Source organism: Lactuca serriola, chromosome 7 (assembly GCF_051521515.1).
Source record: "Lactuca serriola cultivar US96UC23 chromosome 7, Lser_US96UC23_V15, whole genome shotgun sequence".
Taxonomy (NCBI): domain Eukaryota; kingdom Viridiplantae; phylum Streptophyta; class Magnoliopsida; order Asterales; family Asteraceae; genus Lactuca; species Lactuca serriola.
The window spans coordinates 158,167,679-158,239,767 of record NC_136414.1 but is presented as its reverse complement, the minus strand read 5'-3'; the positions used below and the strand labels follow the sequence as shown (position 1 = coordinate 158,239,767).

The window sequence follows — 72,089 nt, the reverse complement described above, 5'->3', positions numbered from 1 at the left end:
ATAATCTGGATGAAGATCTATATACATTTTCGTCCCCCTAGGATGAATGGAGAACCTAGACTTGTGCGCCTCCTCCATCAGGACCCGATGCACACTGTGCCAATATGGAACCTATACCCTCCAATTAAGAGTCAATAAACCACAACTATCATAATCAAAGGAAGCCACCTGACCTACAATACGCTTACTCTTCCGGTGGTCTTCCTTCATAGCCTCTATCTGAGCCTTACGAATCCACTCCAATAGCAGAGTAATCAGGGTCATCCTCAAACATATATCCTTGATTGGATCCATGACTGCCTTGCGGTTGAGAGAATTGGCCACCACATTGGCCTTCCACGGGTGGTAAGGATCTCACATTCATAATCCTTCACCGCATCCAACCAACGACGCTGCCTCATATTCAGATTTGGCTGATCTATAAAATATATCATGCTCTTGTGATCCGTGTAAATAGTACAGCGGACCCCATAAAGGTAATGTCGCCAAATCTTGAGGATGAAAACCACAACCCCCATCTAAAAATCATGTGTTGGATAGTTTGCTTCATGAGGCTTCAGTTGCCTCGAAGCGTAATTGATCACACGACCCATCTGCATCGAAACTAACCCAAACCCGTGATCGACGCGTCACAAGAAACCACAAAATCCTCAACACCCTCCGGTAGTGTCAAAAATGGCGCCTCGCATAATCTCTGCCTCAATGTATCAAAAGTTGGATGCTGCTCAGGCCCCAACGAAATGTGACCGTCTTCTTTGTCAACGAAGTCAATGGAATAGTTGTCTTGGAGAAATCCTGGGTGATATCCGATAGTAACCTACTAAACTAAGGAAACTCTAAATCTTGGATGGAGACCTCGGAACCTGCAACCGCATCATGACCTTGACCTTAGTCTGATCAACCAGAATACCATTCTGATTGACTAGGTGCCCTGGAAACTGTACATCGCGCAACCAGAACTCACACTTTGAGAACTTTACGAAAGTCTCTCCCTCCTCAAAGTCTCCAGCACCTCCCTCAAGAGCTCCTCGTGCTGCTTCTGGGTCTTAGAATAGACCGAGATCACATGAATGAATACAATAACAGACCGATCCAACATCGTCTTGCATATGTAGTTCATGAGATCCATGAACGTGGATGGAGCATTGGTGAGCCCAAAAGGTATCACCATAAATTCTAAATGACCATAATGAGTTTGGAAGGCCGTCTTCTGCACATCTTCATCTCTAACCTGAATCTGATGATAACTCGAATGCAAATCAATATTGGAAAACCAAGATGCACCCTAAAGCTGTTCGAACAGATCATCAGTCCTCAGGAGTGGATAACGGTTCTACACCGTTACCTTATTCAGCTCCCGGTAGTCAATGCACATACGATGAGACCCATCCTTCTTCTTCACAAATAAGATTGGTGCTCCCATGGCGAACTGCTCTGTCGATTGAATCCATTGTCTAACATCTCTTGCATCTATGTAGCCAATTCCTGCATCTCGGGAAGAGCCAACTGATACAGTGTTTTGGCTATTAGAGCCACACATAGAACTAAATCAATCCTGAACTCAACCTGCCTCTCTGGGGGCACCCCAGGCAAATACTTTGGAAACACATCCGGATACTCCCGTACAATCGACACATCATCCATAGCCGCCTTACCCTTATCCCAGGTATCCATATGTCACACCCCCAAACCAAGGATGGCGGAAACGTCCGGGGGTGGAGGACTTCATGTATAGTATCATAACAACAATTGCAATAGTGATTATAGTAAACACAACCAACATAAATATAATTGAAAGAGTTACATCATTCTATGAGTTTACGTGTTTCCAAATCAATTACATTATGTTAACAAAAATGAAATGTTTGACGCCTTAACGTCCCTTCCTCAAAAGCACTTGATTACCTGTTTAGTGATTTCCTGAGAATACAAGTAGTTTCGAAAAAGTGTCAACACAAACGTTGGTGAGTTCATAAGCTTTTGAAGATGACGCAAAAATCCTTTCCTTGTAAAAATAGTGTTTGTTCAAGAAAATCCCATATTTTCTTATGTAATTCATTGAAATCTTAAAGGTCAAGACCGAAATGTACAAGTATTTTACCATACTTAAGGAAATTTGTGCAGGTTTAAATCGACATAAACTCGTTAAATTTAGAACTAAAACCTGTAAATCTTATGTTTGTTAATACCGCATGTGAGTTATTATAACAATACTATGACTCAGACGGCCTCGTAATACGACGGTCTTCCGGTGTCGCAAGTTAAATGACACTTGTCACCTGCCGGTCTAGCTGTTGCATGCAGCTCAAGTGTGGGTTTGTCAGACCCAATATAGATCTATACACAACTATCACGTTCTCTCTACAAGAGACTCTGGTTACAATTTACTGGACTTTTGACTTTGTTACATGGATGTAACACGAAGCAAGTGTCTCAAAAATTTATTCATTAACAGATTTACGTGAACGGAGAACCTTTGGTAAAGAGTTTGAAATGTAATGAAACATAAACTATACCTATTATAGTTTATTATAATCGTTTTTAATGTAAAAGCAACATAAACTATACTTCCATAGTTTATCAAATATTTGTATGCAATGGAGGTAAACTTTGTTTATAACAATAAACTAATTACCATTCTGGAGAAGGTAAAAATCCATTTGTCTACTGATGCATGTCTAATTACCAAGACAAAATGACATATAATTTAATAATATACGATCACATTATGATATACACCTTGCTAAACAAGTTACAAGGTGGAATGAAATTGTTAGCATTTTTCTGTTGTTAACATTTTCTATTGTTGTTCTTAGAAAATTTATAGAAAAATTATCAAAGGTCCAAATAAGAATACGTAAATTCTAAGAGTTTGGAAAATGAGTCTAGTTTGATCATTAGTTTTATTATGATTTTTAGTGACCTTCAACTTGTGTGAAAAAGTCCATAATCACAGACTGGTCCAGATTCGTTCTTGAAATGATAGGCATTTTTCTAAAAATCACCATAAATTTTAGAAAAATTGTATGGAATTGTGCAAGTAGTCATTTTAAAGATAAGAACTTGTACTATTTCCACCTAATACAATTTTGAAAACTAAAATGTTTAAGTTGCCCAAAATAGTTCCTGAATGGAGTCCAACTTTTCTGATGAAAGCTGTTGGAAGAGTTTAGTTGTGTTCTTGTTGTTTTAGCTTGTATTCCCCCCTTAAAACTTATGAAAACATGAAAAGATAGGGGTATGAACTCACCTTATGTGTTCTTAGTGGATGGATGTTGAAGAAGAGAAGTGTTCAACTCAAGGACACTTAGAAAATGCCTTGAAGAATCGAGAACCTAACATGAAGGTGACGATGTTTGTGTAAGATTTCTATGATTTTGAGTAGAAGGATGTGTAATAATCATAAGAAATATGATGATACTTACCAAATGCAGGAGAATAGCCTTGGGGTATGCCTTGAAGTTCTCGAAATTGAGAGAGAAAAATGAGAGATTTTGGAGGGTGATTCTTGGTGGAAAATGAGAAAATGAATGAAGTGTGAGGAGAGATGGTGGATGTTCCGGCTCTAAAAACGTGGGAAATGGTTGAAAATAATGAGAAAGTACATTGACATGACCTAGGTATGGTGGAAGGAGTGTGGCTGGTCATGGAGTGGGTGTGAGTGGTTGATTGTGTCATAATCTATAGGAAAGTCAACACTCCACCTTTTGTACTTCACCCACTCTTCTTGGATGAGGTTTATCCCAAAAAAACGTGATTAATTAATAAATATGGGGCCTTATATGTTAAAATAAAGTTTTGGGTGAAAATCCCGCGTTAAAATGATGAAAAACGGGTTTAAAACAAAGTCGTAGTCGAAAACCGGGTGATTTTGGGCTTCCTGCGAGACCTCTTGGTCCTGGGCCGAGGTTCGGTCCCTTCTGGTCATGGATCGAAGGCAAAATGGAGCGAAAGGGGAAGAAGCGAAATAGCCAGAAGGCGAAGGTAGGAAGCGAAGGCTTCGGGTTTGGTTTGTGCGAGGTTCGGGCCCGAGAAGGAGGATTCGGTCCGAAGGTAAGTTCGGTTCATGGCAGCTTCGATCCTTCAGCAGTTCGGTCCTTATAGGGACCTCCGGTTCTAAGAGGGTTCGGCCCTTTAAGAGGGGTTTCAGATCCTTAAGCCTAATTTACCTGTATTTACCCCGTTTTAAGCGGTTTTTGACCTGGTTAAGGGTCGGAATGGCCCGAAAGACTATAAAAAGTTAAAGGAACTTTTGAGAGAGATTTGGGAGAGATTTCACATACTTTGAGAGATTTCTCATACTTAGAGAGATGTGGGGGAGATTTCACATACTAAGAGAGATTTGGGAGAGATTTCACATACTTAGAGAAATTTGGGAGAGATTTCACATACTTAGAGAGATTTCTCATACTTAGAGATTTTTAGGAGAGATTTCACATACTTAGAGAGATTTGGGAGAGATTTCACAAACTTAGAGAGATTTGGGAGAGATTTCACATACTTAGAGAGATTTCTCATACTTAGAGAGATTTGGGAGAGATTTCACATACTTAGAGATATTTGGGAGAGATTTCATATACTTAGAGAGATTTGGGAGAGATTTCACATACTTAGAGAGATTTGGGAGAGATTTCACATACTTAGAGAGATAGACTGAAAAAGATTGAGAGAGGTTTCGTTTGTGACATTTTTGAGAGTCCGGCTTCGCAACGCAAGGTCCGTAAACCTCGTTAAGTCATGTTTTAGTGTCACACACACTCCCGATGAGTGTGCAACATTGTTTTATCGATTTGGTTCATTGTTTAGCACTATTAAGGCTAAGAAAATTCAATCACACAGATTTTTCCAATTGATGTTTTCTCATTAAAATAGCAAATTGTTCAGTAATTACATAACATAAACCCTAATATACAAGGGTTAACTAAGTTGACCGGTTTGACTTGTTGATTTAGTTTGACTTTGACTTGACCAGAATTTGACGGTTGTCACACGATAACATAGGCAACAAATCCAGAACACCCCTGCTAAATATAGTGTATGGCACTCGCTGCTGAACACACGATAGGCCCATGTTGAGCTCTCTCTCCCTAAACCACTAACTCTTCCCTACTTGGAGTTCGAATCCAAACTAATTGCTACTCACAATCGATCACCGCCCCATTGGGGCTCAACCAATCCATACCCATAATAACCTTGTTCCTACACAAAGGAATAGGAACCAAATCAATCGTATATTGTTCGCCAAAGATCTGAAGAATACCACCCCGACGAACCCTTGCTACCCGAACAGATCGATCATCAGCAATCTCAACAACTAAAGGACAATCTAGCTCCCCTGGAGCTCCAACGAACCTCTTGCTAAGCACAAGCGACACAAACGATCGGGTAGCCCCAGAATTAAACAACACCAAAGCAGAAATATCATTCACGAGGAACGATCCTAAAATAAAACACATGAATATAAGAAAGCAATCCAATATAAATAAATATATAAGAAGAAGATACATACCCTTCACCACATCAAGTGTCACGCGAGCCTCCTCGGTCGTCAACTGAAAAGCCCTGCTCTTCACCATAGGTGCATCCACCTTGCCCTGGTGGTCGTCAGTGATCCGTAGAGTTTCATGAGCGGGTGTTGACACCGACCCTGCTGCGATTAAACTCGGACAATGAGCCTTCTTGGGGCCCCTCTGATTGCAATAAAAAAAATCATATCAGATCCTACGGTGGTGGTGGTAATAGTACAATCCTTGCTAAAATGACCTATCCGGCCGCACTTGAAGCAACTTGTACCACCCACCATGCAGGGTCCCTCGTGCATCTTGCCGCACTTCCCACAACGGCTCCGACCTTGCTGGCCTCATGTTCTCGAATCCTGAACGTTGGGCCTTTTTTACGATCCCCCTTAAAACTTAGCCTGATCCAACTTCCTCTTCCTTTCTATCTTGATATCAATGTCTCTCTCTCTCTCTCTCTCTCTCTCTCTCTGTCTCTCGCTATAACATCCTCCAGTGTCTTGTAACTGGACCGACATACAAACTGTTGGATATCACTCCTCAACATCTCATGGTACCTCACCTTATTTATCTCCTCGTATTCCGCATACTGCGTAACCGAAAGCGCCCTTTGACGAAACATTGCGGTCATCTCAACTACCGTCTCATTAGTCTAGCGGAGATCCTAAAACTCTCGCGCCAACTAATGCACCTCAATCGCTGGTGCAAAATCAGCCCTGAACCTAGTCACAAAATCATCCCATGACATGGACTCAATTGCCTCGCCTCCAAAGGCATGCCCTACCTCCTCCCACCAGTCCCTAGCCTTGTCTTTTAGAAGACAGAAAGCATGTCTGACCTTTACCCTATCGGGACAACTGTTGGTGTGGAATGCGTTAGCAATATCTTCTAACCATCGCCTACTCCCTATCACGTGCTTCTCCCCATAGTAGTCCAGAGCCCCACATGCCCTAAACTCCCTAAAGTTCACTGAACTCACCCTATCAAGGTCATAATCTCAGAATGGAAAGAGCCCAAACGCTCCTCCAACAGCTCCACAATACCCTACTTGATGGTACCAAAGATCATAGGAGTTTGCTTGAGAATGCAACGCGTGATCTCATACGTAATGAACTACCGCGTCTGATCATCCAACTGCCCGATTCTAGAACCTGAGCCCAAGCCCTCACCAACACCATAACTACCAACCGGTCTGCCTCGAAGAGCCACCATACTGAAAATAGAAAGTACAAGCCATCAGAATATGCATCAATATATATATATATATATATATATATATATATATATATATCTCGAGGAATTTTATACTCTACAAGCGTCCTGCTTTCATCGCAACTCTCCTTGACTTGAGTACGGATCCTCTACTTCCAGTAGTACGGGCCTATACTACCTTCCACTTCTATCTATACTTTCCTCAAGGTTTGCCTTGAATCCGCCAAATCACTATTTATCCATACAATTAACCCTCATCAAGATAACTTTCCCAACACTAAATCTCTTCCTCGGATTTCCTAGGGTAACCGCCATGCCACTCTCCGTCAGCAGCTGTAGAAGAAACTCTTATCGACACCCTCTAACTAGCTCACGAATACAGTTACATATCACTGACACCACATAATTCTTCGAATGAAAGGTCTCACACTACAACGGTTGGACTCAAACAACAGTTGTGCAATTGAGTTAAAACTAACCTTCTAAAATTATTTAGTTTCCGAAATATGTAACTTAAAATATTCACTTACTAGTTAGTTTATGTTAGTGAGAACTCCTAAAAATCACAAAGCAAGCAACATTCGAGCATCGATTAATCAGAACCAAGCATAACCTAATCAAGCCATCCTATCACTGACTGATTAGTACTAGCATGCAAGTCTGAAAGTCATGCAATAGGCATACAAAGTCATCTCTCCTAGCATTCTATCATGCAAACATTGAGTGAATCCTTAGCCCTAACTAGCATGCAATTCACAGATTCACAAATCAAATCATATCAGATAACATGTGTGGGTATTTTGGGAAAACTTACTTCATCTCGGTCGATTGCATGCACCACACCTTTTCCTGTATTAGAAAACCCCTTTTCTTTAAAAACATTTTTTTAAAATTATTATTAAATCCTCAGTTTGAGTTAAGACATACCCAAGAGCATGTACGAATCCCTCAAACTAAGGCTCTGATACCAACTTGTAACATCCCAAAAATAAGACCCAAAAATTTCATGTTTAATAATTAATAAAACAGTAATCCAAAACATTGTCATACAACCAAGATTGATCAAAGTTTATCACTACATCATAAAATATTAGAGTAAATCACAAAATGCAGAATGAGGTGATGTGTGCTCTACAATCATCCATGCTCTTTCCTTTTGAACCAGAAGTACCTGAAACATAAACTGAAAACCGTAAGCACAAAGCTTAGTGAGTTCCTTAAAATATCACATACCATACATAATAAGCACATACTAGGCCCCCACCCTTTATCGGTCCCTGCCCAACATGGAGTCCCACTTGGCCTCGGGCCTCGCCCGACATCAAGCCCCACTCGTTTTATAGATCTGTCAATCATCAGGCCCCGCTTGATACACATATAAACATATAAACATATAATCCTACTAAAACCTGCGATAATCATAAAGATAATAGCATACCATACAGTTATTGGGCCTTGCACGACATCGAGCCCCGCTTAGTATACATACGAAAGCATACACATGCAAGACTCACACCGACATCTAGCATCTTAATATAATAAGCCATGGGCTAGCATTGGTGCCTTCGACCCGCTAAACACAGTGATGAAACACACCTCAAGCTACTGAGTCTCACAAATAAATCTCTGGTTGCTGGTCCAAAAATCCCCTCACTATCATCATAAAATAACATCTAATTAATAATTGGATCCTGACTCATAACTAAGAGTCTAAACTAGGGTAAAAGACCATTTTACCCTTTACCTAACTTGGCCCAAGGATAAGGCCCAAACCAACTACTCAAAAAGGCCTAATTCCAAAAATAGTCACCCAAGCCTAATTATGGGCCAATATTCCAAACTGGGCCCAAACCGCTTCGTGGGCCTTCAACCAAAAGAACCCAACATAATGACATCAACCCAAAAATAGAAATATGATGGCCAAACAATACCCTAAAACCCTAATGTCCAAACATGGTCCAAAAATTGAGAAGCCCAAAATCCGAAACCTACCTGCTGAGTATGCGGGGCGTACTCAGCTCAGTTGACCACCCCACTTCATTAAGAACTTAATTAAGAACTTAATCCTTTGACCACCTCACTTCATTAAGAACTTAATCCTTTAAGATTTCAAGCCAAACTCTCAGATATGATTCTATAAGAGCACTAATCACATAAAGTTGGCAACTTTATACATATGCATGGCTTAATGGGGCTCAAGAGCTCAAAAAGAGGTCAACAAAGGTCTTAGGACATGCATGGTCCAAGATACACCATAAAGCTTGAATTTTTATGAATAAAGGGACCAAAGGAAGCCTAGATCTAACACCAAATTTTATGGAGTGAGTCAATAAGCTCATCAATTTCTATTAATATTATCTGCCATATTACTTCCATACTTCATAATATGTAAACATTCAACAAGAAATAACAATTTATGGCATCTTACATCTTTGTATAATCATTCACATATCACCACTTCATCATTAAGGCATATTATACGACTAGCATGCGTTGTCCTAACCGACATAGATAAGTATTTCTAGAAAAACATCGCATGCACATACCACACACAACCATCACAAATCGTTCTTTCTATGTTGGACCTATCACACCCCTCACATAAAAATAGCAAACTAAAATAATAACATGAAGGAAACATGGTTCACATCAAAATATCATTCACGATTAGGGTACATGCAACCTAAACAACCTAGGTTCATTCCAATCCATCTAAGATGTGGAATTCGTAACAAGTACTTTAAATAACCATAAAGATTAACTCACCTTTGTCAACACAAGCACCCTTTCCACACTTCAAATCATGTAGGACCTGAGGTGTCAAACCTTCCCCTAGTTAAAAACAAATATAAGTGTTACTAGAAGTTTACACGAACAAAGAATGACAATTTACTACCCAAACATAAAAATTAGTTACTAGGTCAAATTCTCATATTTTGACCTGAAACAACAGCATGTTCAAGGCCACTTTAGCCCCACTTATACAAGAATAAGTTGCAATATTTTTTATAGTAATATATGTTATACATTTAGATTGTCAAAAAAGTTATTGCACCAGTTCATACGATTTGTTTATAATTTCCTATGAATTTTACGAGACAACATGCTCGTGTAGCTAATTTATGACCAGTCAATGAAACATACAATTTTCAGTTTGGTTAGAAACAATATCAGATCTTGGGAAATTTCATGGACAACCTAGAATCAAAATGAAAACTTCTAGAGTTTACAGATCCCCAATACAACTCCTGATGATTTTTGTATATTTTTTTTGAATACAGGGACAGATTGGTAATTTTTTAGAATTTCACAACATTGCATTTTAAGGGTTAATTGACAACTTAACCCATTAATCTGTAACCAAAATCAACTATAAATATGGAAATTGAGTTCAATGGTAGCCCCTTCCTCCCTCTTTCTTTTCTTGGCTCGTAGCCCCCTCCACCCTCCTAATAGTGCGTTTTTCTTCTCCTACTCCTCCTAGTAAATGTTGATGATAGCCTTAAACCCAAGGGAAATCAATCAACTCCTATTTTTCCTTTCTTAACTCCTTTGGATGCAAGCCATACGTGACCCAACAAAGAAGATATGGTCGATTTCCAACTACTTAATCGCATGCATATACCAAAAAATAGACGTATTTTATTGTTGAATATTAACACGTCGATTGATCTTTGTGAGTTATAATTGATTTTTTCCAATTCCCTTAAGTATCATAAGTAAATTCCAAACACTCCTAACCCTAATAAGTTAACATTTAAGGTTTCCTTTTATGACACCTTGGCTCCTCTATTCCATTTATACATTCTTAATGAATTACAATTACATTATTTGCCTCAAATCAATTTAATTAAATTATATGCCCTAACTATGATTATTTTTTATTAAATGTTAATTAACATTTTTTTATTTAATTTATTCATCTAATATCACAAAAGAAATAAATCGAGTGACGGAATCTAACGTCGTCAACGGAAGGATTCTCGGGTCATTGCATTCACCGCTACCATCCCCGTTAACGATCCAGTAGCTGAACGCCACCAACTTTGATCGATGCTTTTATGCATGAATGTGTCATTATTGATATAGGTATGGAAAGGTTACAATTCCCACTTTGATGGTTGTTATGTATAGAAGGAACTGATGGATGTTTTGTGTTTCTTAGTTCAGACTTGTGACATTCTGGAATTTAGGTCAAAGAATGTGAACGGTAAAGTTCACAGTAAATCTGTTGGTAATTTGAGTCATTGAGTTTTAGTGCATCTTTTGTAAAATAAATGAGTTCATTTCAATTATTATAAGATACCAGATGATATCTTACTTCCAAATATGTAATCTGGAAAACAAATCAAACAGCTCAAACTGTAATCCTAGGAATGCTTCTGAAAAAAACTAAAATTTTGTATTAAGAAGTTGTGAGCAAAACAAATACTCTATTTTCGTATTACATGTTCCCCTGTTTCCGAAAATATAAAGAACGTATAAAATGGAGTTCGTATGCAAAAGATACGACCATTTTAAGAATCCAAAATCAGTTTAATATTGATTTTCTTAAAACTGCTAAAATCATTTTTCTCCGTTGAGAGACTTGCACACATTAGATGGAAATTTTGAGAGCGTTTTGGACTCATGTCATAACATATTATTTAATTTAATAATTGAAATATTTTTAGTGTGTATATATATATATATATATATATATATATATATATATATATATATATATATATATATATATATATATATATATAGGCATAGGTTATTCTATTCAAAGTATTTATTGTGTTATTATATGCATAAATGTGGGCCAATCAAATTTACTTATTTTAAGAAAGTGATTAATATATATTATTGAAATAAATATAATTGAAAACTATCATCTTAATTAATTGCAAGGGTATTTTAGTCAATTAATATAGATTTAATAAAGGAAAATTGCATTTTTAAGGGATTATAGATTCTATAATTTTAAAAATCCGATTTTACGAATTATAATTATTTTAATTCAGACATTCTAACAGAATATGTTTATGGGTATATTAAAAAATAAAATAATTCTTGAACCTATTTCTTGATCATGACTTTAAAAGCTTCTTGTAAAATAACAAATTCTTGAACAATCAATTGAAGAATAAAAACAAAAAATACATTATTTTTTATAGAATACGGATAACAATTGTTAAGAATTACATTTATTGTTAAAGAATAAAACTAAAAAAACTTTCAAAACGGGAAAGAAAACATCGAAATCTAACAACGACACTAATACATTCTAAAAGAATAATGTTGCTTAGAATCACTTTCTATTTTGTGGTCTGTTCTTCAAGCATCAGCTTCTGTGATTCCAATAGAATTGGAATTCGTGATTCCATTCCAACAGAATTGAAATTCGTGATTCCATTCCAATAGAATTGATGGGCTATATTTATGAGATTATCAGCATGAAAGCTCCATGAGAACCATAAGGCACTCGATATGGCAAGGTAATAATTGCAACTGGCTCACTGGTAAACTTTTGTGCATTTACTAGGATAACATATGAAATTAAGCCAATTTGTGTCCCATTGATATCCAAGAAACATTATTCCAATTTGCTTCACAATAATATCTATACATGTAATAAGAGATTGATATAAACTTACCCGAGATGTATTCAAATGTTCATCATGTACAAACGAGATCACCCAACCATCATCTTCTTCAAGACCATCGGGCTTCGGCACAAACACAACACTTGAACAGAATATGTTTTTTGGGAACCTATTAAACATAAGCTATTGAATCAAACAAATCTACATGAAAGGTTTTGTTAATACCAAATTTATCGAAGGTCGATTTCAGGCAGATTTAGGTTTAGGGCAGATCATGAGGAAAAATTGATCGACACCATGAAAATGATAAAGATATGAAACAAACCCAACAGGAAGTCTATACCTAATCCATCCACTTTTGAACCCTAGATATCCACCCGCTAAAATAATAAAGATCATAGCACAAATGTTTGCACATGAAAGTGCTCCGTAACATTCAAATTTCATAAAAGAAACATGTTTAACAACAGTTCTAACACGACTTAGTGAAGAAAAAAAGATCTTTGGAAGAAAATGAAGGAATACCTCTTTGATTCCAACACATAATATCCCTGTAACAATAAACACCAAGAAAGTTGCACAAGTGTCGACCACAATACCAAGTGAAAGAATAGAATGGCATGCTAGAAAAAATGGCAGACTATCTGAACCCCCAAAGAGCAATGCCTGAAAAGATTTGATTTCAGCAAACCAATTAAGTCCAGAAAGTAGCATCATTGCCTATTACTTTCATATACATACCAGATTAGCAGAAATGCCACGAGCAACTGCAGATCCTCCAATTGTATATTCCAAAATCAGTGCACAAATTTGTTTCTACCTTCCTTCCCTCTTCTTCGGCTTCGGTTGAGAAAACCTCCACCAGTGGTGGAGTTATTCGGTGGTCAGGAGGGCAGCAGCCTCCTTCGTAAATCCCTAAACATGCGTTGTTGCTGCTTGCCTTGATTCTCTCGGACCAACCTTCTCCTTTCTCTTCGCATTTAACTGTCGGAGCAGAAGAGACACCGTTGGAAAGCTACTTGAGTAGCCCATCGCTGCCCCACTGAGATTGACAATTTTTTCTTCTTCAATCGAACCATGCATCGGTGGTGCTTTTCCCCCACCTCTTTGCGATTGATCTGCCACCACCGATGCCCCTCGATTTCGCCTTCATTCTTCACCCTACTCCTTCGAATTGGTCAAGAAGCAATGGAGGTGTTTCTGATTACTTGGGTCCGACAACACGTCGAGAATTGAATAAGTTGGCAACGTCGCCATCGCCGATGTAGCCGATTGGATGGTCGGCATGAAGGAGTCTTCAACCGGTGATGAAAATTGATCCTACAACGATTGATCAGATCAGTCGTAGGCCGTATATAAAAGGGGAATTAGGTTAAAATCAACGTAACTAGCAAAATTATAGGGAGTATTTGCGGAAGTTATTACTCAAATTACCTAGTAACCCTTATCGATTTATTTAATTATTGTTTTTTTCTATTAAATTTTAATTGGTCCACAATCATGCATACAATAATACAATATTTAGTTAAAATACCTGAACCTATCTTTTTTTTTTCTCTGTCTCTGTCTCTTTCTTTCTTTCTCTCTCTCTCGCTCTCTCTCTCTCTCTATATATATATATATATATATATATATATATATATATATATATATATATATATATATATATATAAAATAAATGTGACATTAATCATTTTGGTACCATAATTTTTACACTTTAACTCAAATGTTCAACCATTTATTTTTGCTTAAAAATACATGATAAATTATTAAAAACAATACACTAATACATACACAAATACATGTATGATATTCAAAAACCATAACTTATACCTGCTTGATAATGTTTCAGCTAGAGACGAAGGAGTTCGTAGTCATGAAACAGTAGTTCTTAGCTCCCTTCACTATTGATTCATCTTCTGATCCATAAGAACAAAGATCTTCTGGAATGCACTCAGAATCATTCCTTGCCAACATACACAACTTTCCCATTTTCTATGATCCTTCAGTATCATCTCTAGAAGAGCAGACTTGTTCTTATCCTCTGACAAAGAAAGCTTTTTCTTTGTCAGCATATTATTTTTCCCTTTCCATGTAGTATGCAACATTATTCACTTTCTTTGATTTGTAGTCTCTTATACAATGGTTGATTACATTGTAGTTGTGAGTAATCATAACACTCACTCATCATATAGATCATATTTAATACACATAACAACACATACATTAAGTAATAAGTCATATATTACTTACATTCTATCACATATAAATAAAGACATACGAATGCTAGAATTCTAATCACTGGTCACAACTAGAACTTCCCTCTGATAGGCTATTTTCTAGTTGCCTTGAATGGACCACCTACCCACATTGGGACCTTTAATGGTTGACCACCTACCCACACTGGGACTTTCAGTGGTCTGAATATTACACCACCTACCCACACTCGAACCATCAATGGTCTGAATATTACACCACATACCCGCACTAGGACCTTCAGTTGTGTAGCATACACATATAATATCACATAGTCCATATGATAAGTAAGTTCATGAGAACTCACCTAAAACAACAAAACATAGGATAAAACCAATGAAGTGGCTCAAATGGATTGTCCAACGCCCTGTATACCTACAATCATATAAGTAATTCATACTTAGCCTATATTTCAAGTATTACTTAACAATACATCATAATATACTTCTTGTTCACTTTTATTATTGTTACAGCAACCTGTGGACCAACTTACCCATTTTATCCTCATTTCCTTAAAAGCTTAAAATATCTAAAGATCTAGTATATTATGAACTACTTTATAACCCGTGGAAACCACGATTACAAAAATAAATTAAACTTTTATAAAAAAAAACTCAAAATTATTAATCAATTATTTTAAATAAATTATTAATTAAGAGATTTTTTTGTTATATAAAATTATAATCATTGATTTAAAGTAAATATATGGAATTATATCACTTTATAATTTGTATTAATTTTATTTTAATTTTTATTATAATGTTAATAATTTAATGTAATTAGAATGGGAAATTTGAAATTTGAAATGAAGAATAAATAGGTTGACAAATGTCATGTATTAATTAGGATGCATAATAGGGTGACATGCGACAAAATGAGAATAAAATATGCATTAATTAGGAGGCCTAATAGAATAATACATGTTAAAAGAAGAATAAAACTATTCTTTTATTAGAATAAAATGATAGTTAGCACTATTTCAATGACCCTACACCAATATTAGAGTTTTGTTAAGAATCCCACATAATATTAAACCGTCTAAATAATAAGGGATATAAATGAAATCTTAAAATTAGCTCCCTCGATAAGTTTTGCATATTTAAAAATACACGTCTAAGCTTTATAAAATTTATTAGTAAATAAGTTCCTGCAATTTATAGATATACTCAAGTTTTGCATATTTAAAAATACACGTCTAAGTTTTATATAATTTATTAGTAAATAAGTTCCCGTAATTTATAGATATACTCAAGTGACTATACTAGTAAATGTTAATCCATATATATATATATATATATATATATATATATATATATATATATATATATATATATATATATATATATATATATATATATATATATATATATATATATATATATATATATATATATATATCCTTTCTAATAAATAAAGATTTTTTTGCAACATGTTACATTCTTATTTATTTTGTTACATATAATTTTGTGGTTATTTTAAATTGTTCCATATGTTATTTTATGGGGTTTTTTTTTCATTTTATTAAATTGTAGATAGTATTTATATTCAATAATAAATGTATATCAATTTTATTAACGAAGTTTCTTTCTAATTTCAAAATTACAAAATTAAAGATTCATTAATTTTCTTTATTTATTTATCTAAATTATTTTTTTAAATTTAAAAGAGAAAAAAAAACTTTAATTTTTATAATTCAAAATTTTCTTATTTTTCTTATAAAAATTCATACATTTCAAATGTTTAGAATTTTATATTTTTTTTTTCAAATACACTTATATAATACATACGTCTACACCTAATAACCAATATAAAAAGATCTTATTCAATATAATATAGTTTATTATTTATACGAAGAAGGTATCTGTAAAAGCGTTCCACACGTCCTTAGATATGTTCATCACAAAGTAAAGAACTTAAAATCTTTGAATTCAGGCTAGGAAAGAACGTAAGCCTAATATAGTTTAAGTCCAAAATGATGAGAAAGCCCACATTGGAGTTTACCTAGCTAGCCCACTCTTATTATCCTCGGAGCACCGATAACTTCACTGGAACGTCGGAGTTCCCCTTGATGATGCTTCAATCTCGACGACTCATTCCCTCCCGACGGCAAAGGATCAGAGCAAGCATTGAGTGGTGCTGCCGGTTCTAACTCCGAACTATTCGCATTACCAACCTAATTGAGAAGACATCTTCCCCTACAACATATAACTCCACTGGGTACGGTTCAAGCATTCAGCTTGATTGCTTCCGATTCTGAAATGGTCGATAGCTAGCTCTCGGTGACTCTTCCTGTTCGACCATGCCGGCCATCGAATATGGGTTGAAATAAGACAATGTTATCATCGGAAAAACATGATGGAAGCGAGTTCACACACACGCACACTCACAAACGACACACACACACACACACTTGAGTCTTGACGCATACACTCATACGCTCGTATGGTGGCTGCCTCACTCTCTTCCTCCCTAAACCCTAATATCTTCATAGGATAGATTAAATAGGGTTAAATATGGCTCGATAGATTCCTCTTTCGGTCTAAAGGTTTGCTGCAAGTTCCAAACGGGATAGAAAAGGCACAGACTGTGTGTCGATCAAATGTGGAAGAAGACAACTCAGATTTTGAGTTTGGCAACTTTGGTTCTTGGAGTTTAACATATTGACAGATTAGCCCCCAATCAACAATTCTTTTACCAAACTGATTTCCAGTCGCGAAGGAAATTCCATTCAAGGTGCTTATTTCCACTGGTGGCAGGCGGGGGAAGGGTCCAAAGGACACGTAGCTGGGGGTGAGTGGCACGACCTCTTAACATTACACCACTGAATCCCCAATCCTTTGCTTGCTGTGCAGTGCCAGTACCAATATCCACTAATCGTTGTTTTCAGTTACGGTTGCCGGTTGACATCCTTTTCTTTTTAACATAACCAATTTGAATTATTGCGAACCTATAGGTCCTTAGTAGCGTTGAAAAAGAAGAATAGTTTGTTAAAAGACGAATCTGTCAACTTATAAAACTTATTTTTTATTAAAATAAATTGATTTATTTTTAATTATTATTATAATAATTATTAATTAATTATATTTTTATTTATTAATCAACTACTAATATAAATACATTGTTAAATTAATGAAAATGATAACGACTCCTCATTTTTATATAATTAATAATCTTAATATTAATAATCCTCTACAGATGCTAAAACTGAAACCAAGTGTTACAATTCTCCTCACTTGATTTGGATTTCGTCCTCGAAATCCGTCTCGGCTAAAGTGTAGGATACAACTTCTACGTAACTCCTTTAATGCACCAACAAAAGGGTTCTATAGATTAATCAATCAACTACCCCCCCCCCCCCCCCCCCAAAACAAGGACCACTTATTGAGAACGAGTATCTAAAATCATCTCGACCAGGCTACTCAAAAATATATTTGAATCTAAAGATACTGCCCAAAAAGGGTTTCTAAAGCATACTTGAATTCCTAGCAAGTCGTCTTTATGCATCTGATCCCAAGTGTATAACAATAAGCGAACCATGAATCATAATTCCAAGATCACGTATTCCATTATTGATAGTTGAAATCAATTGTAAACTTTTGACGTACAATCACTACTTCCATCTTGTTATTATCCACTAACGTAATAAATTTCTTATACATATTAGCTCTACACAATCATATTGACTCCTCCGAAGAGTCTATCTCAGATATGGACATACTGAGGACTTATCACTTTCCCCGAAGGATCTATCATGGTTAAGCATACTAATCCCTGTCCATCCTACCTGGAAGATATTGGTTGACAACTTCACACATCCTTGGTATAATATCATGTAACACGTGATCTAGAGGCTGACAGTTTCAACTCATATAAGTTGCTTACTTACCTGTTCACGATATGTCGTGACACCATCAACCTATTTGAATAATAAGCTCTCAATACAACACCGTTCTTACTATTTTCCTCTTGACATTTGTGAGCTGACATCACATCCTGCTAACAAGATAGACCACAGACCGACTAGGGCCCGACCTATGTTTGCTAAAATCCAACCATTCTACTTCATGAGATAGCTATGGTCTGATAATAATCTTATGTTAAAACTTCAAAGGTATGACATAATCACTAAAAGCAACCACTCCAATATGATTCGAACAAACTTAATTCATAATCTTCACACATTCTGGTGGAGCACTAACAAATTCCTATTGAATCACTTTATCCATATACTCCAAAAAGACCGTCCTTAGACACTTATTTACTTCTACACTTGCAATGATACCAGATCATAACATAAAACAAAGAAAACATACATACTCATTCCAGAAAATGATTCACAATTTCTAATCCTTGGCAATAAATAACCGATCCTTGTCGCAAGCTAACTAGGTTCTAACATTCCAATATACAACCTAAGTAATTCAGCTGCTTCCTCCCAAAATTTCACGACTCTCCCATACTACTCGCTTATGGAAATACTCAACGCTCCTAAGTGGAACTACTTGTTAGAGTGAGCTCCTTGTCCAACAACTCTTATGCCACAAGGATAACTCATTCATCCTTGAAGATAAAAACCCATTTGGTTACCTGAATTGTACTCGCGATATGATCAATTCTTGCATTACTTCTGACGTTGGGACATAAATCAATGTTTAAACTTGTAAACATATACACTTGATGAAAAACTTTCTCCTTCTTCTTAACGTATCAATAGACCCAAATTGATATTTCTTCATATTCGAACTGCAAAATCTTCTGATCCATGACGCTGAAACTGAAATTCAAACTGTCCTTCGAATCATTGACCCAATTATCTAGTTTTATCTCACTAAGGGGTTGAACTACATATGGTTGTCATGTATTGCATCGAAAACCCGTACTGGCTCGACCAATACTTGTAATCCATGATTGTGAAAAACTTTACCAAAAATAGAATCACATAGTCCTTCGAATAATCCGCTTCTCCTTAGAACTCCATCAGAAAAGAACATAGACAGGGCTAATCCAAAATTCTAAGTCTATTTAATTCCATTAAGTAGGGTCTTTTGAAAACTAAAAGTGCACAAGAATGTTCCCAAAGGAACATGAAAATTTTACCTATCAACAAACGATCGAGTTGCATAACCTACTCACGAGTCGACCGACTAAAACAAGATCTGGGTTAGTCAAATTTCATCACCCAAATTGAGCTATGACAAAATTACAACATATTATCTTATCATAACAAAACACCCTAGCCATTTGATGTTGTTGGGTTCCATACCATCATTCCGACGTAATTAGTGGCAATCATCATTAACAGGATTAAGTTGATTGTGAAGAATTATACTATCTTCTCACTTCACTTATAGTCTCGGTTGAAATATCCTCCTAACGACATTTGAAGCACTTTGAAATGAAAGCAAAACAAATCCCTATGCGTGTCTTCCATACCTGATGCAATGACCACAACTTCCCTGGTCTATTGATGAGCATCGACCATCTTGGATCTCTTATTAGTTAGTAGCATCTGGCCATGCACTGGCTCCCTCTTCCTCTGTCAGAGCTCCGGTTAAGACCCTCGAATCATTAACTTGACCTGAATCGGGAACACTCGCTCTTCTCAAAATAGGGTCGGAGACTCGACTTGTGACTTGGTCTCCACCACACCCACCGATCTGATAAAACATTCCAATATCTAATATCCCCTCACTTCTATCCCTGACAAAACCTATAACCCTTTTGTAGAATATCACGATCAATTTCTCCTTGAGTCTCACGACTTAAGCTGATACTACCTCAAACTAGGTGCACACGACCTCACACTCGAATGACTCACACATGCTTGCGAAACTCATACCCAAGCCATTAGGGCCAATTAGGTCTAAACCAAAACTAAGAGCATCCTTATCCATACTAATCGTAATCATAAACTTGACAGAGATGGAAAAATGCAATAAACGAACTGTAGTACTATACCACACTATTTATTATCTACCAGTTCCTTAGTAACCTTTTCGACTCTTCCTGATCCCCATATGGATCATGTGCTTCCGGTAGTACGGGCCCATACTACCTTCCAAACCTATCCATACTCGTCCCAAGAATTGTATCAAGGTTCCCAAGTTACTATTCACTATCAATACTTAACGTTCTAGTCATATATACATGTGATCAGACGAGCACACACCACTAATCTTCCTAGACTTTCCTTCTCGGATTCTTCTAACCATATATTTCACCTCACCCTACTATCCTACTAGGAAATAACTTTTACGAATATCGATTAACTATCTTATGAATAGTAACTACATGCATCTAGAATTAAGCAACCCTTCAACTGAGAGATCTAGCCTACAACGATTAGACTCATATAATAGTTGCGCAATATGGGTAAACGAAGTTGTCTGAGACTATTTAATTCTAGGGGAATGTAATCCTAACACATTCTTTTAACATTTAACTAATATCAATATACATTTCAAGAAAATCAGTAGTTAAGTAGTTAATTGAACATGAAATTCTAGCACCCTATCTCGCATAAGATCCTTAGTCCACCCACTAACATGTAACATCATGGTAGGCAAACTACAAGCTACTTAGGTGGAACTAATCATATCTTTAACATATATATATATATATATATATATATATATATATATATATATATATATATATATATAAGCATGTACACATTTTCATATAATAATTAAATAAAGCATACAATTCAGTTTCATCACGTAAATCATCATATACTATATCACTTAAACATACTGGCTAACCGTGGTGCTCGAATAATTGGAAGATATGAATGCTCTCTCCCGAGGCATATGACATTTTTCTTCATTTATATTTTCAAAACTGGTCCCTTTCAATTTATTTTGCTCATAAAACAATTATTTTCAGAAAACTCATAGAGGTTTGAGTCTAAACACACTAAGAGTATGTCTAATTCTCTCAAACCATTGCTCTGGTACCAAATTGTAACATCCTAAAATCAACCATAATTTTTTCGGAAAACAGAGTAAGAGTTATACCAAAAGGCTTTATGCATAACCGTTAACAAATCTTAAAATTATATTTTCATGTTACATCAACATCATTGTAATAAAATGTTAAAGCTAAATCTTATATTGAACATATCATAATATAGAGGTAAAAACCATATGTCATGCCATGTCACCCTTCAAGAAAGTCTAGATATCTCAATCAAGTCAGCTCATTGCCCTTCGAACCTGAAGGACTTCAACTAAAAACATAATGTAGCAACTGTAAGCCTAAGGCTTAGTAAGTAATCACAACACTCACCCATTATACATATCATATGCAATACACAAAATAACACATATTTTAAGTAATAAGTCACATTTTAATTACATTCTATGACATATAACTAAACACATATGAATGCTAGCATTTTAATCACTGGTCAAAACTAGAACGTCCCTCTGAAAGGCTATTCTCTAATTGCCCTACATGGACCACCTACCCATATTGAGACCTTTAGTGATCGACCACCTACCTATACTGGGACATTTAGTGGTCTGGATATTACACCGCCTACCCACACTGGAACCTTTAGCGGTCTAAATATTACACCACCTACCCACACTAGATTCTTCAATGGTGTAACGTACACATATAACATCACATAGTCCATATAATAAGTAAGTTCATGAGAACTCACCTGAAACAACACAACATAGGATAAAACCACTGAAGATGCTAAGATGGATTGTCCCGCTCGGTGAATACCTACAATCATATAAGTTATCCATACTTAGCCTATATATGAAGTATTACTGAATAATAAACCATAATATACTTCTTGTTCACTTTTATTATTGTTATAGCAATTGGTTTGTGGATCAATTTACCCATCTTATCCTCATTTCTTTAAAAAATTAAAAATATATAAATATTTAGTGTATTATGATTAATTATAATATTAAACCATTCAAATATCATGGGATATAAAAGAAATCTTAAAGTTAGCTCACTTGTTAATTTATTCATTTATAAAAATACACGTCTAAGTTTTATACAATATATTCGTAAATAAGTTCCGATAACTTAGGTAATGTTTGTTTTTTCTTTGCACATTTACGTGGCCTCTTCTGTCCGCGCCAGGCAAACCACGCGCAGACATTAGCTTTCGCAGACTGTTTGTTTTTTTGAAGACTGCAAACCTAAAAATGCTTGCGCGCCCTCTTCTTGGCGCAGATGTGGACCAGAGTCTTCTAACATCTTTAGACATCTTCTAGCCTAAAATAACATATATATCTTTATTTTTTTTTTTACTTTTTTTAATTTATATTTTTTTCCATCTTTATTAATGATAAAGAATTTGAAAAAAAATTACAAAACTTAAAAAAAAAAAACGTTCGACGATACAAACATGATATTTTTGACAAATTTATAAATAAAGATTTATTACAATAATAGTCGTTGAATTTGTTTATATAAATATGAAAAAAAAATCAAAATATATTCATACAATTTTTATTTTTATTTTTTTATACAATAATACATAAAAGTTGATCTAGATTCGTTAATTATTTATAACAAAGTCATAAAAATATTAAAAAATCACTTTGAAGTTTATTTAGATTTCAGTTTATTTTATTAGCTCACAGATGTTAACAAAACAAACATTCTTCTTTTTTCAGACTGCAAATGTTTGGTCCATCTCTTCTACTGCAGAAGTCTACAGATGTGGTCCGCAGACTGCAAACATTTTTGCCTTAGAAAAAACAAACAACACCGTATTGATATACTCAAGTGACTATACTAGTAAATATTAATCATGAGTTATATATATATATATATATATATATATATATATATATATATATATATATATATATATAACTGTTCAACCGAAAACATTTCTTATTGCGAGAACAAATTTAGCCCACACAATTTTTGTAAATTAAAATCATCAAATAATATTAATATAAATAAAAAAATAAGTGAAAAATAATTAAAAAATCTACTAATCAACACCACTCACCACCCAAACAACACCACCCACCACCACCCTCACTGCTACCCATCACCAGCACCCCCATCCACCACCCATGAAAACCACCACCCAGCACCACCATCACCACCCGCTACCGCCAACCATGACCACCACCGCCCCCCCCCCCCCCACATCACGACCGACAACCAGCACCCATCACCACCACCACCACTCCCACCCACCATCATCACAACCACCCATCGCCACTACCAACCACCCATCACTACAACCTACAACTCACTACCACCACCCACCACCACCACCGCCCGTCACCACTACTAACCACCCATCACCACCACCCGCCACCACCACCCCCACATACCACCATTACCCCCACCCATCACCACCAAACACCACTACCACCCCCACCACCAACCACCAACCACCATCACCACTACCATCAGAACTACCACCCGTCACCACCACCGGAACTACCACCCGTCACCACCACCACCACCACCCCCACTACCACCCACCACCATCACTACCACCCATCACCACCACCACCCATCACCATCACCCGCCTCCACTACCCATCACCACCACCCACCAGTACTACTCATCTCCACCACCCAATGTCACCCATCACCATCACCACCACTACCCCCATGATCGCCATCCCCCATCACCACTCGCTACTACCACCAACTACCACTCGACACCACAACCCGTCACCACCCAACACCACCACCACCCACCTACACCATACACCATTACAACCAACCACCCATCACCACCATCCTCACCACCACCTACCAACATCATCACCACTAGCCACCATCATCACCTACCACCGTCCACCACCACTAACATTACAACATGCAACTACCACCCTACATCACCCACCCATCATCACCACCCTACATCACCCACCAACCACTACCACCACTAACCTACCTACCACTTGTCACCCCTATCACCACTACGACCACAACCACCCCCACCACCTATCACCACCCTCCCCTACTTTCACCACCACCTATCACCACCATACCACCATCACCTACTATCAACAACCAAATGTGATTTAATTCATATAATCACATAAATCATGTTTGATTATATGTATTTAGTCACATAAATTACATGTGATTAGATATATAATCATATATGATTATATGTATCTAATAACATATGATTTATATAGACGAGATTCAATTTTATGTTTTCCATTCAATAGTTTTTCTCTATGATTAGATACATTATACATATAATCACATGTGATTAAATACAAAAACTATTGAATCCAGAACACGAAAAGAAACGTATCCACATAAATCATATATGATTAGATACATATAATCACATGTGATTAAATATAACAACTATTGAATCCAGAATGTGAAAATGAAACTTGTCCACATAAATCATATGTGATTAGTGTTTAGTTTTATGTACTCTAACACTCCTATGGTGCACATACAAACCTAATTCTTTGGACATACGTTTTCTCTAGTTATACATGCAACAAAAAATTATCCAAAGCATGAAACCTACGACTAGCATACAATTTGATATTTGAATCATAAAACTAGTAAGAAGATAACCACTTTGTTGTAACTTGTTGCATTTGGCCCTTAAGAGCTTAGAACCTCAAGTGTGATGCCTCAAATGGTTCACAAAACACCATCAACAATTCGAGAACTTGAGAGAGATGTTATGAGGCGCTCAAAATCGGTTATAGTATCTCTAAGATCACTAGTGTCACCAATTTTAGGCCAATGGGTTACATATATATAGTGTAGAATTCAAGAGTCATATGTAACCCTAATTCTTAAACTTAGGCTTATGATCCATAATCCATATGGACTAACTCTTCATGGATTCTTACATAAACTTAGCCTATCATGGATCAATAGCCCAAACCATATGTATCACTGATTTACATATTCAGTCCCCGTTAATTTAATTAGTCTCTTTTGATCACTAAATTAATTCCAAATTAAATCTTGATCAATACCAATTAAATAATATGATTTCACAATTAATATATTATAATTATAATATATTAATAAATCACAAATAACATCTTTCTCAAATATCCATCTTATCAAATTGTTCTAGAGAGTTGCAACCCGAATGGACCATGCTTATATTGGGTCAAGTATATACTAATTATAGTTATAGGCTTAGACACCTAATCCAACAGTCTCCCACTTGGATAATTCTAATAACTATAATTGCAAGTACGACTTGAAAATCCGATTAGCAATCGTAGCTCTCAAAAAGACGGTTGTTGAACGCTGATCTTATTAGTAAGGTGTCCATTAGATAAAGGGTCATATATTCCTCCATTCTAGATATCGTATGGACATGAGACATGGATTACAATCATTCTCTTTGTCTAGGTGTTGTTTCCCGATTTCAGATTTATGACGACCGACTAATTGAACAAATCAAATCAGTCCGGGCTTGGCCAAGCGCTTAGGGTTGTCATCACTAAATCATCGAGGGGCCCACATACATTGCTTTTATCCCTCTTAGGGTAAAAGGAATGAATAAACTATGACTCATGTGCTTGCTCTATTTACTCATCAAATCACACACAATGATACGTTTCATAACACCGAGTTACTGGTGCGTTTACATATCATCAATGTGCAACCGACTTGTAAACTGCAACTCATATCTCTCCATTTCAGGAATATAAGATATTATCGTCTCATGATCATTCGTGATAAAAATCCATGAAGTGCTTCAAATAAGGGTGGGTTAAGTCCAATACTCAAATCTTATTATAGGAGTACTCATGAATACTGCAACAAAATTGTGCTATGTCTAAACACCTTTAGACAATCTACAGACCCATTCATGACAGTCTAGCTTCATTAACTACTTCCAAAGTATGATCGACTATGGATAGTTTGAATAATTTTATTATTTGGGAAGTCAAAACATGCAAAGTGAAACAGAAGAATAATCGAATCCAATATGGTCTCAAAACTTCTGAATATAAATAAAACACATTTTATTTAATCACCATATTGATTACACATTATCCATTGTATAATGTTTTGATTTATCAACTTTATACTTGAATTAAAACAATAGTTATCCCATGCTCCAAGCATGCACACTATGTTTACCTATGGTCCTTTCTTTGTGAAATAGATCAAAAGAATACATCTCATTGAAACTCATTTCACAACTCCAAATCTTTATCACCAGTTTAAGAATGCCAAATTCTTGCCACTATTAGAATGTTTCAGATTCTAAACTATTATGCAATGATTCCCTTCGTAATGTCTAGGTACAGAAGTCACAGAGACTTTTCCAATGATATTACAAAGTATTCCTTTGGAGATTGTTACAAGAAAAATTCCATGGAAGTGAAGTCTCAATTTCAAAGTACATTCCGTTGAACATCTTTCTTGCATAAAAGTTTATAACTTTCACATAGACTGTTAATATCCAACTCCCATTATGGAAACATCATATTCGCCATATGACAATTCATTATTAATAGAATCCTTTCTATTCATAATAATGTCAATATGGTCCAATCATTACTATACTTTGAACTGCCCACAAGCGACCAATCCTTGGCGAACCTTAGATTGTCCTTGACAGTTGTTTAACCACTTTAGTCATATCCGGTTCTAGTCCTTTTTCCCTCTTAATGCCCTAGGAATTTGGAAAATTAGAACACGTGAATATTATAGCACATGCAATCGATCGTATACCCGAAGTATATAGGACACGATTCATAATGTCTTACATAAAGACATCACACTTGACCAGTCTTTTGCTATAATATTTTCATATATAGAATTTTCAATGTTGAACCACTTCAACATGGTATTCGTATATGCTCATGACTAAGCTTGATTAAAACTTCAATATAAACCTTTAGATTTGAAATGAAGTATAAGTATCCTCTTCCTTACTATAGCGAAACAATTTTCCAAAATCTGCAGGTTTGCAATTTAAAACTTTGTTTCCTTTAAATAGCATTGCTGACTCGCAATGCTTAGTATAATAATCATGCTCCCACTATCATGATAATTATATACTTACTAGCATAACACTTATGCTCCTACTAGCTTTGACATGTACCCAGAAATTAGTTGGACTTCTAGAAATCAATGCTTATTGACTTTTAATAGAAAGCTCATATGTGTGTCTAAACTATTCAGAACTTACAAAAATAAGTTTCGAATGTTCACACTATTTTCCATTTCTTACAATTCGAACTATGAAGAGGGATGTCGTTATCATAATCGAATTTGGGAACGTAATTAATACAACTACTATCTCCTTAAAATCTACTTAGCGAAAGCGTTTCCTCACAATCATTTTCATGAATTGGAGAAACCTTATGACACTTAGATTTTTGGTGTATGTGTTCCTATCCATGTGAAACTGTCATTTCCAACCATTATGATTAGATAAGGTCTATGACAAACTCAACCTCATATGGACTGAACTTGTTCAATCTTAATTTCTTGCCACTTGGAAACACAAGGGCCTACCATGTCTTCCAAGTTGTTGAATAGATCATCTTTACTGATCAATGAACTTTCACTGATCAGTGTGTTTTGCCTTATTCATTCAAATGAGAACTCATAGAACTGACATGCATAGTCAACTTTAACAGGAATGAGCACATAAACAAGAATATGTAAACATGATAGGTTACAACCTTAAGTCGTGAGCTAGTGATACACAATAGGTTTATTCTTGATTAGTTCCTGAAACTTTTCAAGATATTTAAGAATCCCAATGAAAAACACTTCATACAATTGGTCTTAGTTGGTCTTTGTCTTAAAGACATCACAACTACCAATTCTAAATTTGTTATAAACCTACTTAAGATATGTCACTCAAGGAACAATCTTGGAGTATGACTCTAAGACTTGATTTTGGAACGAAGTATGACTCATCTTCTTGGTTTAACCATTTCAACAATTCACGATTCCTTTTCTTAGCCATACAAATGCACTAAGATGTCCTTAGAGGATCAATTGTGATATGGTTCCATAATCACTAATACGATCATAAAACACGATACTAAAGTACTCTCCTTTCCTTTCAGATTAGAGAAAATCTTATCTTCCTGCCTAATTTGATTCTTCTTATTCTTTCTTCCATACATTGAAACTTTTTCAATGATTTAAAATTACACTTAATCTTGTAAGCTTAATCATATTTACTAACCTCTTAGTAAATCATGACGAATAGTCTTGGAAGACCTGATCAATGCACAACAATGTATACTTAACCTCCTAGTCCTTCACTTGACTCACATCTTTATGTAAACAAGGAATTAGTCTTAATTTCTCAAAGATGAAAATTCTCATTCATCATACAATACAAGTTGCATGATTCCAAGTTTTTGTCTAATCAATACTTGGTTGATGAGAATCTTTCCTTATTTGGTAAATTTAGACATTACCACAAAAGAAAGAATCAAACCCATATTGCTAAAGAATAGATACATACAAAAATCAATTTTCACAAATGACATTGTAAGGAAATATAAGATAAAATAAAAAAAAATTATTTATAAAATTTCGGAAAATCTTGTCCTTACAATGCAAATACAATTGAATACTATGTTCCTATATATATCCCTAAGCAATCTATCATAACTCCTAAGCAGCAGCATAAAAATCTAATCATCAAACCATGTGATCGAAATCCATTTCTTCGCGATCAAACTCAACTTATTCTTCCTTTAAGCTTCCTTTCTCTTCTTTGATCCTCAAGCAGAGTCAAACATTTTGACTTTACTATCCTTGTGGTTTTTCAGTTAGATAAGGCAGCTTCGCATCCAATTCCCCTTCTCTTGGCAATAGAAACAAACAGACTCTTTTGGAATGATACACGGGACGATCTCAGACTTATCCTTTCTCTTTATCATTTGGTCAAATGATTTGACCTTGGCCAATCCCTTTCCATTGGGAAGATATGACGTTTCTAGACTTCCAATGTCGCAATTGTCAATGTCCATGGAAGTTTAGGAAGTAGATCTTCCAATCAAATTTTCTTTACTAGTGTGCCAAATCATTTATGATTCAGCAGCAATTAGCAAATAGGTAAGATCGATAATGGTCACGTCATGGTCTGTCATATAGTAATCTTTAATGAACTCACTATATGACTTAGGAAGTGATTGAAGAACTAAGTCAACAACCAACTTCCTCGAGACATCAACTCCCAACATTCCCAGCCTATCAATTTGTGGTTTCATCTCCAAGACATGTGCATACACAAACCTTCAATCTTGGTGTTTGTTACCCAATAGGGTTTGAGTGACCTTAAACTTTTCAAATCTTTGAACATGTAGGTTAGGGAGAACTATTGTAGGAGGCGGAGGAAGAGAATCATGATTTCCATGATCCAATCGTGGGACATCATCTTCACGAGGAAAGCTTTTTCCAAAAGATTCGGGAAGACCATAGTTTTCAGAACTAAACATCTACAGGGAGAAATTCGAGTCAGTTGATTTAAGTCCTTAGTATAACACCCAAAATGAAATATTAAGGCCAGAACCCAACACAATATGCTACAATTCGGAAGAGTGATGCCGTAATCCAATTGTAAAATATTTGAAGGTAAGTAAATGACGATTTACCAATTTCCACCATGAAAAACGAAAAAGAACATTAGCTTTTAAATGAATTGAAATTCCTAGATTCTTTGAGATTCATTGAACTTTTCAATGATATGTTTAATCTCGATTATTCCCTTCAAGTTTGTGGCTGGGATGTTGAGGATCACAAACAAGGTGTGAATAACCATGAAAATGTGTTTGGTACTCTCGATGTTACATATCACATAATCTATGTGTCGGTTAACCACACAATCTCCATTGATCTATGATTAACATCAGCTACCCTTTTCCACCCTTGCTAGTCCCAAATTAGTGTGTCGGTTAACCACATACGCTCCACTAACGACTTAGCAAGGTGCTAAGTGAATTTCATGGAATAGCACTATTTTCACATTTTTCATAAGTAACTAAGATTGGAAATTTATAAATCATTTACTTACTTAGTATTTGTAATTATACTTTTAGTGGAAGTTTGTGTCCTATCTTATCCGTTCGGCTAACGACCCTCCACCAATCAAAGAAGCAGTGGGTGAGAGTAGACACCCATTCCACTGCCATTTTATAGGCAGTTTCCTTATACCCCCTTAGACCAGCTTCGTGAATTAGGCCTACTAATGGTAAGACTGACTTGTTATATATATATATATATATATATATATATATATATGTATATATATATAATTATTAAACTTATAATTTTATATAGTATAAGGGTGTATTTTACACTTTTAAAATACTAGGTGGTTTAATCTACTAATAAATTATACTCTTAATTTAATTAATCTTAAACCATATTATTATTATGGATTTATTAATCTTCACTTTTAATTAAACACTTTAATTAATTTAATACAATCCATAAGAGTTAACTTGAAGTATTCAAAAGAAAATTATTAAGGTTTAAAATATAAAAATTCAAAATTAAAATTATTTAATTAATTTTTTAAGTTATGAACCTAAGAATTGTACCTTTTGAAAATTTTTCAATATTCCATAAATGTGATTTTTCAACTTTCTAAACTTGAGGGCAAGATTTGTAACTCTTGAAAATCTTTTGAGTTCCAAAATTGATAACAAGATTTGTAACTTCATAAAAAAAACTTTTAAGTTCCAAAACTTGATGCCAAGTTTTGTAACTCCTAAAAACATTTAGATAAAATTTTAAAACTAATAAAATAATCATAATTTTATATTTTTATAAATTTGACATAATGCAACTCTTATAGCAAGATAACTTCAAATTAAAATATTACAAACAATTAGCATATCATATAAACTAGTAATAATTTCAAGTTTGACAATTTATCTTTTATTTGGATGGGATAATAATCACCATATCAGAAAAGACAGATTTTATGACACAAAACAGTTTAAGGTAATGATCCAAATCCGTTTCTGGCAAAAAAACTTAAAAATCTGCCAACAGACTGTTGAACTCACCGAGTCGGATAATGGACTCGTCGAGTTCATGATGAACTCATCGAGTTCATGAGTGGACTCGACAAGTTCACCCTGGTAGAGTGCAAAATTTCATTTTTTCCATCTTTGAACAATTAGCCATGCATCAAATATAACAAAAAACAACCCATGGCTCTGATACCACTGTTGGGTTTTATGTATTCTAACACTCCTATGGTGCACATACAACCCTAATGCTTTGGATCTAAGTTTTCTCTAGTTATACATGCAACAAAAATAATCTAGAACCTCAAGTGTGATGCCTCAAATGGTTCACAAAACACCATCAACAATTGGAGAACTTGAGAGAGATGTTATGAGGCGCTTAAAATCGGTTATAGTATCTTTAAGATCACTAGTGTCACCAATTTTAGGGCAAGGGGTTACATATATATAGTGTAGAATTCAAGAGTCATATGTAACCCTAATTCTTAAACTTAGGCTTATAATCCATAATATATATGGACTAACTCTTCATGGATTCTTACATGAACTTAACCCATCATGGATCAACAGCCTAAACCATATGTATCACTGATTTACATAATCAGTCCCCGTTAATTTAATTAGTCGCTTTTGATGACTAAATTAATTCCAAATTAAATGTTGATCAACACTAATTAATTAATATGATTTCACAATTAATATATTATACTTATAATATATTAATAAATCACAAATAACCTCTTTCTCAAATATCCATCCTATCAAATTGTTCCAGAGAGTTGCAACCCAAATGGACCATGCTTGTATCGAGTCAAGTACATATCAATTACAGTTATGGGCTTAGACACCTAATGAAGCAATTAGATTCATATAATCACATATGATTTATGTTGAAAAAATTCATATTGAATCGATTACACGATAATGAATCATGTCCACATAAATCATATGTGATTGGATACATATAATCATATGTGATTATTGGTATTTAATTAGATATGATTCTTGTGGACGATATTTATTTTCACGATTTCATTTCAATAATTGGTCTTGTGTATTTATACACATATGATTATATATATTTAATCATATATGATTTGTGTGGACTAACGTCCTTGATTCAATAGTTGTTCTCGTGTATATAATCACATGTGATTATATGTATTTAATCACATATGATTTATATAGACAAGATTCGATTTTTTTCCAAATAAAATCATATGTAATTTGATACATATAATCATATATGATTAAATATATTAAATTTATTTAATCACATTTGATTAATATGGACAAAGAACAACTATTGAATCAAGAACCCGTAAACGAATTTTGTGCACATAAGTCATATGTGATTAAACACATATAATTACACGTGATTATATACATGAGAGAAAACACCAAGAACGTTGGCACAAATTGTTTTTGTGTTCTCAATTCAATAGTTGTTGTCATGTACTTAATCACATCTGATTATATATATATATATATATATATATATATATATATATATATGTATGTATATAATCACATTCGAATTATGTGGAGAAGATGTGTTTTGGCATTATCGAGACAATAGTTTTGGTATATTCAATCAAATGTGATAATATATATTTAATCATATATTATTTATGTGGATATGATTAATTTTGTGTTTTTGATTTAATAGTTAGTCTTTTGTATTCAATCACATATGATTATATGAATTTAATCATATGTCATTAAACCCTCTTAATATTTTATTCCCTTTATAAATAAATAAATAAATAAACAAATAAACAATGATTAATCATATCTTATCCATTAAACATACTAATATTATTATTCCATTAAAAATACTAATATTATTAGTTTAGATATAATTTATCATAAAATTAAACTATAAAGATAAAGTAAAATTATAGTTAATCTTATTTCTCTAAAAGTTAACCAACATTACTAATAAGTCAATATTTATATATGTCTTTCCCACTTTCAAAAAATGGCAAACATCTAGCTATAACCTAATTTTATAAACAATGAACCTATAATTTAAGATATAAAATATTAATATCTCTTTACCAGTAGTGCTTGACACGTCATATAGAATTTTTTATTTTTAAAAACTTAGAAATGTCCTTTCAAATCTCAGGCCACGGTCAAGCTTTTGAGGTATTACTTTTTCAATAGTTGAGATGTCACAGTGGAAACATCATTTTTTTTAAATTGCACATCGTCATCTTCAACGTTACACCACAATTATCGGACAACCATCATCATACTGCCTTCTTCTTCTTCTTCTTCTTCTTCCGATCCGGTGAAACTAGATATGGCGTCTGGTAAGTGAGATCTGGAAACCAGACCAGATCGGGAAGCTTTTTGCCAGAGAGGAGAGGTGGAGGGAGGAAGTTCAGTGAGAAAAGAGACAGAAGAAGGTCGTTCGGGGTGGCGCTTAAAGAAGATGAGCGGAGGCGACTAATGAAAGAAAAAAGAAGGTAAATGGAGAAAGAAGGTGATACTCACAATTCTGACGTACAACGACTGAAAGAGAGGGAGGGAAGAGGAGGTTGCGTGGTGGTTTTGGAGGCGGCAGTCGGAGTCTTTGATTCGAGATCGAGACACCAAACAGATACATATATAGAGAGAGTGAAAAAGCAGTTGTACGGTGATTCTGACAATGTTAGGGTGGTTTCGATGTTATTACGGTGATTCCGGTAACGTTAGGGTGGTTCTGGCGTCATTACGGTGATTTCGGCTTCATTTCGACAGGTTCGGTGGAGGTTCGTTGATGGTGATGGTGCCTTGAGAGATATGTAAAGACACAAAGAAGAGAGAGATATGTAGAGAGAGAAAGAGGACATAAATATATATAGATAGAATGTTTAAAAGTTGTTCTCAATGATTCTCGATATAAAAATTTTTCTCATTTGAACATACACACACACACACACACACACACACACACATATATATATATATATATATATATATATATATATATATAAAGATATTATTTATTATAATATAGTTTATATGAAGAAGGTGTTGGCGAATTTATGAGAGACAGATGTGGTGTATACGTGTTCTGTCCGTATCATCTATTTACTTGGAGTGTTGTCCAAGCCTTGGTGTGTTGTCCAAGTTATTCTAGAACTCCTTGAGTTATAAGGAAATTCTACTTTGATAGGAACCCTAATTATTTAGTATATATAGATGTTAGGTTCCTGTATTTGTTATCGATTGAAGTTTTTGAGTAATATTTCTTCAATAAACAAACCTGCGAGTTTATGCAGTAAATGCTTTCTGTTTACCATTAATTGGTATCAGAGCTAGAAGGAGAACTCGTGAAATCTCTAGCTGTTCAGAAATCGCTACCTGTTCAGAAATCTCTTGTGGAGAATCCGAGCAGGAAGTTAAATCACGACAATTGAAATTTTCGTGCATTAAAGATTTCTTGTTCGATTATTATGACCTGTTTGCAACTAGTGTGGTGAAATCGACGATTTTTGCGTTAGTGAAATTGGAGATTGCTTGAAGCCCTCGTGTGAAGAAATTGTTCATAGTTCTTGTGTGGAGAAGAATCGCTATTGTTCGATTTCTCGTGTGGAGAATCTGAACAGCAAGAAACATCACGAAAGCAATAAAACCTATGACACACGAAGTGAAACTGCGTGTTCTTAAACCTACTACAAATCGTTGAATGTATTTTGCCCTAAAAAAACTTATTTTTGTTTGACTTTGCGTCCTTGTTCACATCCTAAGACATGCTTGAGATCTATACTTGGTCCAACATTTGATTTGCCAATAATAAACAAATCGTGTTTTGGAATCTAGATTAATATATATATATATATATATATATATATATATATATATATATATATATATATATATATATATATATAAAAGACGTGCTTGAGATCTATACTTGGTCCAACATTTGATTTGCCAATAATAAACAAATCGTGTTTTGGAATCTAGATTAATATATATATATATATATATATATATATATATATATATATATATATATATATATATACACTTGAGAAATTTTCTTTTGCTTATACTTAAAGTAAAATCAAATCAGTTTGTTAACTGACAAGTAGTCTTTAATGAGTCTTTTAATTGTGTGGAGGAATCAGAAATCGAACAACGATGTCGGGAGGAGAATCGTCCCAACCACCGGCAAAGGAACACACGTCGTTCACATTCCAATGTCCAACTTTGACATCGATGAACTACATAATTTGGAGGATGCACATGGAGGTGCTACTCGGGATTCATGGCGTTTGGGATGTGATCGATCCCGGACTAGATGACGTGAAGAAAAACAACATCGTAAAAGGATTGTTGTTTCAATCGATTCCGGAGGATTTAATCCTTCAAATTGGTAATTTAAAAACCGGAAGAGAGATGTGGGAAGCGATTAAAACTCGTAACTTAGGAGCTGATCGTGTGAAGGAAGCCCGACTCCAAACGCTAATCACGGAATTTGAAAATCAAAAGATGAGTGATAATAGTACAATAGACGAGTTCCCTGCAAAGTTATCCGGAATTGCCGCAAAGTTAGCTTCATTTGGAGAGGTCATGAACGAATAGAAGCTTGCAAAGAAGTTTCTTACGAGCCTCCCTGGACGATTTGTCAACATTGTTGCAGCCCTTGAACAAGTTTTGGACCTTAAAACAATTGGCTTTGAAGACGTGGTTGGTTGCTTAAAAGCTTATGAAGAAAGAATCAAGGGTGAAGACAAAGTAATCGAGACTCAAAGTAAATTACTTTATTTTAAACCGAATCATCCAATAGAAATACCGATTCATCAAGAGGTAGAGGTTGGGGTTCAAATAACCGAGGAAGAGGACGCGATGGTGGACGCGGCAGTGGACGTGGTCGGGGTAACACCCAAAATCATGGTCACTCAAAATCCTCTAAAAATCATGAATATCAAAAGCAAAAAGGAAAACAACACGAGCAAAGAGATCTCTCAAACATCCAATGTTACCAGTGTGATAAATATGGACACTTTGCTTCAAGATGCTCAGACCGAATAAAAAATCATGAGGATAACCTTAGTCAGACACACGAAGGAGATATAAATCATGAAGAAGGGACGTTCTTTATGATGAATACAATTCAAGAAATGGTGTTCTTGAATGAAGACAAATATATCCCTCCAAAGGTCGAAGAAAATGCCGATGAAGACGAAATTTGGTACTTAGACAATGGTGCGAGCAACCACATGACCGGAAACTACTCTTATTTTTCTGAATTAAATAAAAACATAACTGGTAGAGTGAGATTTGGAGATGGATTGTGTGTTAGCATTAAAGGAAAATGGTCAATTATGTTCGATGGGAAAAGCGGTGAGCAAAAATTAATGAAGAATATTTATTATATTCCATCAGTACATAGCAATGTTATTGGCCTCGGGCAATCTACAATAGCCGGTTGTGATATTCGGATGCGAGGTGATTTCCTAACCATGCGAGATGGAGAAAGAAGATTACTTATGAAAGTCTCGAGGAGTGCAAACCGACTCTACAAAATAAAGTTAAAAGTTGGAAAACCACATTGCTTACAAGCCAAGTTTGGTTATAGCACATGCGACTTGGCCACATTAATTTTGGCATGATAAACTTGATGCACAAGCTAGCTAAAGGGGTATTGACAATCCAACATCAAGACCAACTTTGTGAATCTTGCATCGTTGGAAAACAAACAAAGCAGTCGTTTGCAAAGAAAGCAAATTATAGAGCTACAAATATTCTCGAGATGGTGCATGGAGATATTTGTGGACTGGTTGATCCCCCCACCCGAGCGGGTAATATTTATATTCTAGTTCTTATTGATGATTATTCTAGATATATGTGGTCTTTTATTTTGAAGCACAAAAGTGATGAATCCGGAATTATTAAAAGATTCAAGATATCAATTGAAAAACGAACCGGTGAAGAGATCAAGACTTTCCATACGGATAGAGGTGGAGAATTCACATCGACTGAGTTGATCTGTTTTTGTGATGAAGAAGGGATTTCATGTATGTTGACGGCTCCTTATGCACATCAACAAAACGATATAGTTTAACGGAGAAATCGGACGTTACTCGAGATGACACGGTGCCTAAGGAAAGCAAAAGATATTCCAAACTACTTTTGGGGTGAAGCGGTACGACATGCAACGTTTATCTTAAATCGTACACCTACTCGAGCATTGATAGGTGCTACACCATTCGAGAAATTTTATGGTGAAAAACCAAATCTTGAAGACTTGAAAGTATTTGGTTGTGTTGCATATGAAAGAGTAGTCTCAAAACACTTGAAGAAGCTTGATGATAGGTCATAACCGTTGGTATATTTTGGAAAGGAACCCAATTTGGGAGGATTTCGGTTATATAACCCGCGAGAAAATAAAATTATTATTAGTGCCCATGTAATTTGCGATGAAAATAAGACATGGTAATGGAATAATGAACCCAAAAATCAAGATGGAAATGGACCGGGTACGTTTACGGTCTTATGGAGTAATGGTCAAGCAACCCAAGATAATGGTGGTTCGAGCCTAACTGCAACAGAAACCGAACAGTTCACTAATCTGGCTCAAACTGCCCAAACCAATGACACTTATAGTGATGATAGCAGCCCATCGCAACTTGTTGATTATCAAAATAATGATGCAAGTTTTGTCCCACTTCGGTGGTCCACTCGAACTTCAGTGTTGCCAAGAAGATTAAATGACTACGAGCTAGATGAGGATCATTTAATGTTGTCATTCGATGAAGAACCGAATAACTTTAAGGAAGCCAAAGTGAACAAGAATTGGATCGATGCAATGAAGGCCGAAATTGACTCCATCGAAAAAAATATTACTTGGAAATTAGTTCCTCCGCCTAAAGATGTTAAGCCTATCAGGTAAAGATGGTTGTACAAAATTAAAAGAAATATGAATGGAGCGATTACAAGGTACAAAGCGCGTCTAGTAGAAAAAGGCTATGTACAAGAGCAAGGCATTGATTTTGATGAAGTATTCGCGCCGGTAGCTCGAATCGAGACAATAAGATTATTGATTGCTCTCGCGGTCGGGAACGGATGGAAGATTCATCACTTAGACGTAAAAACTGCATTTTTATATGGAGATTTAAAGGAATAAGTGTAAGTGTGCCAACCAGAAGGTTTCGTGAAGCAAGGTGAAGAAACAAAAGTCTACAAATTGCCAAAAGCGTTATACGGTCTTCGAAAATCGCCACATGCATGGAATTTGAAGATTAATAACATGTTGAAGAATATGAGTTTTAAACAGTGCATGCAAGAAAATGTGGTTTATAGAAAGGTTGCAAATGGAGAATACATAATAGTTGCGGTTTATGTAGATGATTTTTTTCGTAACGGGAACAAGCTTAGAGTTTATAAACCAATTCAAGAGACTAATGGCATTACAATGCCAGACCTTGGTTAACTAACTGCCTGCTTAGGTATTGAAGTATTGCAAGAAAATGGTTGTGTAAAGGTGAAGCAAGAGAGTTATGATATGAAGATTCTAAAAAAGGCAGGCATGCAAGAGTGTAACGCAACTCAATTTCCGATGGAGCCAGGACTAAAGTTGTCAAAAGCTGAAGATGAACCAGAAGTTGAAGCTACCTATTATCGAAAAATAGTAGGTTGCTTATGATATCTCTTACACACTCATCCAGATTTAGCATATTCGGTTGGAGTAGTTAGCCATTATTTGCAAAGCCCAAGAGAATCTCATGCATGCGCTATTAAGAAAATTCTTTATTACTTGCGTGGTACTCCATTTTTTAGGATTGTATACAAACGAAGTAAAAATATGAGCTTGATAGGTTACAATGGTAGTAGTCACAATGTGGATATTGATGATAACAAAAGTACAACAGGGCATGTCTTCTACCTTTGTGACTCACCTATCACTTGGTGCTCCCAGAAGCAAGATACAGTAGCGTTGTCATCATGTGAAGCAGAGTTCATGGCAGCTACTGCAGCTGCATGTCAAGCGGTTTGGTTAAGGGAGTTATTGGCTAAGCTGACAGGAATGAAGAAACACAAGGTGCTGATTCGCATAGACAACAAATCAGCAATAGCATTGTCAAAGAATCTTCTCTTTCATGGAAGAAGCAAGCACATTCACACTCGATGCCACTTCATTCGAGAACGTGTTGAAAATGAGCAAGTGATTGTTGAGCATGTTTCAGGAGATAAGCAACGAGCATATCCACTTACGAAGGCCTTAGCTCGAATAAGGTTCGCAGAGATGAGAGTGTTGCTTGGCGTGAAAGAATTACCCTCGACTTAGAAATTTAAGGGGTAATTGTTGGTGAATTTATGAGAGACGGATGTGGTGTATACGTGTTCTGTCCATATCATCTATTTACTTGGAGTGTTGTCTAAGCCTTGGTGTGTCGTCCAAGTTATTCTAGAACTCCTTGAGTTATATGGAAATTCTAGTTTGATAGGAATCCTAATTATTTAGTATATATAGATGTTAGGTTCCTATATTTGTTATCGATTGGAGCTTTTGAGTAATATTTCTTCCATAAACAAACCTGCGAGTTTATGCAGTAAATGCTTTCTGTTTACCTTTAGAAGGTACCTGTAAAAGCCTTCTACACGTCCTTAAATATGTTCATCACAAAGTAAATAACTCAAAATCCTCAAACCAGGCTAGGAAGGAACTTAAGCCTAATATAGTTTAAGCCTAAAATGATGAGAAATCTGACATTGGTATTTACCTAGCCCACTCTTCTTATCATTGAAGTGATGATATCTATACAAAGACGTCGAAGTTACCCTTGATGATGATTCAATCTCGGCAACTCCTTCCCTCCCGGTGGTGATGGACCAGATCAAGCATTGGGTAGTGTTGCCGGTTCTAACTCCACTCGGTACGGTTCAAGTAATGTTTCCTGTGATTTGGAACATCGAGCTTAATAGATGTGTACTACCTTCGCTGGGGAACCTAAGACTCGACGCTCACCGGAGATGTAACAGACCAAGCATTCAGCTTGGTTGCTTCTGACTTTGAAATGATCGATAGCTAGTACTCGGTGACTCTTCTTGTTCGACCATGTGGGTCACCGAATTTGGGTTAACATAAAACAATATTATCATTAGAAAAACATGATGAGTCATGGAACCGAGCTCACACACACAGGACATGCACACACACTCGACGGGCACGCACACACAAACGCACTCGATAGGCAGCTGCCTCATTCTCTTCCTCCTTATGATCTAATGTCTTCATAAGATAGATTAAATAGGGATAAATATGGCTTAATAGATTTCTTTTTTGGTCTAAAGGTTTGCTACAGGTTCCAAACGGGAATGAAATGATGCAAACGTTGTATCGATCAAATGGGGAAGAAGACAACTTAGATTTTGAGTTTGGTAGCCTTGGCCCTTTGAGTTTAACATATTGACCAATTAGCCCCAAATCAATAGTTCTTTTACAAAACTGATTTCTAGAAATAGTACAAACCCGTGAACTTATAAAACTTATTTATATAAAAATAAATTGATTTATATATATATATATATATATATATATATATATATATATATATATATATATATATATATATATATATATATATATATATATATTAAAACAGCAAAGTTCCTAAAGGGTTTGAAGAAATGGCCCCTGTTTATGAGTTTCGTTGCAAATTTCAACTTCATAGGCATTTTATAGACTTATGAACATTCTTTAGACACGTGTTTCTCATCGTTGCATTTGTCTCATTGTATCACTGTCTCCGATGCTTCTCCATTTTTGTCCCACCGCCTTATCTTCCTTCTCTAATAATATCTCTTTCTTTCTCTTGCTTTCTGGATGGTTCCGTCCACTGCCTAGACGGCGTCGTAGAATACCGATGCATCCTCCACCGGCCACCACCTCTAATACCAAAGTTTTCTCGTTTGTTTCTGTCTTCCATCTTCGATCACACGTCAAGAGTTCTGATTCTAGGAAGAATCGGTAGAGTCGGTGGTTCTAACGACATCGCTCTATCAAACTTCTATCTCACCTTTGCTTGTAAGTTTACCATCTCAAAAATCCAAAAAACTTCTCCAACCTTTCGATGAACATTTCAACCGACCTGTAAAAAAATCGTCACATGTACCTTCTCTTTCTTTTTCATCTTCAACGCCATTTGACTCTCTTTCTATGCTGTAAATTCCGAAGTTTCGTTGATTATTTTCTCTTCTACATGTCTGATTTCTATTTCTATTCTTTATTACTTGTTTTATAAACTCAAACCCACCGGATTCAAAGCAGGAAAGGGGCAAAGAGGGTATTTGGTTGAAGCACATACAAAGTTTGAGGCCATGGCCTTATTGAACAAGATGGCTTCTCTTCTGGAACGTCGTCCCGCTCCTTTTTTCTAATTTCTGATTTCGTTTTCTACAAATTCGAACTGAAATTGATCTTTTTTTCAGTTCAGTTACAACTTTAAATCAATTCTATTTTTGTTTTCTACAGATTCTAACTTAACATGCACACACATCATTTGTTCTTGATATGGCCAAAAATGTCCACCGACCACCATGTATGTTTTATTGTTACACTAGAATATGAGAATAGGGGTTTTACCCATTTCAATTTGTGAAGGTGAAATAATCGTTTATATTTTTAACTTCCAGTGTCTCGTTTGCCCTCCATTATTTTCATTGACGTTGGTGATCGCCGGAAAAAGAGGCTAGAGCAACCACACAACCAATTACTCTGTTAGTTAAAGGTAGCTCATAACGTTATCTTATGTTGACATTGGAATTTTGTGACAGATTGATTATGGATTGATGATGATCAATGATTAGTTGTGTTTATTTGTAGGTATATTGAACGATTCTTGTGGTTGACACCTGCTTCCCAAACCCAAAAGGGTTCAAGTGTAATTGTATTCAGGCTGGGAGTGTAGAGCCAGATGTGACTTTATCTTTTTTGCTTTTCTTGAACCGGTAATGACAAGTTGTTGTAGATTGTTCGGTTATTGGCTACAAATAACTTGCTTTCATTCTCCAAAAAATATCATGGAACGACATATAACTTTTTAGAAGCAATATTTGCAGTTTTATACATCATTTGATTTGGCCCACAAATCAAGTTTTGGATTTGAGAGTTGAAATGTGTTTTAAGGGTTTGAAAATTTTTTATTGTATCTTTTAATCCGTACAATCTGTTTGCTTTTCGCTTTGGGGCCATTATGTCTGGATAATCATTAGCCTAATCATAAATAACCGAATATTTTTTTCTTAGGATGAGAGTTGCTATTATGTTTAAAGATACTATACAAATTGTTTGATTATTGCTTGGATAATGGGAATAGCAATGAGTCTTGATTTAGGATTACTGGAAACCGGTTGACTTGCGTTGTATTTAGCTTTTGAAAATTTTGTCTCACATTTACTCTTTTCTTAGGTACTTTCACTACTCCCATCTTGTGAAGCGAAAACTGTAAATTATGCTAAAAAAGGTACGCAAAAACTTCATTCTAGAAAGCTGCATTTCTTACAGAAAATATGAGGTAAAGAGTTGCGTCTCTAATCATGCTTCCAGGTAATCCGTATTCAGTACTTTTTTATTTTGATTTTGATTTAAGATTTCTCCCAAAACCCAAATTGAAATCAAGACTCAATACCTTAATATAACATGTTTGATTTAGAATTCCGAAAATGTATAGGTCTTACGTGTTTCATTTTACACATAAGAAGTATTGATTTTGTGATTCTTTCAGATACACAGACCTGTTTATCTTCATATTGGAGATATCCAGTACCTGATGAAATGCTTCCTCCAGGTTTCTAAATTTTCATTCTCAACCATCTTTTCAAGCCGAAACTAATTAATTTGTTGGTGGAAATGGTGGTGCAGGTAGGGGTTCATCAATGAAAGAAGGCAATGGAAGGTCAAGGGGCGTAGATAGAGGTGGAGGTGGAGGTGGGCATGATATAATTGAGTCTTCATATTCTAAAAACTTTGTTGTTCATTACTGGTATTCTTATTATCATTATTATTATTATATATCTCCTTAAAATTTAGATGAAAGGGACTTTATAAAATATTTGAAGATAGATGAGGCTAAATGTGTGATTGTTGTGTTATTGTTGCAGGTGTCACAAAATTAGTATCTCTAAATTATCAAGTTATCAAGTAACATGTGAAGGATTGAAGCATCTAAAGAATCAACATTTGTTTTATGATTGTCCTTTTAGTAATATTATATCAAATTGACTAGCGCCTGCGCAGGAAGTGATGGAGCACAGGAGCAGTAGCCAGTATATATTGACACGTAACTGTATTCAAGGCTATTTTCATCGTCGTCTTCTTTTTTTTTTATTACAAATAGTGAAACTTTTGTCAAGACCATGTATTCTTTTATGCAGGTATAGGATCACTATAAATCCGTAGAACCATACCCAAAGAGCTTGGAAATCTTATAGAACATGACAAAAAAAATGTTTGTTTCGCTAATGGAATGGAATAGACTATTAATTATGATGTCTATTCCAATCCATCCAAGTAAACACCTTTTTTAATCATGAACCAGATGGAGGTTAATGATCTTCAACAACTGATATTAACTAAGGAAGAACAGGTGGAGGTTAATGATCTTCAAAAACTAGTATTAACTTAGGAAGAACACAAAATAGGAACAAATATTACATATTTCGATTTCACTTCATGCTACATTTGGTAAAAAAAACTATGTGTACATGGGTAAAAAAAATTGTTTTTTTACATATTTTATTAAATATTTCTGATTTCACTAATCAAAAATTTCTATTAGAGCATTGTAGTTTTGATCCGTTTTCATGTCTTTATGTTTGATTTGCTTCATAAATGATTTATTTGTGCCACACTTAGATTATAGACCATTCAACAAAGGTAGCATATCACAGACTCCGTAACAGAATTAGCGACCAAAAGGACTTTGTATACTTATAAAATAACATAACAGTTCACAAAAAAAGTGAGGAACATGATATGTTTTATCTCCCACATGTAGGACTGACTAAAAAAAGTTCACAAATCCGGACCCTGCGATTAATCATTTATTTATTTATTAGTTAATAAACTATTAAGTAGTAAAAACCTATAAATAGATTGTTAAATTAATTAAAATGCTAACGAATTCTCATTTCTATATAATGAATAATCTTAATTTTAATATACGTCTAATGATGCTACAACTAAAACCGAGTGTTACAGTACTTCCAGGCTTCCCAAAAGTGTAACGACAACCAATCTAGGCTCTGATACCAAATGATAAAACTAGGAAAATGTTCCAAGTTAAATGACTAAAGAGAAGTGCAAGTTATAACTTAACAACTAATATAAAGAACAACAATGAACGACCAAAAGCATAAGTAAATGAACATGGTAAGTGAACAAAGAACAATGTTATATGAAGATATATTTTCTAGCAAGATTTTTGAAAGGTGTAAGGAGAACCACAACCTGATTCCCATTTTATTGGCACAACATGATGAAAAAAGGGTAAATAGTTATTAACAAAACATAATGTAGTGACTAAGTGATCTAGTCATTAACCAACAGTCATTACAAACCAATATATATTAACTACTATAGAAAAAACACAAAACACAACCCAACCTCTTATGAACTTCACATATCCTTCTAAACATGCATCTTCTGGATCTCACATATCTTCGGTTGTGACAACCTTCGGTCAACAACTTAATTTTGATCTTCGACGGAGGGTCACTTCCGGGTTTAACACCTTTTAATTTCTTAGATTATTGGATGATGCTCCCCTTGAACTTCTAAATCAGATATCTCAACATCATTAGAGGGTAAATCAAAGAACTTCATGTCATCATCACTGCTCGGAAATAGATCAACTTTTGCAAATTGAGCAGCTGCATATTGAAACCTCTTGTTGTTTAATTTGAAGGTTGGATTTGAATGTGAGATGTTCTCCCCCTCAACCTGATAAGGTTATACATTGGAATAAAATGGAGGAATTAATGGAGGTGGACCAGAAATGTTTTGAGATTCTGAAAAGGAATATGGTCGCCGGATATTAGAATTTAAGGCAATTTCTGGTGGGCCAAACAAGCTTTCAAAATCAACTTCATAGACGATTTGCCAATTAAGAGAGCCATGAAGTAGGGCATCAGACTCCATGATGTGAATTGTAGCTTGAACTGTTTCTGATTAGCGAATGAAGTTATCATCAACTGTAATGTCGAAGCTCTATTTAATTACCCTTGTTCGACTAGTACAAATTCGATAAGCTATAGATTTAGCAGAATAACCCAAGAAGACTGCTTCATTAGCTTTGGGTTGAAATTTCACCAGATGGTCTCTATTGTTCTTGCTGAAACACCCACATCCAAACACATGTAAGAAAAAATGCTCGATTTTATACTGTTTATGGCTTCATATGGAAGCATTTTAAGACGTTGATCGATAATGCTTTGTTTTTTAGTGAAGAATGTAATATTGATGGCTTCAACCTAGAGGTAGAGAGGTAGATTCACACCGTTCAACATCGATCGAGCTGCTTCAAGCATTGTTCTATTTCTTTGTTCAACAACACTATTTTGTTGTGGTGTGTAAGGAGCTAGAAAGTTGTGTTCTATAAACATGTCAAGCATGAATATTTTAATGGGCACATTGGTGAAATTGGCTCCTTTGTCACTCTAAACTCTTCTAACTGAAAGTTTAGTCAATACCTCAATTCCTTTGATAAAATTGATGAGTTCTGATGTGACCTTGACTTTCAATTTGAGAAAGGAGACCCAAGTGAACCAACTATAATCATCAACAACCACTAGAATATATTTTTTGTATTGAAGAGTCTCAAATACTGAGGAGCCATAAAGTTTGATGTGAAGAAGTTTCAGAGGCTCAGAGATGGATTTTTCAATCAGCACATGATGACCTTTCTTTGATTTCTTGTTGCACTCACATGCAACACAAATGTGCTTGTTGTTGAACTTATGGAATGGAAAACCTTGAATCATTTCACTAATAACTAGATCGTTCATATATCAGACATTTAGATGAGTGAGTCTCCGCTGCCATAGCTAGCTAACATCGGAGATCGCTATGGCAAGAAAGCACATCTGAGGTTTTCCGACTATGAGATTTATATCTAGAGGATACATGTTCTTGTTTTGATCTGACTGAAAAAGATATTTTGACCAATCTTTAGTCATAATGCAAATATGCTTGTTGCAGAATTCAACTTAGTGATGTACATCAGCAAGTTGAGCCATACCAATTTAATTTTTTTTCAACCTAGCAACATAGGCTACATTTGAAATGGTGAAGTTACTGTTGGTAAGGATGCCATTACCTCGGATGATGCAATTTCTGTTATTTCTAAATGTAACATATCCACATTTTGCAGATAGCTTATATTCACACAAGAAGTACATCTTTCCAATTATGTGTACAGAAAAAGTGCTATTAATATACCATAATGTTTCTTGTTCTTTTGCACATAGAGCTTGCAAAATTTTAGAGAGATTTAGAGTTCTTAAGATCCTTATAGCAATAAGGACCTTAAGATGAGCTTTAGACTTGGTTACATACTTTATAATTACGTCATTTACAAACAGATTTTTCTTATGTTCATTCGGAAAAATGAAAAAGGTAACAGTTTTTTGTAATTTATCCAAAAATCATATTCAATTTTGGGTGAGGGAACCGTCTTCTTGATCTTCCATTCATACTTTGAAATGGGTTATGTAGGAAGCTTTTTGTTGTGTGTTTTTCGAACATTCTTCCATTTGCTCAAACTTCAAATGAAGGTTTGGATTTTGATGGAGAATCGTTTTTATAGATCTTTCCTTCAGACGTGGCAGTAAACCTCGGAGATGATGTGTTCTGAGAGGTATGAACATTTGATGGAGTCGTTAATTTCTAAGGATAATGAACAAAAAATGGACCTCTTAGAGATATATATTTCCAAGAATAATGATCTTTTTCATACATTGGACTTTCACGAAATAGACTTAAGTTGTTGAGGCTTTTCTGAACCAGGACTTGAAGAATCAGAGGTGCTAACAACAGATAGCCTTTTCAAGATCTTAGTAGGAACCAATGTGTTATGATTACTAGTGGTTGATCTAACTACTATTGGCGACACACTCTTCTCAATCTTTATATTCTTTTAAAGGAATCTAGAGTTACTTCTAGACCAAGTTTCAAATCTTAGGCTATTCTTGCTTTTACTTTAGGATGTCCTATTTGTTTAGCCAGGGTTTCTTTTTCGATTTAGAGACAACAAAGGACTTGGATCATTGTCGTTTAAAGGGATTATTTAATCAAGGTTTTATCAAAATTAGGGTATACTTTAAGACAAATTTTGAGTTTAGAAAAGGTGATTCCATGGGAAAATCTTTAGCACTTTCACATATGATATCTTCATCATAATCACTATCGATGGTTGCCCAGATTGAACCAATGATTTTAGGTGATTTATCAGACTCATGTCTAGAGATCTTAGGAAATATTTCCTCAATAAAACAGTTGTTAAGAGGAAAAGATTTTGGAAATTAATCTCTTGTGCCTCCTATACCCCTGGGATATCTTGAGATTGATTCACGTCCAAGAATATCAGATGCAGAAGTGGAGTGGAATCAGAACATGAAACATTGATAGGTGTGAAATCAAGGATTAAAAATTAAAAGTTCTCATTTTGTTCTTGCATAGATGAAAATGGAGAGACAGGGGTGTCCGAATAAGTATGATTCAAAATACACCCATATATGTCAAGTTTTGAAGCTCCTTTAGAGGAGAGGAACTTGGTTACAAAAACTCGGATCCGAGACCAGGTGCTTTAGACCAAGGATGATGAAAATTATGAGTCATATGTTCATGGGACACAATCATATCAATAGAATTATGCAGTTTGTTGATGGCAACATTAATAAAAATATTATTAGCAATTAAAATATTTCTTTCACTAATAGAAAATGCACATTTGTCAATTGAGATAATACATTTATCCTTGTCTATTATATGTCTATTCTCTAAGCAGTCAATCTTAAGCTTTGTAGTCTTCAAAGTGTATTCTAAGTCTGATTAATTCATTGTTCATCTTCTCTCGGTCACCTATGACACTCGTATAAGCTTTTAGGACAACTGTCATATCTGATTGAATTTAAGTCACATATGGTTCACGAATAGTAATATCAAAATTATTTTCAGAGATCATGTCTCATACTTTTTAGATGATACTTCGGCTAGGAGGTTCATTTGTGGCTATGTAATAGTAGATTTGTTCCATATCATCAACATCATCATCTGAACTAGAGGACCAATACTCGAAGTTACATTCCACATCATGTTGAGCCATGAGACACAAATTCCTTTAATCACCATACTCATTTTTGTTACCTGATGACCAATACCCATCAACATTTCATGAGACTATGACACCAAATGCCTTCTCACTCTCAGCTACGTCGTGTTCTATTCTGGCATAATATGATGAATCTTTTAACTTCAATTTTGTAGGAGGATTGGATTGGCAATCTCTCTCATAATGGTTTCCAAGCCTGCATTTGTGACACACAATCTTGGGTTTTTTAGTAGGAGGGGTTGGTTGGGAAACTGGAAGAGGGTTCTTTGTAATGTCAATTTGATAGGATAAGGGTTTTTCAGCTGGTTTTGTGTAAGGCTATCAATTATTCTGATGATGAGCAGGGTATGAAGGATTATTGTTTGAGTGGGATCTGTTCGGAAATGATTTTTGATTGTTTGCCCATTGTCTTTTGTTGTACTTCATGGATATCAAGGAAAATTCCTGTTGAAATCTGAGGTCCTCAATTACAGCTTCCGGATCAAAGTACTCTTTGGAAAATGGATCCTAAGGAGAAGGAATGAAATGAACCGAGAGAACATAGCTCAGAGGAGGTATATTGAAAGTGTTGACTAGAGCTAGTGGTCCTCCATACATCTCACGTAGAGTTTGAGCAACATTTGACTCATGTCCTTGAAGTTTATGAGAGTTGAAATAGAGTCAATTTCTTGAGAGAACCGTTGCTTTGTAAACAGGAATTGACTTTACCCCAACCTTTTCCCAAGCTATTGATGAAGTTCATATTATGCTCGATTGGAGTTCAAGTCACACCATGTGCGGCTAAATTGTTCAAAAGAATCCTATAGCGATTTGATGCAGCAGCCACATATTCACCCGAAGATGTATAGAAAGTATTATACTTGTTCACCACTGATGTTAACCTGTTTTCTTTCGTATTTTCCGAATCCTTAAAGAGATTTTTTAGCGTATCCCATATCTTCTTAGTAGATTTAGACAACTTAATGTGTTCAAAGAGAGATGGAGGGACACCAAAGACCATTTCAGAAAATGTAACGTCGTCTGCATACATTTTTTCTTTGTTTATTAAGGTTGGAGATATAGGAAGAACCTCTTCTTGACCCATGAGATTTAAAACAACATCTCTAACAGCCTGTCAAGCAGGAAGATGAGGTCATTCAGTGATTGATCTCCAAATTTCTGTACCTTTTTCTTTTCCTTTCAAGAATCTCACCATTCTCATTTTCCAATGATCGTAATATTCAACCACCAGTAATTGGGCTCTCATCGGGAAACCTACATTGTTGGGTATTAGCATTGAGTACAATGGTTGATTTTTGATTAAGAGACCTCATTGTTGTGTTATTTTGAGTGCAAGTGATATACATAATAACTTTTATCCTGATATAGCAATGATTGGGAAACCAAGGTATGAGTAAGAAAAGATAATGTGTTTGATAAATTGACAACTGATTCTTGAATCGATAAAGATGGTAAAAGGTGTAGTTTTGTAACATCTAGATCCCCGAGGTACATAATTCCTTGAATTTATAGCTTTTGGAGGGGGTCACGACATGAGATATGATGGTCACGTCGTGCGTATTAGTTGACCAAGTTGACCGCATTTTTGAGTCTCACAATGTGAGGCATAATTCTCATGACGTCAGGACAACCTGATGACTCAAAAACCTAATATTTTTGGTATTTAAAGGCAGGAGAGGTTATGGTTGCACATCCTCAGCCTCTTTCACCCTCTAAGCCTTCTGGAAATCCTAAATTCAACTCTCTTTGGGATCCTTAGTGTTTTTCTTGTTTGAAGGAGAAGAAAGAAAGAGAAGAAGCATAATTGTGAAGGGAGTTGCAAGGAAGCATCATTGTCATCAACTCTTCTCTTGTTTAGACCACTGTAAGTACCAAGACTCAAGCTTTATTTCATTTCATGGCTAGGTCTAGGTTTTTGCTCCCATTTCCTTATGTTATAGCTTGTTAGAGTGAAGAAGATCCATAAAGTTAGAAACTTTATGGATTTAATTGGTATTTTGACTCTTATATCATTCAGATCTAGAAGTTGGTAGAGTATTAGAATCTTACATGAGAACTTGAGGCCATATTTCTACATTTGACCTAAAATGGTGTAGGGACATCCATAGTGCATGCATATCCCTAAAGCAAGCATTTTTAGGGACCATTAGGATCCCCTTAAGCTTATGTAAGAATTAAAATTGAAGGTTAAATAGATTAAGGACGTTGAATCGTTGGTTTGGGCTTCAGACCTTTCTTACAATGTGAGACATGAGGTATCATGATGTGAGCAGGCAAAACCCATCCCTTGCTGAGTTGTCTAAGTCAGTAGCAAATCTTTGGAATCAGAACGAGTGGCCCTCATGAAGTCAACACAAATTTGATCACGACGTGAGAAGCAATGATTGGGTTTTTGGGCCTTGTTGGGTCACTAATTTTCTGACTTTGGGCCCCTATAGGACTTTTGAGTATGTATTTACTTTGACTTTGTCTAGGGTTGACCAAGTTTGAGCCAAGAGTATTTTAGGGAATTTTAGTGGTATTTGAGATTGGTCATTATTCTGTGTTTAAGTGACTAGTCGCGATCCCATTTGGAGCAGTGATGTGCCAGAGATCTTTTTAGACCGAGAGGTGAGTTTTCCTCACTGTACTTATGGGTCGAAGGCACCAAGGTCGGACCATTTGATTGATATCCGGCTATATACTAATTGATGATATGGTGAGTATGTGGCAGAACTGTACCGTTATATGATAGTTGTTGGTAAGCGTTAGACTGGTTGATCTGTAGGACTACCTGTGATTACTAGCTATATGATTATTTGTCTGTCGAATATGTTTGTTATATATTATATGTCAACATGTTGTGTTGAGATTGATGCTTTACTGCTCTGTGCGTGAGCCAACAGACCAAGGGTGTTCCAGTCCTATGAATGAGTGGACCCGAGGGTATTCCAGTCCATGATTTTTATCATCCTTTGGGTGAGGGAAGGTCTTCTGGAAAGTCCCAAGTTATTACTGTAAGGAATAAGAGCTTAATGCTCAAAGCTTGCTAGAGTAGCACTCACGACGTGAGGATTAAGTCTATCATGTCATGAGGATGCTTTCCATCCCGACTGTTTTGTCTGGATTAGTTCACGATGTGACTCAAGAATAGGTCAAGACGTAACAATGGCTGAAATCGAATTTATGGGTTGAGTTGACCCACATAGTTGGGTCTAGGTCGACTTAATGCTCACGACGTGACTACGAGCTGGTCACACCATGAGGATGAGCTATTGGATTTTGGAATGTTGACTTGAGGCCCTTTTGGAATATTTGTGCCTTAGGGTTCTCTAGTTTAAACTTGGGACATTATTGGGTCTCCTGATTATAGGCTTAACCTTAGAAAGTAACTAGGATTGGTATTGATTGTGTTCACCGTGTGGATTCATTATAAAGCAGATGTGGGTGTGGGATTTTCTATCTTCTGATTGAGGTGAATTTTCTTCACTATACTTATGGGTCGAATGCACCAAGGTCGGTCATTGGATTAGATATCTTGTTTTGTTATATGCAGTTATGCGGAGTTATGTGATACTGGCTATGTGATTATACTGGTAGACCTATAGGACTACTTATGTTTGATGTTATTTTGTTGATAACATTATGTATCGATATTTCATGGTTTACTGGGTTCAAACGAACCAATTAATACTGCATGCCAAGATACCTAGGGCAGTCGGGATAGGCTAAAGGCTTGCGAAGCGGTCCCATTAGACCGAAGGTCTAGAGAGTGGCCCAAATAGGATGAAGGCCTGGTGAGGCAATCCAGTCATGTTGAAGGATATGTATGCATGTTGTTGTGTGTTACGTTATGTGGTGGTACTTTGGGGGAACTCACTAAGCGTTGGCTTACAGTTTTAGTTTTGTTTCAGGTACTTCTAAGGATAATGGCAAAGTGAAGGTTTGATCATGCACATCCTTTGATTTTATGTTATCAGGATTTTTGTGACACTCTGATTATAGAAAAACACTTTTGAAACAAAGGTTTTGTAAACTTTATGGACTATATTTTCCGTTTTTAAAAGTTAAAATTTGTAATGATTTTGAGATGTTACAAGTTGGTATCAGAGCCTTGGTTTGAGCGAATTGGAGGAACATTCGCATGAATCCAGACTCAAACTAAGGAACTTAAAAAGTTTTAAAAATGATTTTCAAATTTGTTTTCAAAATTGACTAAAGGAAGGATATGATGGTGGAACATCATGCTAGTGACAGGCTAGGGATCTTCAGGATTCACATGATAGAATTGCCTGATGCATGATGTCTGATAGCCTAGGGTTATTTCTTATATGGAATTGACATCATTACAGTAGTGGCTTAGTGTATGCATCAGAGTTGTACATAACTATGATTCTATAGCCCGAGAATGTTTAGCCTACACGAGAACTATAGGGTTGGTGGAAGTTTCATGGATCTCGTCTTATTTCATATTCTTGATTGATGAAGGGATTATGGTAGAATCAAGTATTCGACTATCTATAGGATCTCGTGTTATGTATGATTAGCCTACACGAGAACTATAGGGTTGGTGGAAGTTTCATGGATGAATGAGTATTTGCGTGAGTAGCCAATTAGCTAAGAATGTTTAGCCACTTTTGAGAGGGTGAGGATATGATGTACGCGTATCATAGTTGTGTCTTTTTTTAGGCGGTTGTGATGATCATTGAGACAAATACATGTAGGTGTGGAAGGTAGTATGGGCCCGTACTACTGAAAGCACAGGACCCGTACACATCTCAAGGAAGTCACAAACCCCGAGGGTGTAACAGCCCGGAATTTCAGGTATCGTTATATTTATGACTTTTGGGTGTTCTAAGAGGGGACTCGGCGAGTTGGAGCTCAGACTCGCCGAGTAGGATCGCGGATCTGGTTGCGGGTTCGCGACTGGACTCGGCGAGTCCGGATATGGACTCGGCGAGTCCGCGCTGTTTAGCGAAACCCTAACCGTTCAGGTTTGGGACACATATAAGGGGCCTTATGGCCGTCATTGTTCATCCTAGTCCCTGGAGAGAAACCCTAATTCGATTGGGGGCATCTGGAGCAAGGTAGAAGACCATTATTGATCTTCTAAGTGTTATTTTGCAAGGAGAAGGAGGATTGGTTAAGGGAACAACAAGAGAAGCCACACTCTGAGGATTTGGGGACACAGAGCACGTTATTCAGGTAAGATTTCGAGTTGCACTCTTTTATGTTGATGTGTATATGGATTTAGGGTTTATTGAACCCTTTTGTGGCTAGATTGAGTGTTACCTTAGTCCCCCAAGCGATTGGAACCCTGTATTGGGACCCTTAGAAGTCTAGAATGTCCCATGCCTGAGCATTTCGGGAATCAATGGAAGTTTTGGATTGGAATCCTTATGCCTTAAGTCAAAATGTAAATTATGAGTCTTGGGGTGTATTATGAGCACCGAAATGAGGGCTTTACGTGATGAATCAGTCTAGGAAGGCCAGGCTTATGAATGGTCGGAGCAGATCTGACCTTAGGAAGCAGTTTGAGCGGTTGCATGGCATGGACTCGCCGAGTCCGATGAACAGACTCGGCGAGTAGCTTGAAGATTAACTGGGACTCGCCGAGTTGTTCTTCAGACTCGGCGAGTTGAGTCGGGGTGGCCCCGCGATTCTTCCAGGAGGAACTCGTCGAGTCAGGGGGGGATACTCGACGTGTAGAAATGGAATCTTAGAGAATTGGCGAGAACGTGTAGACTCGCCGAGTCGCCCTAGCACTCGCCGAGTCCGGTCAAAGTTGATCGTTGACCGTTGACCGTTGACCAGAGTGGACCTGTGTTGACTTCTTAGGGATAGTCAGCATTAGAGATATAAAGTGTTAACTAGGGACATTATGATGTTATAGGAGGATTAGAGCTCGGAGAATCGAGCACGAGGGATTCCCAGGTGGTGAGATATAGAGACACGCGAGGTGAGTCTTCTCACTATACTTTACTTTGAGTATGTAACCAGAGTATTTGTATGCTATGTATGATATCAGAGTTATGTGACAGAGTATTTGTATGCTATGTATGTTATGTGTTGTACTGCATTATTTCTATGTGATTTATGCTGTGCCTGTTTGCAGAGTTGGAACCGAAGGGTTCCTAGAGTTAGAACCTGAGGGTTCACAGAGTTGGGTGTACGGACCCTTAGAGTTATAGCCTCGAGAGGCTTATATGTGTTACATGTGTGGTATTTTGGGGAACTCACTAAACTTTATGCTTACAGTGTTGGTGTTATTTGTTTCAGGTACTAGTGATGATCGCGGGAAGGCGCCGGCCTGATCAGTGCACACACGCGGGATTTTTATATTATGTGATCTTGGGATTTTTATATGTTAAGAAGTGAATTGCAAGCAATGATGTTTTATGAATATTAAGTGAATTTTGTCTTTATAAAATGTGAAAAATTGTTTTTAAATTCGTGGTGTTACAATTTGGTATCAGAGCCTTGGTTTGAGGGATTCGAGTACACCTTCGGGCGTATTTGAACTCAAACTGAGGATTTGAGATACAATTTTCAAAAGATTAAAAGATTTTTGAAAAGACGCAGAGCAAGAGATGTGTGCACGATCAGCCCGCGCCCGAACGGTGATTTCCCAAAATACCCTTACATTATGTGGTGTTAATATTGATATGATGTATCTGCATGCTAGAGTAGGCTAGGCATTGCTACTAGAAATAGATTGGCCTGATTTGTGATGCCTTAGTCTAGGGAGAGGTGAGCTGCTATGAGATGCTTGAGAGTGAGTAGGTAGCAGCGAGGGACTTATGATAGATATATTAGGGAGTGGTCTACGCATGATAGAGTACTTGAGACCTGGAATCCGAAGAGGAGGACTTGGAGTGTATTCTGGTGCGGTGCGGACGGTAGTATTGGGCCCGTACTACTGGAAGCACCGGAGCGGGGTGCAGCCCAAGTAAGAATCTTTGGAATGCCAAGAATCAAGGAGGAAAGAGTTAACGAGTGGGAGTGTGTTCGTGGGGATTCTAAATTTATTGTATGTCGTATTTCAGCGGTAGATCATGGTGAGGACACGTTTCACGTCTGAGAGCAGTGGTACCAGTGAGGAGGATATCCGCCGGATCATCCAGGAGGAGGTAGCTGCAGCCATCAGGGCCGAGATTCCGGAGATGTTTGGGTCCATAAAGACCACATTGATTGAGACGTTCGACGAGCGTTATGCCGCTCTTACTGAGGCTGCTGCTGCAGCGGCTACCGCAGCGGTGACTGCTGCAAGGCCGCAGGGTGGGGACGCGTTACTATTCCGGGAATTCAGCAACACAAAACCACCAGAGTTCGATGGGACCCCGGGTCCGGTGGCAGCGATGAGGTGGATATCTGATATTGAGGGGTGCTTCTTCACTTGCTCGTTTCCTGAGCATTTGAAGGTCCGATTCGCACTGAACCAGCTTCGCTTGGGAGCGAAGGACTGGTGGAAGTTTGCAACGGCGCACTATACGCCTGCCGAGCTTTCTGCGGTGACCTGGGAGAGGTTCACCACCATGTTTCGAGATGAGTACGTTCCCCAGGTGGAGAGGGAGCGTTTAGCACAGGAGTTTCTGACCCTCAAGCAGGGTACTGAGTCTGTTACAACAATCACGAGGATGTTCCACGAGAGGGCGATGTTCTGCCCTGAGCACGTGCCCACTGAGCAGGCACGTATGAGCCGCTACTTGAGCGTCTTGAGGCGGGATATTCGGGAGTTCGCTGCAAACTCCTCGTACCGGACATTTGCTGAGCTTCAGGCAAATGCCCGGAAGAGGGAGATCGAGCTTGAGACTCAGGCCAAGGAGGAGGCGGAGTCTCAGGGGAGGGATCGACGACCGGCACAGTCACAGCCGGCCGCCAAGCGGGCCAAGCCTACTGATCCCAGACCAGGGAGCCAGAAGGGCCGCACTTGCGGAAAGTGCGGCAAGGGGCATGACGGAGTTTGCCGAGCGGGGTCTTGCTATAAATGTGGAAAGGAGGGGCACATGGCCAAGGATTGCCCCAAGGGGTTTGCAGTGTGCTTTCACTGCAACCAGACTGGACACCGGAAGGCTGAGTGTCCGCAGTTGCGCGGAGCACCTCAGGGATCTGCCCCTGCCGCCATCAGAGCTATAGAGAGTCGGCCTATGAAGACCGAGGCACCGAGAGCTCGAGGGAGAGCCTTCCAGCTGACTGCGGAGGAAGTCCGCGCTGCGCCCGATGTAGTGGCTGGTACGTTTCCTTTCATGTATTTATATTGATGTTGAAATATTATGCTTATATTAGATCATGCGTAGGTACCATCCTTGTGAATTTTGTGCCTGCTTTAGTGTTATTTGACTCGGGTGCGAGTCGGTCTTTTGTATCTTTGGCCTTTAGTCAGCATATCAGCGCTAGTCGTGAGGCATTGAGTCGGCCTTTGAGAGTTTCCATAGCTGATGATAGAGTGATTTGTGCCACGGGGGTCTTCCGGGGATGCGTGTTAGAGATTTTCGGGGTTGAGTTTCCGGTTGACCTGATTCCTATTGCGATGGGCGATGTCTGTGTCATTGTGGGCATGGACTGGTTGAGCCGATTCGGTGCAGTCATCGACTGCGAGCGTCAGCTGGTGACTATACGAGACCCTAGTGGGGGAGTTCTTTCGGTGTACGACGAGGGTACGCGTTCGGGATCAGCCTTTTGTTCGGCCGCCAGGGCGAGGCAGTGTCTACAGCAGGGCTGTAAGGGTTTTGTGGCATATGTGATGGATACGCGAGCGACTTCCGAGAGACCGAGTTCAGTTGAGGAGGTACCGATGGTGCGTGAGTTTCCAGATGTCTTTCCCGAGGAGCTGCCGGGAGTACCTCCTGTGAGGCAGGTGGAGTTTGGTATTGATTTGATTCCGGGAGCCGCGCCTATCGCTAAGGTGCCTTATCGTCTTGCACCTCCAAAGATGCAAGAGTTATCCTCGCAGCTTCAGGAGTTGCTGGGGAAGGGATTCATCCGGCCGAGCAGCTCGCCGTGGGGAGCGCCTATCCTGTTTGTTAAGAAGAAAGATGGTTCACACCGGATGTGCATTGATTACCGGGAGTTGAACAAGTTGACGGTCAAGAACCGTTACCCATTACCGAGGATCGACGATTTATTTGATCAGTTGCAGGGAGCATCTTGGTTTTCCAAGATCGACTTGAGGTCGGGATATCATCAAGTGAAAGTGCGAGATGAGGACGTACAGAAGACAGCATTCAGGACGCGATATAGGCATTATGAGTTTGTGGTGATGCCTTTTGGGCTCACCAACGCCCCGACTGTATTCATGGATCTCATGAACAGGGTATGTAGGCCGATGTTGGATCGGTCAGTGATTGTATTTATCGATGATATTTTGGTGTATTCGAGATCTAGAGAGCAGCATGAGGAACATTTGAGGGAGGTCCTTGGGGTTTTGAGATCGGAGAAGTGTAAGTCCCTAATCTGCCCGTGTATCAGTCAGATCCGTTTGATGGTGCGGAATCCCAATCAAACGGATGATGCAAAATAAAATAGAAGAGAAGAAGAAGAAGAATATGATGAATCTTGATTGAATTAATGATATGAATAAAATTCCTTACACAAGATTCACACACAAATAAAAGCTCCTGTCTCTCTGGCCGTAAACTACTTCTGTTCAACAATCATCAATCTCTACTCCTCACCCTAACACCTCTATTTATACATGTTGGATATGGGCCGGAAACAAATGGGCCGTAAATGAGTTTACGGCCGTAAGGTGTTTACGGCCGTAAACTCAGCCGTAAACTAGACCGAAAACTCCACAATTATTACACAAAAATACAATGCCCAGAAAAGTAAAGTATAAACCATATTTTGACCCAACAATCTCCCCCTTGGTTTATAGCTTTCTTTTCTTAATTGACCCAACAAGCTCCCCCTAAAAAGTAGCTGACTTTCTTGATAATCTTCATTAGGAACTTGCCTTCAGCATTAACCTTCGATTTCTTCACAGCATCAGGATGAACATATGAATCTTCAATAATTGACTTCATCTTGAGCACTTGAGGTTTTCTTCAGAATTTGGCATTGAACGCACATTGGGTGAGGAGGCTTGACGTACTGATTCTTGAAAAATAGCGCTTTCAGCTTGAGAATCTTCAGATAGAACATCAGAGAGAACAAATCTTCTAAATCACTTCAGCAAGTTCATAGATAGTAGCAGACTGATTGAGGAGGCTTCAATGCAATCCGTCACATAATCTTCAATTACAGCTTCACCTTGCTTCTGGGGTTGAAGGATTGAATGTTGAAAGAATGATCTTCATTTCTTGCTCCTTCGAATGAGAATTCTTCGATGCTCACGGACGAGGCTTTTGCTCAGAAATCTTCAACACAAACTTCATGAGCTTTACCAATACCTGAAATCACTATTCAAGACAAAAACAAAACTAAAAGAAAACTTAGCACACAAATTAAAACAGAAACAAAATATTTTTGGATTTTTTTTATGTTTCTGAACAATAAATAAAATAGAAATAACACTATTTTTGGATTTTTTAATTTTTCTGATTTTTTTTTTTAATTTTTAATTCTCCCCTAATATTTAAATTAGAAGAAACTATAATAAATTTAACAAAAATAAACATGATATATAACTTTAAGGGTGATTTGGGATCAAAGTTTTTAGACAACCTTTATCCACTTGTCGGTACCTTCCATATTCACATCTTTGTCTGGTCGATCGTCGGTATTGTTGTCCACTTAAACACGAAAAATTTGTGACTTATTTAGGACATACTATTTGATACAAGACAAGGTGAACTTAAGTTCCTAAAAATTATATCTGATCCTAATTCCTTAGATACTATATCTTAAGGACCATTCATCTGACGACGACCAGGGATATTGTTGTCCACCTAAATTGAGCAGCGAGATCTATAGACAATCTTTGAGTGTTCCATTTTAATTGTACTGGAACGTGTTTCCCGCTTCCTGATATGCCCCAGCCATCAAGAACTTCCAGAGTACTCCTTACACCGGGTGAGCAGACAACCATTCAGAGAGAGAAGAGATACAGAATTCTATTGCTAACTACTTCAGAGGGGTTGAGAAGAAGAAGGTTGCATATGCTGTGTACCAGGTTAGATTAGAAGTCGCGCAAAGGAGACAGCATATGGCTAACAGATGAGAAGTTTTTTTTTTACACATACATTTCACACATATATTTCAAGCACATATATATTTCCTACAGAGAAATGGAGTTGCATATGTTGTGTACCAGGTCGGATTAGAAGTCGCGCAAAGGAGACAACATATGACTAACAGACAGAAAGAAAGAAAACGATTTTCTACAGACCTAATTTATCGGAATTTACCAGTCGCCCCATCCAACTGGAATTAAGGACAGAATCCGCACATCGAGGAAAAGTTAAACCACGGTTCCAAGTACGGGTTCAATTAATGTGACGAGTAGATTCCCATATATATCTCCCTGCTCAACCTATCCGAGCGTCGTATTGTCAGGCTGAATGGATCTAACTAGGTCAAGATTTGTCAAGTCTATAAATTTCCTAAGTTCAAATCTCCCTAGTCAAGTCCATTTAAAATTTTTCGTGCCTACCGACGCATCAAGTCAGAGCATAGACCCTTCAACTTCGGGTACGTTACGCAGACTTAGGTTGCCTGTTATCACATTATGATATCACTTCCCAAAACATCTCCCTCAAACACATTTCATAACCAATATATATTTTTTATTTTCTGATTTTCTGATTTTTTTTTGGAATTTTGAATTTTTCTAATTTTTTGTTTTGTTTTTATTTCTCCCCCTAAATTTGTGCATAGGAGAAAAACGAAAGTAAATGCGCAAATTTAAACTATCCTAAAACAAAAATTAGTCTTTAAAGCGAATCAGGTTAAGAAAAAAATATTTCAGGAGTTTAGAGAAGAAAACGCAAACCGTAATTCATCGATTGAATCTGCATTCAGAAGGTCTGAGAACAGCACGCATAATCTCAAAACAGATCCGAAAATTCTTCATGTCATTAAGCACTAACCCCATGTGATCTCTTCCTTTCTTCCTTGCCCGCAAAAGGACACATGCTCTCGAGCAAAAGTCTGAATGTTGTACAGTTGAGAGATGCCCCTAATCATATGCCAGGAGCAGCCACTACCAACAAACCGAAGTCTGATGATATGCCTCCATGGCTGCTCCGACACAGAGCGGGATCAGTTGATCTTTGGAACCCAGTCCATTTTGAAACTGGGTCGACCTTTGTCATCCTTGCACGATACTCTCTCCCATGACATGTCCTGCTTATCACAAACAGAAGATGTAGAAACGTTAGAAGCATTAGGAGATTTGGGAGTTTGAGCCTTCGGAACCCATTTGTAGTTGGGTTTAACCCATTTCTTTTTCGATCCGATGGGTGCCTCGGCACTTGATTTGGAACTTGAAGCCGGCTGCCGAGATGACTTTGACCTAACCGGTCTTGGCTTCACAGTAGTATCTCTTGAACTGGGCTTGTTGGCTGACATTTCCTTCTTGCCCTTGGGATTTGAATTCTTGGCCTTCTGCGCGTTCCAGTCGTCAATATCTGAACGTGACCTTGAGGGGTATCTTTTGAAGTGTCTCCCTCTTGACGCGTTCTGCCAGCCTTGTGCGTAGTAGGGAACATACGCGCGATTAGGACAATTTCTGGCAATGTGTCCAGGTGTTCCACAGTGAAAACATGTCCTTTTCTTCACTGTGGAGTTGTCTCTTCCTGCCCCTGGTGGCATATCCTTGCCTTGTCTCTTGTTGTGTCCACATGCACACTTGCGACGGGCACTTTGTTGCGCTGGAATTGGAGGCCTATATTTCTCAATGGCAGGTTTGTTAGAAGCATCCGAGTTCGAAGCAACAAATTTAGAGTTCAAGGAGTCATTGGTTTGTTCAGAAGAACTCTCCTTGTTCTCATCCTCTTCTACTTTACCTGCACATGTAACAGAAACATCAATATTTTCAACATTAATAACTCCTCCTGACACAAATCCAGCTGGTTTCCCGTATTTAAGATGTGCCTCCCTGTCAATTTCTTCTTGTTTCATAGGGATGGATGTGTAGTTATGATTGTAAGGCGGAGGTACGCTATCATACCCTAGACCCTTGTTTTGATTCCTTTTAAACTGCATGCTTTGGTCTATCATATTTGCAACCACCTCACTTGAGAAATCATATTTTCTAACATCAAGTTTGGCGGTTTCAAACTTTCCTTTCAAAGATTCAACTTCAGCCACTAGCTCAGCATTTTGTTTGACTACATAATCATAGTTTTCATATTTGTTACTATAGTCTTCCTGAAGTTTCCTAAAGTCCTTGGTTTTTGCTTCTAACTCAGCCTTCAGGGGTTTCTGTCCTTTCCTGAGTTGATATCCTTTATATCTCAGGTCCTCAACTTCCCCTTTTAATAAATCAATTTGTTCCCGAAGAAGTTTAATCGTATCTTCACATGATTGAGAACATGAAACTTCACATGAATGAGAACACGACACTTCATTGACCGGAAGGTTTACAGAACTCTTTAAAGCGTCAAGCTCTTCAATTACTTCAGCAATACTAAGACGATTGAGATCTTTTGTCTTCTTGATGATGGCCACGTTCATATCCCATGATTTTGGAAGTGAATTCAATAGCCTATTGTTTATCTCAGATTTGGTCAAAAAGATCCCGGCTATATTCATCTTAGTAGTGAGTGTGGTAAATCGCTGCAACTGAGCTTCCAAGGTTTCTCCAGGGATAAAATCGAAAAAGTTGAAATTCTGTCTTAATGTCTCCTGATGACTCTCTTTCATGTTTTCAAATTCACTCGAAGACTTTAAAATCAATTAATTAAAAAAAACAACTAGAAGCAAACGTCAAATTTAAAATGCCCCTTTTTTTTTTTAAGACAACCTTAAAAGTCAAATTTTAAAAATTAAACTCAAAAGTCTAAACTTGAAAAGTCAAACTTAAAAGTCAAACCGAAAAGTTGAATTTGAAATTTTAAAGGTTAAACGAAAAAGTCAAGTTTTAAAATCAAAGGTCAAACTTGAAAGTCAAAATCAAAATTTAAAATAAAAAGTCAAAAATAAAGAGAATAATAATAATAATAATAATAATAATAATAATAATAATAATAATAATAATAATAAGTTTTTTTATTATTTTTTTATTTTTTTTTATTATTATTTTAATTTTGGATGAAAAAGGAATTTTAAAATAAAAGGAAATTGATTTTTGGGTTAAAAGTGTCAAAATTCGAAATTTGGTGCGAAAAAGACGGGTTATATTTTAATGTTCGAAGATATGTAACAAGTTATCAACTAGATGAGATGGTAAGGCGCTGCCTTTGGGAGTAGGAGGTTGCGGGTTCGATCCCAGTGGTTCCAAAGTCGCTGTGCTTTTTATTTGAAGCGCGCTGCTGCTGAAGAGACCTGAGCCGATCACCGAGCTGAGCTGCAGACAATCCGAGCCGTTCAAGCCGACCGCAAGCCGCCGAGCCGAGCCGCAAGTTCCGAGCCGCCGCAAATTCCGAGCCGTATACTTCCGGAAACCCTAGCCGTAAACGGGAATCCGCCGCCGACCGTAAATAGTTTCCGGCCGTAAACAGTTCCGGTTACGTGAAAATTCGACTTTGAAGCTCCAAAACTTGATCAAAAACCTCTTTTTTATGAAAAACACAAAGAACAAACCCCCCTTATTTTTGCGACATCTATCCAAAAACGCAAAAATATTTCGAAAATAAAATCAAATAATGCCCCAAATAGAGTTTACGGCCCAAGAACTCGGTGTTTACGGCCGTAAGCTTGGACCGTAAACACAGAATATTCGATTCAAAACAAAATAAAACCTTTTTACTGATACAATTTGGCTCTGATACCAATTGTAAGTCCCTAATCTGCCCGTGTATCAGTCAGATCCGTTTGATGGTGCGGAATCCCAATCAAACGGATGATGCAAAATAAAATAGAAGAGAAGAAGAAGAAGAATATGATGAATCTTGATTGAATTAATGATATGAATAAAATTCGTTACACAAGATTCACACACAAATAAAAGCTCCTGTCTCTCTGGCCGTAAACTACTTCTGTTCAACAATCATCAATCTCTACTCCTCACCCTAACACCTCTATTTATACATGTTGGATATGGGCCGGAAACAAATGGGCCGTAAATGAGTTTACGACCGTAAACTCAGCCGTAAACTAGACCGAAAACTCCACAATTATTACACAAAAATACAATGCCCAGAAAAGTAAAGTATAAACCATATTTTGACCCAACAAGAAGCTTTATGCAAAGTTCTCCAAGTGTGACTTCTGGTTGCGGGAGGTCCAATTCCTAGGACATGTTGTTAATCAGGAAAGGATATTGGTCGATCCGGCCAAGGTTGAGGCGGTGATGAGTTGGGAGGTGCCGAAGTCACCCTCTGAGATCAGGAGTTTCCTTGGATTGGCAGGGTATTATCGGAGATTTATTAAGGACTTCTCCAGAATTGCAGTGCCACTCACTAGATTGACCCGAAAGGGGGTTGCATTTTCATGGGGACCCGAGCAGCAGACCTCTTTTGAGACACTTCGCCAGAGATTGTGCGAAGCCCCGGTGTTAGCTCTCCCAGAAGGGATGGAGGATTTTGTAGTTTATTGTGATGCATCTATTTCGGGGTTGGGTGCAGTTCTGATGCAAAGAGGGCATGTAATAGCATATGCATCGAGGCAGCTGAAGCCTCATGAGACGAGATATCCCACGCATGATCTAGAGCTGGGGGCAGTAGTGTTCGCCCTCAAGATTTGGCGTCATTACTTGTATGGGGTTCGTTGCACGATATACACGGACCATAAGAGTTTGAAGTACTTGATGGACCAGCCCAACCTAAACATGCGTCAGAGGAGGTGGTTGGATGTCGTCAAGGATTATGATTGCGAGATCCTGTACCACCCGGGCAAAGCTAATGTGGTAGCAGATGCGTTGAGTCGTAAGGGGGAGAGCACTCCACTACGAAATGTATGTTTGAGGTTGACCGTGATAGCTCCAGTACTGGATGCCATTCGTGGGGCACAGTCTGAGGCTATGCCAGAGATGCAGAAGAGGGAACAGGTCGTTGGATTAGTTTCAGAGTTCGTTACTGATGTTCGAGGGTTGATGACCTTTCAGGGTCGGATTTGGGTACCGTTTGTGGGCGGTACGCGTACTACTTTGATGGAGGAGGCACATCGATCGAAATTCTCAATCCATCCCGGGGCTACAAAGATGTATTTGGATTTGAGGAGAGAATATTGGTGGCCCTGCATGAAGAGGGACGTCGCGTGGTTTGTCGAGAGATGCTTGACCTGCCGTAGGGTTAAGGCCGAGCACCAGAGACCGCATGGCAAGTTGCAGCCATTGGAGGTTCCCGAGTGGAAGTGGGAACAGATCACTATGGTTTTTATCACCAAATTGCCAAGGACTGCCAGAGGAGTTGATGCAATTTGGGTGATTGTAGACAGATTGACGAAGAGCGCTCACTTCCTTGCCATTAGTGAGAGTTCCTCAGCAGAGAAATTGGCGGTGGTGTATGTGAGAGAAGTAGTATCTCGGCATGGAGTGCCGATCTCGATTGTTTCGGATCGTGATGTGCGTTTCACTTCTAGGTTCTGGAAGAAATTTCATGAGGAGTTGGGTACTAGATTGCATTTCAGTACCGCATATCATCCCCAGACAGACGGTCAGAGTGAGAGGACGATTCAGACGCTCGAGGACATGCTTCGGACGTGTGTGTTGGATTTTGGGGGTAGCTGGGATGCGTATTTGCCCTTGGCGGAGTTTTCCTACAACAACAACCATCATTCGAGCATCGGTATGCCGCCCTTTGAGCTGTTGTATGGTAGGAGATGTCGGACCCCCATTTGTTGGGGAGAGGTGGGACAGAGAGTGATGGGCAGTATAGAGATCGTGCTTCAGACGACAGAGCAGATTCAGCAGGTTAGACAGAGGTTATTGACCGCCCAGAGCCGACAGAAAAGTTATGCAGACAGACGCCGATCCGAGCTTGAGTTCCAGGTCGGCGACTTCGTACTCCTGAAGGTCTCTCCTTGGAAAGGAGTGATTCGATTCAGGAATAGGGGCAAGTTGGGGCCCCGATATATTGGGCCTTTTCGTGTGATTGCGAGGGTAGGCCGGGTGGCCTACCGTTTGGAGTTGCAAGCGGAATTGAGTCAGATCCACGACACTTTTCATGTGTCGCAATTGAGAAAGTGTATAGCCGATGAGTCGGCAGTGGTTCCATTAGAGGACATTCAGGTGGATGCGAGCCTGAATTATGCCGAGAGACCAGTGGCCATCAGAGATCGGAAGATCAAGGTTCTGAGGAATAAGGAGATACCTCTGGTTTTAGTTCAGTGGCAGCACCGGAAGGGATCGGAAATGACCTGGGAGCCAGAGCGTGAGATGCGGGAGCAGCATCCGGAGCTATTTTCAGAGTGAGACTTCGAGGGCGAAGTCTAGTCCTAGTGGGGGAGAGTTGTAACAGCCCGGAATTTCAGGTATCGTTATATTTATGACTTTTGGGTGTTCTAAGAGGGGACTCGGCGAGTTGGAGCTCAGACTCGCCGAGTAGGATCGCGGATCTGGTCGCGGGTTCGCGACTGGACTCGGCGAGTCCGGATATGGACTCGGCGAGTCCGCGCTGTTTAGCGAAACCCTAACCGTTCAGTTTTGGGACACATATAAGGGGCCTTATGGCCGTCATTGTTCATCCTAGTCCCTGGAGAGAAACCCTAATTCGATTGGGGGCATCTGGAGCAAGGTAGAAGACCATTATTGATCTTCTAAGTGTTATTTTGCAAGGAGAAGGAGGATTGGTTAAGGGAACAACAAGAGAAGCCACACTCTGAGGATTTGGGGACACAGAGCACGTTATTCAGGTAAGATTTCGAGTTGCACTCTTCTATGTTGATATGTATATGGATTTAGGGTTTATTGAACCCTTTTGTGGCTAGATTGAGTGTTACCTTAGTCCCCCAAGCGATTGGAACCCTGTATTGGGACCCTTAGAAGTCCAGAATGTCCCATGCCTGAGCATTTCGAGAATCAATGGAGGTTTTGGATTGGAATCCTTATGCCTTAAGTCAAAATGTAAATTATGAGTCTTGGGGTGTATTATGAGCACCGAAATGAGGGCTTTACGTGATGAATCAGTCTAGGAAGGCCAGGCTTATGAATGGTCGGAGCAGATCTGACCTTAGGAAGCAGTTTGAGCGGTTGCATGGCATGGACTCGCCGAGTCCGATGAACAGACTCGGCGAGTAGCTTGAAGATTAACTGGGACTCGCCGAGTTGTTCTTCAGACTCGGCGAGTTGAGTCGGGGTGGCCCCGCGATTCTTCCAGGAGGAACTCGTCGAGTCAGGGGGGGGGGATACTCGACGTGTAGAAAGGGAATCTTAGAGAATTGGCGAGAATGTGTAGACTCGCCGAGTCGCCCTAGCACTCGCCGAGTCCGGTCAAAGTTGACCGTTGACCGTTGACCGTTGACCAGAGTGGACCTGTGTTGACTTCTTAGGGATAGTTAGCATTAGAGATATAAAGTGTTAACTAGGGACATTATGATGTTATAGGAGGATTAGAGCTCGGAGAATCGAGCACGAGGGATTCCCAGGTGGTGAGATATAGAGACACGCGAGGTGAGTCTTCTCACTATACTTTACTTTGAGTATGTAACCAGAGTATTTGTATGCTATGTATGATATCAGAGTTATGTGACAGAGTATTTGTATGCTATGTATGTTATGTGTTGTACTGCATTATTTCTATGTGATTTATGCTGTGCCTGTTTGCAGAGTTGGAACCGAAGGGTTCCTAGAGTTAGAACCTGAGGGTTCACAGAGTTGGGTGTACGGACCCTTAGAGTTATAGCCTCAAGAGGCTTATATGTGTTACATGTGTGGTATTTTGGGGAACTCACTAAGCTTTATGCTTACAGTGTTGGTGTTATTTGTTTCAGGTACTAGTGATGATCGCGGGAAGGCGCCGGCCTGATCAGTGCACACACGTGGGATTTTTATATTATGTGATCTTGGGATTTTTATATGTTAAGAAGTGAATTGCAAGCAATGATGTTTTATGAATATTAAGTGAATTTTGTCTTTATAAAATGTGAAAAATTGTTTTTAAATTCGTGGTGTTACAGAGGGTTTGTATGTCAGGAATGGTTATGATTATAAGAACTGTGGAATTATGATATGCTCTGGTTTATTTTCAGTACGGTGTTCACGCGGGGATCAAGTTCTGGATCTGTAGCGAGCGACCAGGAAGTGTTGAGGATAACTGATGACCAGATTCAGGAGGTCATCACCACTATGATTGATGCTACTATCCAGAGACGTTTAGTTCTATATAGATCGTTATGATCGATCTCTTTGATGAGCGATATGCTACTCTTACTGAGGTTGCCACTACTGCATTTGTCGCTCCTGCAGGGATTGGTGGAGGGAGAGCCTCCCAGTATCGGGACTTCAAAAATACAAAGCCCCTAGAGTTTGATGGAGTTTAGGAGCAGATTGTTGCGATAAGATGGTTATCTAATGTGGAGGGTTGTTTCTTTACATGATCTTGTCTTGTTGACCAGAAGGTCAAGTATGCCCTAAACCTTTTTCAGTTAGCTACGAAGGATTGGTGGATGTTGGTTATTGGTTCATACACTTTTGAGCAGGGGGCTACTATGACCTAGGAGCAGTTTGTTGAGATGTTCCACTCGAGGTATGTCCCTATGGTGGAGAGGGAAAGACTGGCATATGCATAGTTGGATTTGAGGCAAGGGATGGAGACGGTGACTGAGATTACCAAGATGCTTACAAAGAAGTATCTTTTTTGTCCGGAGTTTGCTGCTTCTGAGCAAGCTCAGATACCCTGGTAATTGAGCATGATCAAGATGGACATTCATCAATTTGTGTCCACTCAGCGATGTGGTTCACTCATTGATTTAAAGGATGTCGTGCAGAAGCAGGTGATTCAGATGGAGCTCCAATATAGGGAGCTGAGGCAGGCCCCTGCCTAGTCACAGTCAGCAGTGAAGTGGTTCAAACCCGTTGATTCGAGAGCTGGGAGCCAAAGGGGTCGCACTGGTGGCAACTGCGGCAAGGTCTACGAGGGTACTTTCCGATCATCTGCTATATGACACAAATATGACAAGGAGGGGGTACTTTTTGAGGGATTATCGCCAACCGGCCCCAGTACCGAGCGCCAAGATTTGTTACCATTGTGATCAGGTTGGCCATGTGAAGGTCAACTGTCCATTGCTAGCAGCCAATTTGGCATAGGCTCTAGCTCCAGCCACTCTAAGGATCACTAATGGGCTCCAGGGTAAGGATGAGCCCCCGATAGCTCAAGGTCATGCTTTCTAACACACTGCTGAGGAGTTATATTTTTTCAAGTTATGTTATGTTATGCTTATGTTTATGATAATGTTAGGTACCTTCTTGGTGAACTCTTTGCCTACTCTTGTGCTATTTGACTAGAGTGTGAGTCGATATTTTGTATCTCAGACGTTCAGTAGGGAATTTGATATACCTAGAGTGTCTATTGCGGGTTTCTATCGCCAATGAGAATGGGGTTTCTACTTCCTGGGTTTATCAGGGTTATGTTTTGCAGATTTTTGTGGTACCTTATCCGATTAATTTAATTCATATCCCCATGGGGGATGTGTGTGTGATAGTGGGGATGGATAAGTTGAAGAGGTTTGGTGCTATGATATACTGTGAGGGTTAGCAGGTGGTGGTTCGTACCCCAAGTGGGGGATAGTTGGTTATGTATGGAGAGGGTACCAAGATTGGGTTATCTTGCATATGTGATTGATACTCGGATCGGGGAGCATACTTTAGTTTCAAATGTTTCTGTCGTCACAGAGTTTGCTGATATGTTTCTAGAAGAGTTACTCGATATGCCTCCCGAGAGGCAGGTTGAGTTCAATATTAATTTAGTTCTAGGTGCGGCTTCGATTGCCAAAGCATCATATCGATTGGCACCTCCTGAGATGCAAGAGTTGTCCTCTCAACTTCAGGAGCTATTAGGCAAGCAGTTCATCAGACCGAGCAGTTCGCCGTGAGGAGCACCAATATTGTTCAACGAGAAGGATGGTTCGCATTGGATGTGCATTGATTACCGGGAGTTGAACAAGTTGATGGTGAAGAACCTTTATCCCCTTCCATGGATTGATGACCTCTTTGATCAGTTACAGGGTGCATCTTGGTTCTCCAAGATTGATTTAATGCCAGCGTATCATCAAGTGAGGGGTAGAGAGGAGGACATGAGAATACCGTGTTTCAGACTCGTTGTGGTAATTACAATTTCGTGGTGATGCATTCTGGCGCCGCCACCCTTATCCCTCCCATATAGTCACCACCTCTATGACACCCTAGTGAAGCACCGATGACCCCTTTCGACTCCGAAGACGGGCCTGAAGGTCGGTACTGAGGCTGTCGTTGCCTTCTTTCCCTCCTACGAGACGTCCGTTGTGTCGTCTTGTTCACCGTGGGTTGCGTTGCCATCGCTGAACGTCGCATGTTGGCACCATCGTTGCCGCTGCTGCTGTTGCACATTCCACAACTCCATTCGTCGCCCTTCCGTCGTCATTCTCCTCCTTGAAGACCGAAGTACGGCGTGGTGGGTGCTCGTGCTTTGCATGTGTGTGTGTCACTAATGCAATCGTAATTATGTGTGCGTTTTTGGGTGGCCAGATGTAGAGAGCCATCGTGGCAGCTAACCATGGTGGCTACTGCCATTTTTGCTTTTATACCACCTTCGACCACCGTGTGTGGGTGGCTGTGGGTATATATTGGTGTAGGTGTGCATGTTTTTTATGGGAAATGTAGTATCACCGATTTTGGCCATAATTCACGAGAAAAGCCACCACCACCACCATGAGGTGGTGGCTGCCACCTTGTTCCACCGCCGACCACCACAAGGGTGGTTGTGTGTGTGTATCTTATTGTGTGTACATATGTTTATCTTGGGATATTGTGTTGTATAATTGTAATTAGTGACTACAATAATCAAGGAAATTCATAACCACCACCGTAGGGTGGTAGCTGCTGCCATCAACCGCCATCTTGGGTGGCGGTGTGCTTTGCATGTGTTTAGATTGATTTTGAGATGCTTGGACATGATTGGACTAGAACCATAACCACCACCGTGAGGTGGTGGCTGCCGTCGGGTGCCGCCGTCGACCACCATCACCCGAGGTGGAAGTGGGTGGTGCTCGACCTAATCAAACCCTAATTGGCCAAAGGAAACCCTAGTTGACCTAATGAAACATTAGTTAACCTAATAATCTAATCATTTGGCTAATGGGCATGCGATCGGGTTGGAAACCCTAATTAGGGTTTAGAAAACTCTAATTTTCGATTTGTTGGTTTGGACTTATCGGCACCCGCATTTTGGGCCATTGGAATTGAATTATGAATTACACCCGATCACACTGTATGATTTATCTAGTAGAGTGATGAACTTAATGGTTTAATTCCTTAATGGGTTAAGTAATAAATACTTAACCCTAATTGTCATTTTATGTGAAAACCCTAATTTTGCTTAGGCCTTGAGTTGGGCCTTACTATTGGGTTTTGGTGATTAGGCTATTGATGGGCTACCAAAGAACAATTATATGGACTAGAATATTTGAATGGGCTTTAGGGTAAGGCCTATGTGAGGGTTTGGGCCCAATTTGGAAAGTTGAGCCATAGGTGGGCCATAATTAGGCCTTGATGATTATGAGATATTAGACCATTAGAATGCTAAATGTTTGGACTGGAATAAATGGTTGGGCGTTAGGGTAAAACCATGTAAAGGTTTGGGCCCAATTTGAAAAATTGGGCCATATGTTGGGCTTTGGTTCATAGTTTGACTTTTGGACCTTTGGATTGGGCCGTGGGCTTGTATAAAGCTAAGTTAGGGGTACTTATGGTTACATGTTGGAACCCAATTATTAATTGGGTGCTATTTGATGTTGACAGTTCGGGAATCTGTCATCCAGCAGCTAGAGCTTTGTCCGCGAGACTTCAGCAATGTGAGGTAAATTACCTTCCAGTAGAAGTGGGTCGAAGGCACCAATGTTGTCCCACTAGTAGTTGATTATTGTTAAGATGATTGTATTTTTGATTATTGTCTAGTATGCCACTATCTGTTATGCTTTATGTGCTAGTATGCTATGATATTATGTGATAGTGGTAGGGGTAGGTTAGACCCCGTAGCCAGTTGAAATAAACCGGAGAGTAGGTCA

At 37.8% G+C, this 72,089-nt stretch overlaps 1 protein-coding gene and 1 long non-coding RNA gene across 8 annotated transcripts; both read left to right on the top strand.

Annotated features, from left to right (window-relative positions):
- The first annotated feature begins 36,659 nt into the window (after window positions 1–36,659).
- On the top strand, window positions 36,660–38,971 carry LOC145064486 (uncharacterized). The gene is made up of 6 exons (XM_079011928.1): window positions 36,660–36,987; window positions 37,173–37,294; window positions 37,406–37,556; window positions 38,004–38,427; window positions 38,479–38,626; window positions 38,816–38,971. The coding sequence occupies exons 1-6, from the start codon at window positions 36,660–36,662 to the stop codon at window positions 38,969–38,971; spliced, it is 1,329 nt and encodes a 442-aa protein (XP_078868054.1).
- A 2,281-nt stretch (window positions 38,972–41,252) lies between these two features.
- LOC145062177 (uncharacterized) lies at window positions 41,253–44,283 on the top strand. 7 transcript variants are annotated; one of them, XR_013687470.1, is made up of 8 exons: window positions 41,253–41,566; window positions 41,810–42,080; window positions 42,175–42,269; window positions 42,365–42,489; window positions 42,950–43,328; window positions 43,403–43,523; window positions 43,642–43,820; window positions 43,915–44,283. It is a non-coding gene; the product is annotated as an uncharacterized LOC145062177 (long non-coding RNA). The 7 variants fall into 7 exon arrangements; XR_013687469.1 differs by having other exon boundaries at window positions 43,642–43,826; XR_013687466.1 differs by having other exon boundaries at window positions 43,642–44,283.
- The last annotated feature ends 27,806 nt before the right edge of the window (window positions 44,284–72,089 follow it).

Excerpts from the sequence above, each read along its gene's own strand:
- LOC145064486 (XM_079011928.1), top strand. The coding sequence starts at position 36,660 with ATGGTGTTCTTGAATGAAGACAAATATATCCCTCCAAAGGTCGAAGAA. Across the intron at positions 38,428-38,478 it reads AAAGATGTTAAGCCTATCAG|GTACAAAGCGCGTCTAGTAG; the intron begins GTAAAGATGGTT and ends AGCGATTACAAG. Across the intron at positions 38,627-38,815 it reads GGAAGATTCATCACTTAGAC|TGCATGCAAGAAAATGTGGT; the intron begins GTAAAAACTGCA and ends AGTTTTAAACAG.